Genomic DNA, 72,089 nt, shown 5'->3' with positions numbered 1-72,089 from the left:
TGGAAATCAACTCTGAAATGTCATCATCAAGGAAGACAGTGCCTCCCAGTCTGTAGGAGGGTAGGAGCCTATCTTCAGCTGGCACTTGTCTTCAAGTTGCAAACTGAGATGTCATAAGATGTAAAAAAAATATTTTTCCTTTTGATAAAGGCAATGAGCAAACACAGGTGGCTACTCCAACTGCCAGGTGGATTTATGATCAACTCTGTGTGATAAATGTTGCTGGCAAGTCCTCTTACTTGAGCACAAGTTATTATTTATCTTGAGAACATGTCTAGAATGGGTTGTATCTGTTTGGTGATACGAAAGGATGAGATGTCTTTCTATCTTTGCAATCTCTTTAGCAGTTTTCCTGTAATGCACCCAGCATTCTGGTTTATGCTTATTCAATAATAAAACCATTTTCTTTCTCTTCCACCTTTGAGGAGAGGTTTTCTGGGTTGGCAGGAGATTTTGTTTTTAATTATATTTTCCCAACACTTGCATGTCACTGCCTCTATATCTCTGTCCTCCCTTATTTTTTTTCACTAATTCAAGTCTTCCATGAGTGCGTCTGATAGGCAAAATCTAAATTACATCCAGAACTGTAATTTGGGGTGGGTCTGGGAAGTGGAAGTTTTCATTTCCCATTCCCTACAATATGTGTCTCATCCAAAAGAATGAAATTCTAGATTTCCAGACAAGTACTGATATAAGGCATTACAAAAATTTTGCAGTCTGCATGAGCTTCAATCTCTCTCTTAAATGCTGGAGGAATGCCAGTATCTGAATTTTTCTAACCAAAAGGTGTAACTAATACCTGCCTCAGCTCATACCTCAGTAAGTTGCTAGTGATAATTAACTACCAGTTTTGGGCATCTTCCATGTAACAGACCCTGAGCTAATCACTTTATTTTCACTATCACAATAATCTCGCAAGTTGGGTATAGTTATGTGGATTTTATTCATGAAGAAATTGAGGTTCACACGGACTACATATCCTGTTCCAAACTATACAGTTAGGAAGTAGAAGATTCAAGATTCAAACGTAGGTGTTCTGATCCATTTCCCCACATGTTTCATGCTTTTCCCTTCTTACCTCCAAGGTCCTAGACAAGCCTAGTGGGTTTTTTTCTTACTGTTCCACATGGTCTCCTTACTATTACTAGAGTTAAGGAAATGCTTTCAAAATAAAGAAATGAAGACTTTACTATATGTGGCTTAATTCACGAATCTGTTTTATAGCCCACCAGCTGAACCCCCACCCCTTGTATCCAGCCTGCACCAAACCATAGCCATGGGTGGGAGACATAGGGAAGCCAGGATCAAAGCCTGGCTCTGGCTTTCATCAGCCAGATGGTGTTGAGAAGGTTACTCGATGCTTCCAAGCCTCAACTTCCAAATTTGTAAAACAGATAAAAATAGAGACTACCTCATGGTTTCTGAGGATTAAATGAGGTAACACATCAAAGCAGCTGCCCCATAGAATGCACCAAATACAGGTAAGCACTTGTGATGATTTGATGATGATCAAACTTAACAAAGCCACACATTCTCATTTGAGACAGCTTTAGCTATTGAAAAATTATTTCTTATATAGAGCAGAATTTTGTCTCTAGGACCTTTGGTCGTAAGTATGCCCTCTGAAAGGTAAAAAAGCAATTACTCCATCTTCCATGTGACAATGCTTTGAATATTTGAAGGTGACTACTATGCCTCCAATGTGTCATCCCCTCTCCAGGCTAATACTCTAAAGTCCCTTCTCTTGACTGTGATATGCTTGTTAGATCCTGTGGTAGGCCATTCTTGCATTGCTCTAAGGAAATACCTGAGACTGGGTAATTTATAAAGAAAAGAGGTTTAATTGGCTCGCAGTTCTGCAGGCTGTACAGGAAGCTTGACCCCGGCATCTGCTCAGCTGCTGGCAGAAGGCAAAAGGAGAGCAGGTGTTTCATATGGTGAGAGTGGGAGCAAGAGGGCAAGGGAGGTGCCACACACTTTAAACAACCAGATCCCGCAAGAACTCATTCATTATTGTGAGGACAGCGTCAAGCCATTCATGAGAGATCTGCCCCCATGACCCAAATCCCTCCTGGCAGGCCCCACCTCCAACATTGGGGATTACATTTCAAAATGAGATTTGGGGGGCAAATATCCAAACCATATGAGACCCTTAGCTATCTTGTTTGCTTTTCAGATGCTCTCTATTTTGTCACTCTCTCTCTGAACAATCTGGAGCTCAGAAAGGAACACACTACTCCAGATGTGCTGTGCCAATGCAGAGAACTGAAAGTCTTCGCCTCCCTCATGAAATTTAACTCAGGCTAACATGGGATTTGTTTTAAACAGCCTCATTACACTGTTTACGCACATGGAATTTGTTGGCCACCTCTTCCCTCCCTACACCCACCCCCACCACAACACGTGTGTCTTTTATGTATAAAGTACGATTTAGCCAGTTTTCCTCAATTCTATATTTGGCAATTTTTTTATTTTATTTTATTTTATTTTTTTTTTGAGATGGGGTCTTGCTCTGTCACCCAGGCTGGAGTGCAGTGGCGTGATCTCTGCTCACTGCAACCTCTGCCACCCAGGTTCAAATGATTCTCCTCTCTCAGCCTCCAGAGTAGCTGGGATTACAGGCAACCACCACCATGCCCAGCTAATTTTTTTTGTATTTTCAGTAGAGATGGGGTTTCACCATGTTGGCCAGGCTGGTCTTGACCTCCTGACCTCAGGTGATCTGCCCACCTCGGCCTCCCAAAGTGCTGGGATTACAGGCATGAGCCACCGTGCCCAACTTACTGGGTAATATTTTTAAACAAAAATGTTGATATCCACATTTTGTTCCATTTTATTTCACAGTAGTTTGGACCATTATCTCAGCCCATCAAGAATTTTAAATCTTGATTTCATTATTTAATATATAAGTAAGTATGGATTAGCTAGGATTAGGGTTGATCCAGCACTTAAATACCATGACTTAAACAAAATAGAAATGTATTTCTATCATATGTGGACGAAGATCATAGGAAAGCACTTTAGGACTAGAGTGACAACTGTTATCGTCAGGTACACTGGTCACATTGAGTAGGTTCCATCATCCTAAACACCTTTTCCACCTCATAGTCCAAGATGAAGCCCAGAGCTCCAGCTATCACATTCGTTTTCCAGCCAACAGGAAGCCAGAAAAAGCCAATAAGGCCATCTGCAGTCCATTTAAGGTGACCCTTCTCAAGACTATGAATTAGAGCTTAGCCACATGGCCATACCCAGAAGCAAAGGAAGCTGGAAATTGCAATCTCACTTCTAGGCAGCTATGTGTCTTGCTAAAAAGAATAATTCCATTTTTAATTAAGAGGTCAAAACAGGTACTAGGAGACAACTAGCTGTCTCTGCCACACCCTCTCAGATTTGTGTCCTTGGTAAATATGAGAGCCTTCTTCCTATGACTTAATTCACATATTGAAAAAAATCTTGTAAGAGGACCTAAGCATGGGCACATTCAACAAGCAAACACTCCTCCTACGTCCAGCATGAAAAGTATTCTAACTATATCATTCATTCAGCAATAATCCCACAAATATAGTAAGTCTGGCAATGGTGGGGATAAAACAGGGTTGTTAATGTCAAAGCTTGCACCATATCCTCCACAAGTGAGCAAACGGGGACAAGAGAGATTATGGTCCCTAGAATACGTATGACCTTTTAAAATTTTTCTCTTTAATGCTTTGGCCTATAGGTCTTCCTTGATTTCCTTCTGCTAGATTAAGGTGCGTAAAACCAAACTATTTCCTTTCTAGCTTGTTATCTCTACATTTTCAGTTCTATGTTTCAGATTTGAAACCCTCTATAAGGAAAGACTATTTCAAGAAACCTTTAGGTGCCAAATCAAGTAAAATGTCACAGACTTCAGGTTCAGTACAGCAACACTTCTCAAACATCAATATGCTCACAAATCACCTGGAGGAACTTGCTAAAATGCAGATCGAATTCAGTAGGTCTGGGGCGGAATCTGAGTTTCTGCCTTTTTAACAAGCTCCTTGGTGATGTCAATGCTGCTGATCCTCAGACTATATCTTGAGTAGTTAGGAAATGAGACTTCACATTTCCTGAAACCACATACCCTGTCTGCTGTATTCCCGCATTCCCAGCACCTAGCATAGTAGAAAGCAAAGAGATGTGGAACCACAAATATTTGTTGAATAAATGAATGAACAAATAACATCACAGTTGGCTCCATAGGGCAACATAAGCTACCTATGTATGGAAAGTAAAATTCAACTGAATTTACTTCTACTCATAATTACTGTGTAATAAGCATCTACTCAATGCCATGGACTGTACATGGTAGTTAAATTAATTATTTACTGCTCACAACAATCCTCTATGAATTATATATTCCTTATTGAAGATGAGGCAACTGAGAACTAGAGAGATTAATTTGCCAAAAGTCTCAAAGGCAGAAAACTTTTGAAGTGATAGAATAGAGACCATAACAGGTCTGTGCAAGTCTAAAGTTCCCTGTGCTCAATTGCCTTCTCCTTCTACAAAGTAAAAAATCCCGTAGCACCAAGCTCTTTTCAGAAACTACTCCCCATCCTACTGTTCAAATTTGCAGATAGAGCATCTCTTTACAGCTTGCAAGAGGTGAGATGACTGTACCAAAGCTACAGGCTCTGTGACAGCCCTGCCCCCAGCAGTTTCCATTCGTGAGTGGGCCCAGCACCCAGCCTCAGCTCAGAGTCAAGCCAGAGAGCCAAGCACTGCCTAAAGTTTCACTCTCCTTTGGAGCTAGCCTAATTTACTGCACCATGGTAAGATAATCCAATACAAGCAACACCTGGGAGAAGTGTTGATACCCCAAATATAATTGTCTGACTTATCTCTAAAACTAAGAGCTCATTTAAATATCAGCAATAAGAATTTTTTCTTCTGTGTGGGTTACTGCATGTATAAAATCAGTACTAGTTTTATTTCCTTACCCTATCCCTCAATTGTGCTAAGTGGAAGACATTGAATGTAAAAAAAAATAATAGTAATAAACAGCACAGTCTTGGCAGTTCTAATGAAAAAAAAAAAAACAGGTTGGTGTGTGTTCCAATTATCAAATTATCAGTTTTTTGCAGAAAACAGAAATAACAAGTACATCCTTAAGAGAAGGGTTGGAGGTTAAAAGTGAGCTGTAAGTCTTGTTTTAGTAGAGAAGACATTGTGCCAAGAGTCACAAAACCTTGTTTCTAAAGGGGCCCCACCATTAACCAACCACACTGAGCAAGGTACATAGATTCTTCAGTGTGTCAAATCATATTTTTAAAAAATAACAATAGTACCTAACCTTATAAAGGTTCTGAGAAATCTCCTATTAATTTTTTTTACATTCAATGTCTTCAACTTAGCACAATAAAGAGGTAGGGTGAGGAAATAAAACTTGTATTTATAAAGGTTAAGTACTATTGTGGTCTTATAAGATTAATAGTACCAGCCTTATAAAGTTATTATGAATATCAGATAAACCAAGGTAAATAGTAGGGCCATATTAGTTTGCCAGAGCTGCCAAAAGACCACACACTGGGTGACTGAAACAACTGAAATTTATTTTCTCACAGTTGCAGAGCCTAGAAATTTGAGATCAACGTGTCCGCAGGGTTGGTTTCTTCTGAAGTCCCTCTCTCCTTGGCTTGTAGATGGCCGTCTTCTCCCTCTGTCTTCACATGCCTCTGTATGTTGTCTGTGTCCCAATCTCCTCTTTTTACAAAGATGCTGGTCATACTGGATTACAGCCCACCCGGATGGTTCATTTTCACTTAATCACCTCTTTGAAGGCCCTGTCTCCAGAGATAATCACATTCTGAGGTGTGTGGGTTCGGATTCCAACACATGGGTTTGGCTGGGGAAAGGGAAGCACAGTTGGGACACAATTCAGCCCCTAACAAGGGCTTTGAGAAATTCAGATGTGTATAAAGTATAATTGAATGCAATATTATGTAGTTAAAACAGTGTAGACTTTGGAATCAGAAATATCTTCAGTTCCCAGCTCACCCCTGCTACTTCTTTGCTGGCTGTGAGATCTTGGACATCTGACATCATCCCTGAGTCCCACGTTGCTCATCAGTGATAGTGTAGGTAGTAGTTTTTAAATAGCCACAAATTCTTGGCAGCTCCTCCTACCAAGAGGTGAACTCTATTTCCACACTCTCCGCATCTGGGCTGGCCTCACCATGTGTGTTGGCCAGTAGAATGCTGCAGAAGTGATGCATGATTTCTGACTCTATGTCTCAGGAAGCTGTGCTGTATAACGGTACTGACTTCATGTCAGGTAAAAGCTTGCTTACTTGAATATAATTATTGCTTTACTTGAGTTTGTTGAATATTCACTAAAAACTACCTCAGGAACATAGAACCTTCAACAGAGATCAAAGAAAATATGCCAACCAACAACTTTGGGACTGGGCTGACTGGGCAGATCAGAACAGGCTGACAGCACCTTCAGAAGGCCACAAAAATCGACCAAGAAAGCAACGATTAACTGCTCACCTGAGAATGCACACATTTCACAAGAATATTTTCATCATCATTTCTCCTAATTTTCCTTAAAAAAACCCTGATCAAGAGGCACAAGTTGGAGAGCCGGTGTTTGAACGCTGCTGGCTCACTGCCTCCCCTGAGTTGCTGGCTTCTCGAAAAAACCTAACTTTCCTTTCACCAAAGCTTGTCCCTTGAAATTTTGGTTTTCAGGCAACAAGTGGCCAGGCATTAGTTACAATGCCACTTCTATGCTTGACCTCCTGAAGTGCTGCAGCTGACAGAACCAGCCCAGGCTGATGCACTGGAGAAAGAGAGACCATGTGGAACAGAAAAAAAGGCCTCCTAGATCAAACTAGCCCCTAGGCAACCCAATCATGAACTGAGGTCACATGAGCAACTCCAACCCAGATCAGCAGAACTGCCCAGCTCAGACGAAATTGCTGACCCACTGAATTGAAAGGAAATAAAATGATTGTTGTTCAATGGGTAACTGATAGGGTGTATAATATTAATGCTACAGGTTGCCACAGGGATTGGAAACCATGACTGTAACACTAGTCAAGGTCCTGGCATATACCATGTGCTCAATAAATGTTAGATGTATTATTATTTTTCAACCAACTGTGTATTTTAGGAGTTGTGAAGGGTTGAAAAATAAATGCATTTAATTTAATTATAAAACCAACATATAGATGTTGGACTTAACAAGCTAGGGTTAGAAAAGAAAAGAAACTTATCTGAGGAAGATGAGGCTCCTTTAAATTATCAAGCCCAAAGAGGCATGGAAATGTGAATCATGTCCCGCCCCCTTTTGAGCTAAGTAATCATTTCAAAGCTGTCTCCTTTATGGACTCTAAACAGAGTGTTGCCACCCATAGCTGTATATTAACCTAACAATGCCCCATCCTGGAAACCATAACTGACACCTTATCGTTCACCAATGTATAGCCAATCACCAATCAATGTTATTTCTGTAAAGCAATGAGAATTTCTGGCAAACAGCTTTTGTAATTGCTCCCCTCCTGATTCGTCCTTTTTTTCTTTAAAAACTCAAGCCTCTCCTTTGTTCTCCAGAGCATCTCCTAGTGTTTCCTGGGCTGCAGTCCTCAACCTTGGCCCAAATAAACTCTCTATATTAATTTTGTGTCAGTTTCCTACTTTAGGTTGACAACATTTACATTAAAGTCTTGGATTGCCTATTAATAATTGGTTCTTTATAGAAAAGCAATGAATTAAATGTTAGAGAAATGATTAACCATCACCTCATCCAGTCCTTGACTGAAAATAATTCACTGAAGTCAAGCAATGCTTGATATTGTTTTTAGAGTTTCTAAGAAGAAAATATTCCAAGATTTCCCTTTGTGACCTTTTCCTCCATAAAGCATGAGTTCCTTATGCTTAGACAGAGTCTCCACTAAAGAAACTTATCTGGTTGGTTGTTTAACTGAAACAGCAGAGCTCATGGCCACATTCTTATTTCTACTGTGCGAACACTTGAGAAATAACATTGTCTATGTTAATAATACAAAGACTCTAGTCTTGTGAAGAAAGAGCTTAGAGGCGTTTGTAGTGAGTTCAGACTTGATAAGGTGACTTATCTCAGGACAAGTCACCTCACTCTCACAACAACTCTACGATGGAAGCAGATAAGATTTGTTCTGTTCTGTTTGTTTGTTTGCTTAGTATCTTAAGGTTAACCCTATCTTATATGTGAAAAAATTGACATTCAAGTAAATTGAATAATTTTTCTAAAATAACAGAGTACAGGATAGAGTTGGTACTCTAATCCTCCACAGGATTGTAAATTCAGTGTTCTATCAATTGAGTGATTATAAATTGAGTGTTCTCTTTACTATTCCACGTTAATTACAACGTATTGAAAGCGGAGATATTCACTTAACTCATGCAGTCTCGGTGGGGCACTATGCCTTCATGGGAAAAATTATGTCTAAGGGGTGATCAAAAATGTAGATATTACAATGGTTTATTGGGCCATTGAACTTAAACAGACGTACAGAATACTTGTGGTATTAAAACATCTAATGGGGAAGGAGTGACATGGAAGAAAATGTCTAACATGGCTCTTGTGGGGTACAAAATATGGAGAGATGAAAAGAAGACTGAAAAACACTGACTTCATAGTTTTCTATTTTTTAAAAATCTGTGTGTCAGTGCCATTCTCCCATGAAGAGTCCTTATTCCAGTTCTTAGAAGAATTTCCATTTTTTCTCGGATTAAGGAAAATTCAGTGAGAATCACTCATGTGAGGGACAAATGAAGACAGAGAACTTTTTCCAGACTCTGACCTGGTGAGGAGAGAGAAGTTCTGGAAGAGCAAGCCTGAGTGAGGTGCCAAGGAAGTCAAGACACTTTCTTAGGTCCCAGATATGTCAAGTCCATTTCTTGTACTGCAGCAGATGCTTTGCCACTCGACCCCCGCCCCCCGCCATTTCTTCTGTCTTTTCTCTGCTATTCTTCCAGATAATTCCTTCATTTTATTATAATATAAAGTATTAAACATCACTGACCTAAAAGTCCCAGAAAAGACTACTGGACTCATTTAGAACCAAGCAAAATGTAAATCAACATTTACATTTTTTTCTTCCTTTGTAAAATAATCCTGACAACTTCCCCTTTATTCAAAAGTCCTAGATGGGTCTCAGAAGCCGTGTGCTAGGGTTTGAATGTCCCTCCAAAACTCATGTTCAAATTTCATTGCTATTGTGATAGTGTTAGTAGGTGGGATCTTTAAGAGGTGATTAGATCATGAAGGCTCTGCCCTCCAAAACAAATTAATGCCGTGATTGTGGGAGTTTGTTAGTTATCAACGGAATGGGCTTCTGATGAAAAGATAAGTTCAGCCCCATTTTCTCTCTGTCTTGCATGCTTTTACCCTCTCATGCACTCTGTCATCACCATGTGATACTTTCTGCCATGTTACAACACAGCAAGAAGGCACTCAGCATATGTGGCCCCTCAACCTTTGACTTTCCAACCTCCAGAACCATGAACCAAACAAATCTCTTTTATTTATAAAACACCACCCAGTCTGTGGTATTCTGTTATAGGAGCAGAAAAAGCTAAGACTCCGTGGGGCTCTGGAGGGGATAGAGACATTCTCACACCTGTCAAAAGAGGAACAAGAACCAATAGCGGTTGTAACACACAGACGGCCTTTCTGTTGAGGCACGTACTGGGAAGCAGCCCAGGAAGCAGATCACAGGGGTCCAAGTGGGACTTGTGCAACCCAGAAACATTTCCCCACTGCCCAGGGCTCCAAATATATGGGTGGACAGTATGCTACCTCCAGGCTTGTCAGGAACTTAGTCTGCTAGCAGTCTAATGCAATATCTCATTTTCTATTTCTGATTTAAATACAAACATTCAAATATTTTATACTTAAAAATTAAACAGCAGTTTTCATTGAGGGATTCAAAATTTGCAATTACCTATGAAATTTTGGACAGCCTGGGTCCCTGAAGGATTTCCCAGGCATTATCTTACTTATATTATGCCAGGGAGGAAGTGATGTAGATAAAGGTATCTGGGGTGTGAACTCCCACCCCCAGGAAATCTGTGATCCATCAGCTAAAACTCCAGCCACTGTGTTAAACTATTTTCTCAGTGACATAAAAATTAGGCTCTTTTTCAAGAAATCAACAGGAAGAATAACATGTTTTTGTGCAGCAAGACTTGCTTTCAGTTCCACAATATTTTTTTTCTTTATCCAAAACCAAGAAAAAAAAAGTCTATTTTCAGGACATATTTTACTCCCATCCACAATTCTAGTAAGGAACAGCTATTTGTGGTGTCTGAATTTGATTCAGGGATCTGCAATCCACCTGTTCAAACTGCCTGGGCCCCTGACTTTGTTCCCTAAGGTTATTGTGACAAGTACACATACGATAACACAAAATAGCACCTGGTATGTAATAGATGCTCACTCAAAAACTACAGAATATCTGAACGTCCTCTCACATTACTCAAAGGAGGGGATATGGTTAGTTTATAAGAAAGACTAGAATCTAGTCATGCAGCGTGTATCAGCAAAGGCTCAACTCTGGATTGGTGCCCCTGCTTCATTTTTGCACTTTGAAGATGACGCATACTTTCTTCTTGGCTTAACTGTGGGTTTAAAATGACTTATTTTCTTTTTTATCCAGCATATTTAGGCGATTGAAGGTGAAAACCTGGAAAGCTTTCAGGAAATCTAGCCAACCAAATTACCAGCAACTAAGTTCAAAACCATGGTTTTGGATTGCTTATATTACCAGGGACAAAATGGCAGGTTGGTGGCAGGGATTCAGAACTTGGAGCTAAACAGCAAGTGAGTGGCGTGGGTACTAGACTTCAGCTGAAGCAGCAGGAGCTGACCTGCTTCTGTATTCCCTACACACTGCGTATACTTCTCCAATCCACTGACACCTCCTGTTAATCTAGTTTACATCACAAAGTTGTATCCACATGTGTCATGATGTTCTTCCACTTACCCTAGGGCTTTCTGAAATAAGATTATAAGGTTCCAAGTTAAGCGTGGACTGAGCCTACAACTTCTATCATACATATCACATATGATATATCAATATTATATATAGATATATATCCCAATGATATATTATGATACATATTTTGATTTTATAAATAAATATGTGTGTGTATGTGCGTGTATATATTCCAATGGTATATTTTCCAGACCCTGAACTGATAAAGAGAGAGAAGTTCTGGAGGTCTTATTTCCCCACAACAGTAAAAAAAAAAAAAATGACAGTCTCTTGGGGTACTGCCATAATCTCAGGTTTCAGATTTTCAATAAACAACAAGTATTGGTTTGCAGGGCTGGAAAGTGTTCAACAGCAAGCCTCCAATTATCAGAATCTACCTATCTCTTTCCTGAAAAAATTCTGGCCTTAAACCAGGGTCATACTTTCCTAAGAGCCAAGTGGGTGACCACATATTAATTATGTCATATGAATAAAACCAACGATGAAGAAGCTGCAGAAACCTAATGGATATAGTTTGCTTCTATCTTCCAGCTGAAAATAAGTCCAAAAAGGTAGATGGCATGCGTTATAAAGAGATGCTTAGATCAGCAATGGGAGAAAAATGTTTTTCCAGGATGAGGGAAAAATGTGATAGGAAGGTACTTTATGAATATAGTGTTTCTTGCTATTTTGTTCACTTCTAGTTGCTGTTCAGAAATTGTCCTTCAGGGATTTATAAGTTTTTGAGAGCACCTGGAATAGATCAGCTGATAAAGTGGAAAGCCACAATTTGGAACATAATTGGCAATTGGTAAACGAGAAGTATTTTAGATGCTTGTGTAACTGTCAAGTCTCCTTTTCATTGTAGTAATAAAAATATGTTATAGTTAACTTTAAAAAAGAGGTAATTCATAATAAAGACATAGGTTTTTGCATAGTCTTGCTTTGGCTATGCAGGCTCTTTTTGATTCCATATGGATTTTAGGATTTTATTTTTCTGGTTCTGTGAAGAATGGTGGTGGTATTTTGATGGCAATTGCATTGAATTTGTAGATTGCTTTTGTCAGTATGGTCATTTTCACAATATTGTTTCCACCCATCCATGACCATGGGATGTGTTTTCATTTGTTTGTGTCATCTATGATTTCTTTCAGCAGTGTTTGTAGTTTTCCTTGTAGAGGTCTTTCACCTACTTGGTTAGGTATATTCCTAAGTATTTTATTTTATTATTTTGCAACTATTGTGAAGGGGGTTGAGTTCTTATTTGATTTGCAGCTTGGTCACTGTTGGTGTATAGCAGAGGTACTGATTTGTGTACATTGATTTTGTATCCTGAAACTTTGCTGAATTCATTTACCAGTTTTAGGAGCTTTTTGAATGAAGCTTTAGGGTTTTCTAAGTTTACGATCATATCATCAGCAAACAGTGAAAGTTTGACTTCCTCTTTACCAATTTGAATGCCCTTTATTTCTTTTTCTTGTCTGATTGCTCTGGCTAGGACTTGCAGTACTATGTTGAATAGAAGTGGTGAAAGTGGGCATCTTGTCTTGTTCCAGTTCTCAGGAGAAATGCTTTCAACTTTTCCTCATTCAGTATAATGTTGACTGTAAGTCTGTCATAGTTGGCTTTTTATTACATTGAGGTATGTCCCTTCTATGCCGATTTTGCTGAGGGTTTTAATTATAAAGGGATGCTGGATTTTGTTGAATGTTTTTTCTGCATCTATTGAGATGATCATGTGATTTTTGCTTTTAATTCTGTTTATTTAAGGCATCACATTTATTGCCTTGCATATGTTAAACCATCCCTGCATCCCTGGTATGAAACTCACTTGATCACGGTGAATTATCTTTTTGATATGCTATTGGATTCAGTTCACTAGTATTTTGTTGAGGATTTTTGCCTCTATGTTCATTAGGGATATTGGTCTGCAGTTTTCTTTTTTTGTTATGTCCTTTCCTGGTTTTGCTATTGGAGTGATACTGGCTTCATAGAATGATTTAGGGGAGGATTCCCACTTTTTCTATCTTTTGGAATAGTTTCAGTAAGATTGGTACCAATTCTTCTTTGAATGTCTAATAGAATTCAGCTGTGAATCCATCTGGTCCTGGGCTTTTGTTGTTGTTGTTGTTGTTGGCAATTTTTAAAATTACTGTTTCAATCTTGCTACTTGTTATTGGTCTGTTCGGAGTTTCTGTTTCTTCCTGGTTTAATCTAGGAGGGTTGTATAATTCCAAGAATTTATTCATCTCCTCTAGGTTTTCTGGTTTATGTATGTAAAGGTGTTCATAGTAGCCTTGAATAATATTTTGTATTTCTGTAGTATTGGTTGTAATATCTCTCGTTTCATTTCTAACTGAGCTTATTTGGATCTTCTCTCTTCATTTCTTGGTTAGTTTCACTAATGGTCTATCAATTTTATTTATCTTTTCAAAAAATCAGCTTTTTGTTTCATTTATCTTTTGTATTTTTTTATTTCAATTTCATTTAGTTCTGCTATGATGTTAGTTATTTCTTTTCTTCTGCTGGCTTTGGGTTTAGTTTGTTCTTATTTCTCCAGTTCCATGAGATGTGATCTTATGTTGTCTTTTTGTGCTATTTCAGACTTTTTGATGTAGGCATTTAATGTTATGAACTTTCCTCTTCACACCATTTTTGCTGTATCACAGAGGTTTTGATAGGTTGTATCACTATTATCATTCAAAAATTTTTTAATTTCCATCTTGATTTCATTGTTGACCCAGTGATCATTCAGGAGCAAGTTATTTAATTTCCACATATTTCATGATTTTGAGGTTTCCTTTTGGGGTTGATTTCCAATTTTATTCCACTGTGGTCTGAGAGAGTACTTGATATAATTTTTATTTTCTTAAATTTACTGAGACTTCTTTTGTAGCCTATCACATGGTCTATATTGGACAATGTTCCATGTGCCGATAAATAGAATGTGCATTCTGCATTTGTTGGGTAGAATGTTCTGTAAATATCTGTTAAGTCCATTTGTTGTAGTGTATAGTTTAAGTCCATTGTTTCTTTGTTGACTTCCTGTCTTGATGACCAGTCTAGTGCTGTCAGTGGAGTACTACACACTGTCACTATTATTGTGTTGCTTTCTATCTCATTTCTTAGATCTAGTAGTAATTGTTTTATAAATTTGGGAGCTCCAGTGTTAGGTGCATATATATTTAGAACTGTGATATTTTCCTGTTGGACTAGTCCTTTTATCATTATATAATGTCCCTTTTTGTCTTCTTTAACTGCTGTTGCTTTAAAGTTTGTTTTGTCTGATATAAGAATAGCTACTCCTTCTCACTTTTGGTGTTCAGTTGCATGGAGTATTTTTTTCCACCCCTTTACTTTATGTGAGTCCTTATGTGTTAGGTGAGTCTCCTGAAGACAGCAGAAACTAGGTGGGTGAATTCTTAGCCATTCTGCCATTCCATATCTTTTAAGTGGAGCATTAGGCCATTTACACTCTATGTGAGTATTGAGATGTAAGGTACTATTCTATTCATCATGCTATTTGTTGCCTGAATACCTTGGGTTTTTTTCATTGTGTTATTGTTATATAGTTCATGTGAGATTTATGCTTTAAGGAGGTTCTATTTTGGTGCATTCTGAGGATTTGTTTCAAGAGTTAGAGCTTTCTTAAGCAGTTCTTGTAGTGCTGGCTTGGTAGTGGCGAACTCTCTCAGCATTCATTTGTCTGGAAAAGACTGTATTTGTCCTTCAGTCATGAAGCTTAGTTTCGCTGAATACAAAATTCTTGTCTGATAATTGTTTTGTTTAAGGAGGCTAGAAATAGGACCCCAATCCCTTCTAGCTTGTAGTGTTTCTGCTGAGAAATCTGCTGTTAATCTGATAGGTTTTCCTTTATAGGTTATCTGATGCTTTTGCCTCACAGAACTTAAGATTGTTTTCTTCATCTTGACTTTAGATAACTTGATGACTATGTGCCTAGGCAATGATCTTTTTTGCAATGAGTTTCCCCAGTGTTCTTTAAGCTCTTATATTTGTCTAGATCTCTGGCAAGGCCGGGGAAGTTTTCCTCCATTATTCCCTCAGATATGTTTTCCAAACTTTTAGATTTCCCTTCTTCAGGAACACCAGTTATTCTTAGGTTTGGATGTTTAACATAGTCTCAAATTTCTTGGATGCTTCGTTTATTTTTTTTAATAATCTTTTTTCTTTGTCTTTCATGGATTATGTTAATTCAAAAGCCTTGTCTTTGAGCTCTGAAGTTCTTTCTTGTTCGATTCTATTGCTGAGACTTTCCAGTGCATTTTGCATTTCTCTGCGTGAGTCATGATTACCTAATGTGATTGTTTTTCATTTATGCTATTTCACAGAAGAATTTTCCTTTCATATCTTTTTTTTTTTTTTTTTTAATTAATTTATTTATTTTTATTGATCATTCTTGGGTGTTTCTCACAGAGGGGGATTTGGCAGGGTCATAGGACAATAGTGGAGGGAGGGTCAGCAGATAAACAAGTGAACAAAGGTCTCTGGTTTTCCTATGCAGAGGACCCTGCGGCCCTCCGTAGTGTTTGTGTCCCTGGGTATTTGAGATTAGGGAGTGGTGATGACTCTTAACGGGCATGCTGCCTTCAAGCATCTGTATAACAAAGCACATCTTGCACCACCCTTAATCCATTTAACCCTGAGTGGACACAGCACATGTTTCAGAGAGCACAGAGTTGGGGGTAAGGTCACCGATCAACAGGATCACAAGGCAGAAGAATTTTTCCTAGTACAGAACAAAACGAAAAGTCTCCCGTGTCTACCTCCCTCTACACAGACATGGCAACCATCCGATCTCTCAATCCCTTCCCCGCCTTTCCCCCACTTCTATTCCACAAAACCGCCATTGTCATCATGGCCCATTCCCAATGAGCTGCCGGGTACACCTCCCAGACGGGGCGGTGGCCGGGCAGAGGGGCTCCTCACTTCCCAGTAGGGGCGGCCGGGCAGAGGCGCCCCTCATCTCCCGGACCGGGCGGCTGGCCGGGCGGGGGGCTGACCCCCCACCTCCCTCCCAGACGGGGCAGCTGGCCAGGCAGAGGGGCTCCTCACTTCCCAGTAGGGGCGGCCGGGCAGAGGCGCCCCTCACCTCCCGGACGGGGCGGCTGGCCGGGCGGGGGGCTGACCCCCCCACCTCCCTCCCGGATGGGGCGGCTGGCCTGGCGGGGGGCTGACCCCCCCACCTCCTTCCCGGACCGGGCGGCTGGCCGGGCAGAGGGGCTCCTCACTTCCCAGTAGGGACGGCCGGGCAGAGGCGCCCCTCACCTCCCGGACAGGGCGGCTGGCCGGGCAGGGGGGCTGACCCCCCCACCTCCCTCCTGGACGGGGCGGCTGGCCGGGCAGAGGGGCTCCTCACTTCCCAGTAGGGGCGGCCAGGCAGAGGCGCCCCTCACCTCCCGGACGGGGCGGCTGGCCGGGCGGGGGGCTGACCCCCCACCTCCTTCCCGGACTGGGCGGCTGGCCGGGCAGAGGGGCTCCTCACTTCCCAGTAGGGGCGGCCAGGCAGAGGCGCCCCTCACCTCCCGGACGGGGCGGCTGGCCGGGCGGGGGGCTGACCCCCCCACCTCCCTCCCGGATGGGGCGGCTGGCCTGGCGGGGGGCTGACCCCCCCACCTCCTTCCCGGACTGGGCGGCTGGCCGGGCAGAGGGGCTCCTCACTTCCCAGTAGGGACGGCCGGGCAGAGGCGCCCCTCACCTCCCGGACGGGGCGGCTGGCCGGGCAGGGGGGCTGACCCCCCCACCTCCCTCCCGGACGGGGCGGCTGGCCGGGCAGAGGGGCTCCTCACTTCCCAGTAGGGGCGGCCAGGCAGAGGCGCCCCTCACCTCCCGGACGGGGCGGCTGGCCGGGCAGGGGGCTGACCCCCCCACCTCCCTCCCGGTCGGGGCGGTTGGCCTGGCGGGGGGCTGACGCCCCCACCTCCCTCCCAGACGGGGCGCCTGGCCGGGCAGAGGGGCTCCTCACTTCCCAGTAGGGGCGGCCGGGCAGAGGCGCCCCTCACCTCCCGGACGGGGCGGCTGGCCGGGCGGGGGGCTGATCCCCCCACCTCCCTCCCGGTCGGGGCGGCTGGCCTGGCAGGGGGCTGACCCCCCCACCTCCCTCCCGGACGGGGTGGCTGGCCGGGCGGGGGGCTGAAGCCCCCCACCTCCTTCCCGGACGGGGCGGCTGGCTGGGCAGAGGGGCTCCTCACTTCCCAGTAGGGGCGGCCAGGCAGAGGCGCCCCTCACCTCCCAGACGGGGTGGCTGGCCAGGCAGGGGGCTGACCCCCCCCACCTCCCTCCCAGACGGGGTGGCTGGCCAGGCGGGGGGCTGACCCCCCCACCTCCCTCCCGGACGGGGCGGCTGGCCGGGTGGGGGGCTGACCCCCCCACCTCCCTCCCGGACGGGGCGGCTGGCCGGGCGGGGGGCTGACCCCCCACCTCCCTCCCGGATGGGGCGGCTGGCCTGGTGGGGGCTGACCCCCACCTCCCTCCTGGATGGGGTGGCTGCCGGGCAGAGACGCTCCTCACTTCCCAGACGGGGTGGCTGCCTGGCGGAGGGGCTCCTCACTTCTCATATGGGGTGGTTGCCAGGCGGAGGGTCTCCTCACTTCTCAGACGGGGCGGCTGGGCAGAGACGCTCCTCACCTCCCAGACGGGGTCGCGGCCGGGTAGAGGCGCTCCTCACTTCCCAGACGGGGCGGCGGGGCAGAGGCGCTCCCCACATCTCAGACGATGGGCGGCTGGGCAGAGACGCTCCTCACTTCCCAGATGGGACGGCGGCCGGGAAGAGGTGCTCCCCACCCCCCAGATGGGACGGCGGCCGGGCAGAGACGCTCCCCACCCTCCAGACCGGGCAGGCAGGCAGAGGGGCTCCCCACGTCCCAGACGATGGGCGGCCAGGCAGAGACGCTCCTCACCTCCCAGACGGGGTGGCGGCCCGGCAGAGGCCGCAATCTCGGCACCCCGGGAGGCCAAGGCAGGCGGCATGCTTCGCCGGGTGGTCAGAGCTATTCGCCCATAGTCCGTAGCCCAGAGCCGGGGCTGCTCGGCTCTCCGTCCCGGGGGTCATATCTTGTATTATGCTTTTTTATTTATTTAAGTTGGACTTCACCTTTCTGTGGTGCCTTCTTGATTAGCTTAATCTTTTGGGGGTGTTAAAGAACGTTGTTTTGTCATATTTCCAGGATTTTTTTTTCTGGTTCCTTCTCTTTTGGATAGACTATGTCGAAGGGAAGATCTGGGATTCAAGGGCTGCTGTTCAGATTCTTTCGTCCCATGGAATGCTCCCTTGATAGGATGTTTTCCCCCTTCTCCTGGGAATGGGGCTTCCTGGGAGCCAAACTGTAGTGATTGCTTTTGCCTTTCTGTGTCTAGCCACCCAGTGGAGCTACCAGGCTCTGGGCTGCTACCGGGGAGTGTCTGCAAAGAGTCCTGAGATGTGATTCATCTTAAAGTCTTTCAGCCGCGTATAACAGCACCTGTTCTGGTGGAGGTAGCAGGGGAGTGAAGTGGACTCTGTGAGGGTCCTTGGTTGTGTTTTTTAGTGTGCTGGTTTTGGGTTGGTTAGCCTCCAGCCAGGAGGTGGTGCTTTCAAGAGCGCATCAGCTGTGGTCCTATAGGGAGAATGCAAACTTGCCCTAGGGGAACCTGGTTAAGTACTCAGGTTTCTCAGGTGGTGGGCAGGACATAGAGCCCTCAAGAAATTGAGACCTTTGTCTTTGGCTACCAGAGAGGGTAAAGAAAGACCACCAGGTGGGGACAGGGATAGGCGTGTCTGAAGTCAGCCTCTCTCTGGGCGGGTCTTGCTGCAGCTGCTGTGGGGGATGGGGGTGCGGTTCCCAGGCCAATGGAGTTATAGTCCCAGAGGGATTATGGCTGCCTTTGCTGAGTCATACAGGTCACTAGGGAAGTGAGAGAAAGTCGGCAGCCACAGGCCTCACCGCGTTCCCACGCAGCCTATAGTCCTAAAGGCCGGTCTCACTCCCATTGTGGCCCTGCAACAGCACCAGGTCTATTTCCAAGCAGCCCGTGACCAGGGCTGAGAACTTGCCCCAGACCACGAGCCTCCCTGTTGAGAAAGCAAGCAGACTCACAATTTTTCAGCAGCATCTCAGGGAGCCTGCAGTGGTGATCCAGTACCTTCAAAGGGTCTGTGGATTCTCTCAGCTTTCCTGGTATGTTCCTGCAGTAGTTCTTGGAGCAAAAGTTCACAATGTGAGTCTCCACACGCTGCTCTGTCCATCTGAGCAACAGCTGCAAGCTAGTCCTGCCTCCTGTCTGCCATCTTAATCTGTCCATCCTTAATTTTTTTCACAGCATTAAAATTTTCTTTGAACCTAGGAATGACATAAAAGTACCTAGGAATGGTACTTCATGAATCAAACCCAGAAATATGAGAATTTAATTTGGTGATAAAGGAAGAGGATGGCATTCTAGTAGAAAAGAAGAGCAAGCACAAATTATGTAAGGAAATAAAAGCATGAAACATTTAGAGAATAGCAATTTCTTCACTTTTATTACTTTATTTAAACTAATGAAGGAGAAGGATAATCAGAAATCAGTTGAAGGAGCAGGTGGGAATCAGATCTTGACAGGCCTTGAACCAAAAAATTTCTATGAAAATCTGGGTTCCCATCACCACATTCATTATACCATCTTTTAGGACAGAAAGTGCAAGTAACTTTTCTGGAATATTAGCTAGTATTTATGACATATGTATCTCCTCCACCTAATTCATGGAGTTAGGGATTGGGTTGGTTCAAAGTCACTAGCTTCCAAATTAACCTGAACTGGAAGGTGATCAACGGCCTTTGTAGTCACTTGGTATAAAACTCTGCCTAGTAAGAGTTCTTTGAATGGAATGGTGACAAAGTAGTCAAAATGAATCATCTCTCTTGGGATGTATAAATAGAAAGTACTCACAGGGAAACAAATCACTGAAGCAGTAGCCAGATGCAAAATAGTATAAAAGTATTATTACAATTCTCCATAAGATTTATGGAATACCCAATTATTGAAGTACCAGGACGTAATGCAAATTTGCAACAAATCTATGAAACAGTAGCCCAGGTTACCTTGTTATATCTTGATTTTTCTGATAAACTTCCATTACCAGTGGTAATCTGGATGTACCACTTCCCTGCAGCATTAGAAACAAACACACTCAACCTCTTATGACATACTGAAGGGTCAGTATTTTATCTTGAATGTACTAGCTATGCCTACCACCAGGTAACAACCATACTATCAACTCCCAGAGACTATGACCATTCTATTTTTAATCCAGACATATTTGGTGCTTAGTAAATAGCCTGGGACTCTGTGACACTGAACAATTTCATATTAAGTAAAAGAAAACAAATGAGTTAGAGGAAATCAACCGAAAAAACTGTTTTATAACACACTTGAAGGTAATATTTTTAAATAATTCATCTGTTGACAGGACATTGATAATTGTGACATTCTGTGGATAAACTTGGCAGGGATTGGGTCTTTGATGTTGCAACCATGAATCTTCCCATTGGCCAAAAAGTAGTCATAGAGGCAAAAGGAATACTGTTAAGATACTGCCAATAAGTACGATAAAAGTCAAATGGAAGGGTTGCATATTGCAAGATATGCAGTAGTTGATTTATCAAGCAAGTATCTTATGTCATTAGGGCAATCAAGGTTTCTCAACCTGTTTTTCACAAGATGTTACTTGATGTTTTACAACAGAAGTTTCTGATCAACTATACTCAGAACATGCTACTTTAAACACGGTTGGTTAAGTTTCTTAATTTCAGGATTTTTCAGTCTTTGATATACTAAGCAGTATTATGAATGTCTAAGAAAAGGTGTTAAGCATACAACCTTATCTCCCTAATTTATTTAACCTTGCCTTTTTTTGGTGTAACATCTCAAACACCATTCAGAATCACCAGTTTATATAATTTCCATTCACTGTAGTTATGACCAAAGAGTTAGTTTTTAATTCAGTGTTTCAAAATTTTAAAAGAAAATTTAGCCTTTGTTTGTCAATCATGCCTCAATAAAACTAGGAAAAAATACAATTAAAATGTTTTTAATTATCTTTAAAAAACAAAAGGGAGAGAAAATTTCGCCAAAGGAATTATTCAGTATTATAATTAGGTAAAATTCTTACGCACAAGACATTCTCTGCACCTGGATTTATCAAGGAAAGTTCAGTCAACATGAAGAAAAGAGGCTTATTTGGATCTTACAAGATCTGCACGATCCTATCCTTCCTTTGGGGAACTGGATGAGCACCAGAGGACAGGGACTCCCCAGGCCTTTTGACAGCTGCTCCTCCCAACGAATAAAGGGTATACATGAACAAAATTAATTATTTTATGATATAGCTACTTTAAAAATACAATATTTGCACTGCTTTTACATCTGAGTAAGCTTATTTCCTTTACATCTTGGTGAGAACAATAATAATATTCTTTTTTACTTAGAATACCAATGGATCGACTATATCTTTTCATTAAATATGGTCATCCCCTTTTTAAAAAAAAAAAACTTCAATAAAAAATATGTATGGATCTGACTGACTTTCAATACAAAGAAAAGCAAAAAGGAAGTTATCCCATCATTCTGAATTAAAACGCAATCTGCAAAATCTGTTAAAAATTGTTTCTTATTATTGTGCCAGTAACTAATAGCCTAATTTTTTTAACATTAACTCTCCACTGAGGAGGCTTACTGAGCTAAGCTTTTTCTTATAATATTAAGCATAGTCGAAGGAGTATTATGGTTTATATTTTCCTTAAAATTCTAGAGTAGATACATGAATCTATTCCAGAGTAGAGGCATGAATCTATCCCAATAGTAACAGGTACAGAGAGGATGCAAGATGCTTAGAAGTAGGGAGATGTGTGTCCAAGATCTAGTTTTGCCTGGAGCAAACCACTCCAGGTATTATTTCCTTCACATAAAATGAAAAGATTAGACTTCATTTTAAGGATTCTTCTAGCTCTAGCTCTAAAAATCCATGATTTGAAAATGTTTTTAATGTGTCAGCCGTTTCAGCTGAAATACAAATAAGTAGCACAAGACTGGGTTGTGATGTCTCACGTTTCCCCATTACAAAGTAATAAATGATTCCTAAGGGATTTTTCAACGCACTCTTGTGCAGCCCATCGCTACAAGGAAAGCTGCCCGTTAATCTCATAGAGTGAGGCTAAAGACACTTTTGGGGCAGAGTGGGGAAGATGATCTCACAGGAACAAAATCTGCAGAAGTCAAAGCTACACAGATTTACCAAAAAGATTTTCATTTTGTTTTTCCTTTATTTTATTTTATTTTATTTATTTATTTATTTATTTATTTATTTATTTATTTATTTTGAGACGGAGTCTCGCTCTGTCGCCCAGGCTGGAGTGCAGTGGCGCAATCTCGGCTCACTGCAAGCTCCGCCTCCCGGGTTCACGCCATTCTCCTGCCTCAGCCTCTCCGAGTAGCTGGGACTACAGGTACCCGCCACCACGCCCCGGCTAATTTTTTGTATTTTTAGTAGGGACGGGGTTTCACCGTGGTCTCGATCAGCATGCTGACCTCCTGATCCACCCGCCTTGGCCTCCCAAAGTGCTGGGATTGCAAGCGTGAGCCACCGCGCCCAGCCGTTTTTCCTTGATTTTATGACTTTTTCTACACTCTCTATTCTGAGTTGGAATCGCAAGTCAATGTGAGCTAATAACATGAGCCCAAGCAATTCAAGATTTGGATGTGGAAAGTCAAGATATTCAGGGGCGCATCTTAAAAGAAAGCTTATTTTTACACCTTTCAGGCATTTGTGTGAATACTTATGACACCTAGTGGTGAGAAACTGGGAAATGGGATAATCAAGGAAGAGGAAGTGGCAATGGCCTGAAGGAGAAAAGATTGTAGATAAGGAACTGCTTTTTAGCACAAAACTTATCCATAGAGGTGTCTAGTTCTGTGATCCCTTATTTAAGAGGAAACAATCAGAAGAAAACACAATATACAAGGGTTAAAACGATCCTTAAAAAGCCAAAGACTCTAGATAATCTGGAAATATTCCATCTACAGCAGCCATCCCCAACCTTTCCATGGATGGAGAGGTGGGTTGAGGAGGGGGATTGGTTTTGGGAGGACACTGTTCCACCTCAGATCATCAGGCATTAGGGCATTAGATTCTCAGAAGGAGCACGCAACCTACATCCTTTGCATGCACAGTTCACAATAAGGCTCCTGTTCCTATGAGACTCTAATGCAGCCAATGATCTGATGTGAGATGGCACTCAGGCAGTAATGCTCAGTTGCCTGCTGCTCACTTCCTGCTATGCGGCCAGGTTCCTAACAGGCCACTGCCGGGTACTGGTCCACTGCCTAGGGGTTGGGGACTCCTGATCTTCAAGGAAAGAAAAGGAACTTCCTCCATGTATATTCTTCCCATCCAGAAATAAGGAAAACAATCATTCAAGAACTTCTGTAATCTGATACAGCTCAATCCAAGTCTGCATGGATCCACACTGGTCCTCAAGACAGCTGAGCCAAGAGGACCCATTGTAGCAATATCTTTTTATTTCCCATATACTAACATAATCTTAAAAAACATCTTTGTAAAGACTGAGAATGCTTTCTGCAGTGATATTAGAACAACTAGGAAGACACTGAAACTGTGTTTGGCATGTTGGGATTCATTTTAAAAGTAAATGCCTAATTTTTCATAATCAGACAAATTTCAGAATTTCCAAAGAGAAGAGATGTAGAACTTTTTAAATAAAAATAGTAAATTACATCATCTCTTAGAAAACAGTGAGAATCAGAAAGCTACTAAAATGAAGAGAGAAGATACATATAGATCAAATGGAGTTGAAAATAAACACATTGTGTGTGTGTGTGTGTGTGTGTGTGTGTAAAAATAATGGAGAGGAGTGGTAATGAGGCCATGTGAATGGGAAGAGTCCTGTTAATAATATTCTTGGAACTGATTACAAGTGCTCATTCCTTTAGTTTCCTGAACTGTTTGGCATTTCTCAATGAGGTTCATTCTAGAAATATTTTCATTGCAGGTCTACCAGCTCTACCATGTACTTCCCTCCAGTACTAAATATTCCATTATTGCTTAGACCATCCATATCTGAAGTATGCTCCAGAACTTCTGCAGCTGTTATCAGCATTCCTCCTATACACTGTAGAGATGGTGGTAGATGGAACTATGTAAGTCACCTCTCTTTGAAATGTAAAACAAAGATAAAATTCAAAGGCCCCCCACCTGCCATCTGAATGAACTCCCTCCTTGTCCAGGGCACCTGAAAGACTGGTTCTGGCCATGATGGGAAAAGGGGGGTTGGAAATGCCTTATTATGCGCTCCTTTCTTTTGAAATTCAGAAAAAGCCGACCATCATTTGACATCAACACAGATCTTAAGTCTGTTAAGAAACATTTACAATCTATTTTCTCTGAAGCCTGCTATCTGGAGGCTTATCTGCATGATAAAACTTTGGATTCCACAACCTCTTATCCTAACTGGAACATTCCTTTCTATTGATAATGACTCTTTCAACCAATTGCCAGTCAGAAAAATTTTAAATCTACCTATGACCCTGGAAGCCCTCTACCCTGCTTTCTGGATTGCCCTGCCTTTCTGGACTGAACCAATGTATACCTTAAATGTATTTGGTTGATGTCTCATATCTCCCTAAAATGTATAAAACCAAGCTACACCCTGACCACCTGGGGTACATGTTCTCAGGGTCTCCTGAGGGCTGTGTCACAGGCCCTGGTCACTCATATTTGGCTCAGAATAAATCTCTTCAAGTATTTTACAGAGTTTGAGTCTTTTCATCAACAGAAAGCAAGGCCCTGAACATTCCGGCATATATGCCTTGCCCAAGATGGATGCTCCCATTAATATGTTAACCTAGGTATTAGTTTCTACAATTAAATTTATTTGCAATTGCTCAAAAATTATTTATTAATTTGGATTGCCTATACTACTGCTCCCCCCCCCCCCTTTTTTTTTTTTTGAGACGAAGTCTCTCACTCTGTCACCAAGGCTGGAGTGCGGTGATCTCAGATCACTGCAACTTCCATCTCCCGGGTTCAAGCAATTCTCCTGCTTCAGCCTCCTGAGTAGCTGGGATTACAGGCACCCGCCACCACGCCTGGCTAATTTTTTGTATTTTTAGTAGAGACGGGGTTTCACCATGTTGGTCAGGCTAGTCTCGAACTCCTGACCTCGTGATCCGCCTGCCTCGGCCTCCCAAAGTGCTGGGATTACAGGAGCCATCGTGCCCAGCCTCCCCTTCCTTATTATAAATAAATAGTCAAATGCTGGGAGACTCTGGAATCCATTCCAAACACTGAGAATTGTCTGAGAATTGAACTGGCTCAGTGGATGCATAATATGTTTCCTATAACTGGGGCTGAAAGAGCTTAAATTAGAGTTAGCTGCTATGCAAATAGAAAAAAAGAAGAGGAAAAGAAATCAAGTTCTCAGAATCCAAATGCCTAGAGAAAAAGCTTTTAGGAATCAAGAAAGGCAAAAATATGTTTTATGCATTAAAGCTTCTCTTGAGATCTTTCATACAGCCAGCGGTGTTCTGGAAGTCAAGAGAATGGGAACTAACAGAGGCTCTATCATAAACCATTTGTGTATTGTTGAGCAAGTCACATAAATTTTCTAGGTCTTCCTTTCTTCATCGTATAAAATGAAAATACAGCCATAAAAAAGAACAAAATCATGTCCAACATGGATGCAGCTGGAGGCCATTATCCAAAGCCAATTAACACAGAGACAGAAAACTAAACACAGGATGTTCTCACTTATAAGTGGGAGCTAAACATTGGGTACACAGGAAACAAAGATGAGAACAACAAACACTGGGGATTCCAAAATAAGGGAGGGAAGAGGGGGCAAGGTTGAAAAATTACCTATCTGGTACTATGTTCACCACTTGGGCGATGGGATCATTAGAAGCCCAAACCTCAGCACCAAGCAATATATCTATGTAATAAATCTGTACCCTCTGAATCTAAAATAATTTTTTTAAAAAGCAAAGTATCATACAACTATAAAGGTAAAATAATAAAGTAAAACTGAAATTTCCGATAACTATGAAAGAATTAAATATTAGATAATATCTGAGGTCCCCTTGAGCTTCAGAATTTGATTTTTTAATAGTTTATTGTATCTACTTTTTCTTGTTTTACTTTCTATACTAATTATGCTCCTCAAGTTCTGAGTTCAATACCTTTTCAGATTTGAACAAGAGAATAACAAAATAAAGATGATACCTGTTTTCTCACTGCTATGGGAACACAGAAAGTAGAAAAATATACCAGAGAATTATCCTGGGAAAGAAAATTAGAGAAAAAAAATCATGTACTTCATTTAGGCACTGACTTGTAACATTAGTTTCATGTGATATGTACAATAATTATTTTATTGAATGTTTAAACATTATTGGTTTGAAAGTTAAGACTAATAATTTTCTGTTTCAAAGGCTGAAGAGAGTAGGCGTAAGGAGTCAAGAATTCACAAAGTTAAAAATTGTTTTAAAACAATTCTACATATTTCAGGAAAGAGTCAAATACCTGAAATGAGATTGAACCCTCTGTAAGGTTCCTTTCAGCCCTGAAAATCTAAGATACTATATTTAAATCTCCTGGACTTTTGTACAAAATGACTCTTCCAAGTCCCTCCACTCTGGGCTTGGGGTTTATTTGATTCCATGACTCCTGTCTTGACCATCATGAGAACAAGGAAGATAGTGGATGAATAAAGATGGGAAAGGTGGAGAGATTTAGAACCAAAGATGAGTTTCACTGTTTTTACCATTCTTAAATTTACCTGGTGAGGATCATGAAGTATAGGGAGGCTAGGAAGAGAAAGAAACAAGAAACAGGAGTGTAAGCAAACTAGTATTACCAGGCACATGCAGGAAAAAAAAAAATCAATGTTTTATTTTTTTGTTTGCTTTTAAAAGAAATGCCGGGTTTTGCATTCTAGCCCCTCATTCATTCAAGACTCCCTTATTTGGTATTCAAGTGCGATCTGCAAGTGGGTGGTGTGAGTTTGTATATTTGCAGAAGCACTTTTCGGGAAGTGCTAAAGTAAATCCTGTGGTTGAGAAGTTTGTTGTACAGTACTTGAGGAGCACAGATTGTTTTGGTTTCCGTGTTATTTATTTAACTTATAAATTAAACTGTGAGAGCATACATACCACGCACACAATTCAGAGAACAGACAATGTAAGAATGTAAAAAAAAAAAAAACAAAAAAAGCCCTGGGGCAGAATCTGATAGTGTTCTTTTCCCAATTAATACCTCACCTATCAAACTACATTGAAAATCCATATGCTTATCTAACGTTTCAAAGTGATTTCTTCCTTCAGTAATAAAAATGTTTTTAAAGAGAGTGAAAACATTAATTCTACATGGGGGAAACATAGGATATATAGCAATTAAATAACCATGGTCTAAATTATTTACTACATTAGCCTGCCTTTGTTGAAACTTATTTCAGGGCCTAGTTTGATATACTTGACTAGCAGAGAATTACGGAGTTTTAAAAAATCTGAGGCCAGGTGCAGTAGCTCACACCTGTAATCCCAGCACTTTGGGAGGCGGATTACAAGGTCAGGAGTTCAAGACCAGCCTGACCAACATGGTGAAACCCCGTCTCTACCAAAAACACAAAAATTAGCTGGGTGTGATGGTGTGTGCTTGTAATCCCAGCTACTTGGGAGACTGAGGCAGGAGAATCACTTGAACCCGGGAGGCGGAGGTTGCAGTGAGCTGAGATCATGCCACTGCACTCCAGCCTGGGCAACAGAGTGAGACTCCATCTCAAAAAAAAACAAAAAAAAACTCTGAATTACATGCATCACATGTGTTCTATACTGTAATGTATAAATTCTGTTCAAAATAATTCTTTTGTTTGTTTAGATAACATCTGTTTCCATGTCAGTCTAATGCATTGTAAACTTACTGAGGGCAGGGAGCATGTCTAACCTAATGAGAGTTGCCTCAAATAAATATCAGTCCAGAACAATACTTTTATGCATACCAAACCCATCCCTGCATCTCCCCCACCATCTTCTCAGCCAGTAAGAAACTAAACTGCCTCTGCCTGACTCTGTGCTGGACTACTTGCTCTTGTCAACCTCCTATAACCACCAAACCAGTCATGCATCATGACCCTGAACAAACTGGGCCCTGTGTTGTCTCTGTAATGAATCTCCCCTTCTGGAGATATTATTAGCAAAACAATCTTCCAGGAACTTGCCTTATATCGGTTCCACTTTCTCTGAGGCTGCTTTTCCAGCAAGAAGTATTACTGATGGATAGGCCCTTCTGCTTATCACAGAGCCAGCCCTTTTAAAACACATTCTTATCTTTGAGGATTTTGGCAGCAGGTACTCCACTGTTGAGCACTTACTTTTAGAAAATGCACTGACTCCCAGATGAAATTAGGTAGATGAATTCCCACCCCTATAGTGAGTGACATATTTTTTTTACTTCTTTCTTTCTTTTTTTTTTTTTTGAGATGAAGTCTCGCTCTGCAGCCCAGGCTGGAGTGCAGTGGTGTGATCTCGGCTCACCGCAACCTCTGCCTCCTGGGTTCAAGAGATTCTCCTTCCTCAGCCTCCAGAGTAGCTGGGATTACAGGCATGCACCACAGCACCCGGCTAATTTTTTGTATTTTTAGTAGAGACGGAGTTTCACCATGTTGGCCAACCTGGTCTTGAACTCTGACCTCAGGTAATCTGCCCACCTCAGCCTCCCAAAGTGCTAGGATTACAGGCGTAAGTCACCGCGCCTGGCTGTGAGTGATATTTTTTATCAGTAAATGGTTATTAGTTTCCTACGGGAAGAGACTAAAGGATTAGGTATAAACATGTATTCATATCTACTCAAATAATTCCTGTATATGTACTCATGAGAGGCAGAATAATTTCAGACATCAGATAGCATCCATTGAACTCTTGCGGCTGCCTTATCATCGAGTAACCTACATCTCTCCTCAATGCTGTTAGCAGCACTTAGCAGCTCAATTCTTGATCTCCATTTGTACTTAGACTTTAGAGTCTCTTTAAATTGAATAACAACATAGCCTGAACTTTGGTTATCTATAAGAGCAAAAGACTGAAAACAATCCACAAGACTATTAATTAAGCCTTTCCCAAGTATATTTGCAATTTTCTAAAACAAAACAGCACCATATGTCTGATAAGGACCTACCTTAGAGGAGTTGTTAAACTAATAAAGCAAGGTACAGAGATGCATATATAATTATGCCTGGATTTACAGAGAATATTGCTAGAAAGATAAATAAGAAAAAGGTTACCATAATTGCCTCTAAAAAGAGACAAGTGGCTGGGGACAGGGGTAGTAGGAAGGCTGACAATTTTACTACTGTATTTTTGTATTTTGTAATGTGACACTGAAGTTATTTACAGACTCAGAATGATTTATTAATTTTTTTAAAAAACCAGCATGGGTATTGGAATTAGACAGACTTGGATTAGTATCCTGACTAAGGTTGCCAGACATAAGATGCAGGACATCCTGTATTTTTTATTTTATTTTTATTGCCAGATAAAATGCAGGAGTCCTGTATTTTTATTTGCTCAATACAGCAAACCTAGGTCCTGACCTCACCATTTATTTTGTTTGTAACTCTAAACAAGTGAGTTAGGTCAGATTCCTCTGAAACAGAAGGAAGGAGAGGAAGCCATGCAAGGATGAGATCTCAGGCTCAGCCCCATCCTGTGGGTGAATTCGAGTGTGAGTTCAGCCTTGGTGTTGTCCCATCTTCAGCAAGGGAGCTGGGTTTCATATTCCCACACTGCACCAGGCAGCCCTGGCAGAGAAAGAAGAACACAAACTCTCAGTCACTTTCAGCCTTCTGCATGTGTGGGAAAAAGGGCTCTAGTAGTCCAAGGACAGATTTCCCACAAAGAGCCTTAGCTGCTGGCTGCTGAAAGTACACCAAAGCCAGGGGGATAAACCATAAAAACGTATTCAAAGGGACAAGCAGGTCACTGGGAGTCATGGTGAGCAGGGTCACTCCTATTCCTGCCTCTGGTTCCTGAGCCTGTAGATCGCTCCCATTGGATTCCCATTTGTACTTAGACTCTAGAGTCTCTATAAATTGAATGAAAAGTAGCCTGAACTTTGGTTATCTATAAGAGCAAAAGACTGAAAACAATCCACACAAATTTTATTTTTATTTATTTATTTATTTATTTATTTTGAGATGGAGTCTCACTCTATTGCCCAGGCTAGCATGCAGTGGCATGATCTCCGCTCACTGCAACCTCCGCCTCCCAGGTTCAAGCAATTCTCCTGCCTCAGCCTCCCAAGTAGCTGGAACTACAGGCATCCGCCATCATGCCTGGATAAGTTTTTGTTTTTTGTTGTTGTTTTTTTTTAGTAGAGTTGGGGTTTCACCATGTTGGCCAGGCTGGTCTTGAGCTCCTGACCTCAAGTGATCCACCCACCTTGGCTTTCTCCCCAAGTGCTGGGATTACAGGTGTGAGCCACCGCTCCCAGCCATCATGACTATTAATTAAGCCTTTCACAAGCAAATCTGCAGTTTTTAAAAACAAAGCAGCACCATATGTAATAGCTGCTGCTTCATGCTGCTTACCACATCCTGAAGGACAGTACCCCAATCTTGGGTTTGCCTTCAACAGACTGTTCCATGCTCCATCAGGCTAGAATCTTCTGAAAGTGGTGGTTTGTGGTAGGAACAGCAACTTTCCTCATCATGGACTCTTTGCCACACTTCATTCACCATAGAATGGGTCTCAAGGTGATGTTATATCCCCAGATGAAACACTCTGTGGGCCCCCAGACAGCAGTGTTGGCTGGGGACCTGCAGAAGAAGGGAAAGCTCCTTTGTGGAATATGTCAATCTGGTCAGGATGAATTGAGCCCTGGAGTCCTTTGAGTAAGGACTGGAGGGATCCCTGCTGCATACACTTATGGTGGTGTTGCAGGGAGTTCTGTCTACTTATTGCTACAGAACAAATCACCCCAAAACGAGGCTTAAACAACAATCATTTTATCATGTCCCAAGGTTTCGGAGGGTCAGGAATTTCCAGGGCTCAGCAGGGCTGTTCTGAGTGAGTTCCCCAGAAGCAAAGCCAGAGGCAAGAATTTGCATGCAAGTGATTTGTTAAAGGACATGTTAGGGAAAGATCTGTAAAGGCGTGAGAGAGGGGAAGTAGGAGTGGGAAGAGGAGGAAACTGAGGCAGGATATGATCTCAGACCATGTTCTACAGAGGGCGGGCTTTAGCCTGATCCAGGGAGCAACTCTGGAGGGTCAGTTATCTCTCAGTTATATATCAGATGTCCTCATCTGATGCAGGGGACCTGAGCTTTCACACTCCTACACTTGACAGTCACTGGTTGTTTGCCACCCTGGGCATCAGGTTGGAATTGGAGGGTAACTCCCAAGCATGCCTGACTCCCTACATGTGAAGCTCCAGAGGCCTCTTCAAATTGCTGTTCAGCTTCTGTTTTTTGATTTGTAAAATGGAAATAATATTTGTATCTGCCTCATATTTTGGCTTTTACTATTATTTTTAATTGACACTTAATTATACATATTTATGAGGTACAGTCTACTATTTTGATATGTGTATATAATGTGAATTATGAAATCAGGGTAATTAGCATATGGAAATTCAAAATCTTCCCTTCTAGCTATTTGAAAATATATAATAAATTATTAATTATAGTCACTGTACAGTGCCATAGAACACTGGAACTATCCTCCTATCTAGCTCTAATTTTGCATCCATTAACTAACCTTTCCCTAATCCTGCTTCCCACGACCCTACCCGGCCTCTAATAACCACTATTCTAACTCTATGTTTCTAACAGTTCAACTTTTTTAGCTCTCATGTATGAGTGATAACATGTGGCATTTGTCTCTCTGTCGCCTGCCTTATTTCACTTAATATAATGTCCTCCAAACTCATCCATGTTGAAGGATGTATATCTATTAAGTAATTTATCCATTTTTAATTGGATTTTTTTTGGTGTTGAGTTTGTATCTATCTCATCTTTTAGAATTTAATGGAATTATTCATGTAAAGTTTTTGCCCCAGTATCTGGCACTACTATAAAAACAGTATTACAAATCATTATTTGGAGCAGAAATTATTCAAAATATACTATTGGTTTTATGTGCAATATTTTCTCTACATTCAATACAACAAATGCTTTATGATAGGCAGATAAATCTCCTTAATTATGAAAAGCAAATGTGAGTATCAGGAACAATGGCTAAATATACCAAAACATTGTGTTGAACACCATAAATATGTACAATTTTGTCATTTAAAATGAAGAAAAAATTAAAGAAAATATAAATTATTTTCATGTTTAATACACTTCCAGACATTCAGAACACTACATGATACACAGGCCTTCAAAAATATTTCTTGAATTGATGTATTAATAAATGTTGTTCATAATAATTGCAAAAGAAGAGGGATAATTATAAATCTACAATCTCTTATCCACCAACCCCAAAATACAAAAAGCTCCAAAAACTGATTTGTTTTTCTTTTATAACTTAGTTGGTGGCAAAACCTCATGGGATTTGAACTCATCTGGCAGCAAAAACTGAGGTGAACTGATGGGCGGGCCACGTACAGTCTTTCTTCACCTCACTTAGTGTGAGTAGTCACACGGTTTCACTACAGATACATTAATATGTTTGATTAAATGGTATTGTCCCAGGCATCTCTGGCAAAATTATATAATATATGGGTTAATATGTGGATATAATACATACACACACTATATTAACTTTCTAAAATGCAAAATTAATTCTGAATTCCAAATTATATCTGGCTCAAGGGATTGGGATGTGAGTGTCTGCCCTTCACCGTGGCTCTGTCTGGCACTAAACCGTTTGGTGACTTCCCAATAGACTTAGATGAAATCCCTGTGCTTTCCCTGACTCGAGGGTCTTGCAGGACACAGCCAATGCCCACCGTCTCCAGCACAGTCCTTCCCTCTCTCAGGTGTTCTGCCTGGCTCCACACCAAGTTATGTCCACCTCCGGCCATTTGCACTTGTCAATCATGCTGGAGAGGCTTTTCCTTGTTCCTCCTCCCCTGGAGGCTCCTTTTCTGCCTTCAGGTTTCAACTTAAATTTCTTCCCCCAAGAGAGGCCTTCCCTAACCTATCCACTATTGGTTCCTGCTATTAGTCTTCATGTTTAGTCCCCTCATGGCAATTAAATCTATCTATAATTATTATTTCAATTTTTGTTTATTGTCTATCTCTCCCTCCAGACTCTAAGCTCTATGAAGGTAAGAGCTTTTACTTTATTCAATTGTTTAAGCCTAGGCCTTAGCACTATATAATAACTGGCACATCATAGGGGCTCGACACATATTTGCTAAATCGAATGAATGAATGAATCAATCAATCAAGACATCCATCCCAGACATGCTGGCATTGGGGTAGGATTTAAAGACCTCATCAGCTAACTGATCAACACTAATACAATAAGAGACAACTGACTTCTTATATGTGATATATAAGTTGTGTATCAATTTGTTCTTAGAATAAATAAAGTGTTTGTCTTAAGTCCTAAAAGAATCACTGCAGGTATACAGGCTCTGGTATAATGAAATAAGAGACATGATAAAGAAAATGCAACTCTCCCCTTGGCAAATACTCTAATATACAATTATCCTTTGAACTTACTGCCTTCATTCACATTATGTTGCCTCATTCTGGTGTGGTGCCTTATTCCTTATTTTAATATGTGTCTTTATGCCTTATAGACATGAAATTCAAACAGCACAATTTCCCCATCAGCTGTCCAAACATACCAAATTGACACGGATTTAAATTTTCTGGGATTCTGGAATTACTGCCTATTTTCAGAATAAAACATTTAAGTTCTCATAAAACCTTCTATGAGCATGGTAAATTATCTTCACATAAAATCATAAAGTATTGAGATTATCTCATCTCTGTCATGATGATTTCTGCAAAGTTTCTGGGTGTGGTATGTGTCTGGTAAAATGATGCACTATATAAGTCAGCCTCCAGAACTGGCCATTTTCCAAAAGTCTGCCTGTTCCAGAAAGGGTGGCATTTCCCCCTGTGTTTCCGTCCTGTATAGCTAAGGGAGGAAGCTGAGTTTAGTGGTTAGTGCAATAGACTGAGTCAGCAAGTTTAGTTTCTATATTTGGTGATGTGATTTGCTGAAAACCTTTGTCAGACCAACTCTGTCTAAACGATGAAAGGAGTCTTTGTTCTCTTATATCTAACTTTTGTAAACTTCTGCATGAATACTATCTTCATTGCTACTGTCCTGAAACTCTGAAACATCTCTCTGGGACTTTTCTCCCTTGTATTCTTTTAGAGAATCAATAAGCCAAGCAGCAGCAAAGCAAGAAACAAACTAAACCAAATACCAGGGCCTCAGTGGCCTGCACACACAGGTACACATACAGGTATAGCACAGGTCATACACGACCTGGCAGGGCCATGCACTCCGGTGAGAGTAAGAATAAAGGCCTCTGGAGTTGTGCCCAAATAAGCACCAGGCCCTTGCATAAAGTTCAGCAATGAGAAAGAGCAAAACTGTCCATTACAGTATAAACACATTATTGGACCTTTAACTTTACCATTAGGATTAACTTTAGAACAAACATCTCCCCTTCCCCAACATTCAGATATTTAATGTAAAAAGGGGGAAAAAATGTGTTCCCTGTTAAAGTGCCCATTGGGGGCAAAATAATTTGTGGGTAGAATTTTCCTTAACCAGGTGCCTACTACATTCTGCAACTTTGTGAAGCCAGCTTTGTTTGCATGCAGGCATTACTTGGTTTATGTCACACCATGGGCTGAGTGCTTTAGGGGATCTAACCAAAGGGTAAATATTTTTAAAATATTTTAAATAATTATATTCCATGAATGGAAAAGAATGTTTATCAAACCACTGTTAATAACTCCAAAACTTTTTCCAAAGCTTAAACATTTATCAAGAGGAAATTGATAAAAGAAATCATAGAGTTGAAGTAAAGTTAAATGTTATGAAGTTAAAGAAAAGGATGTGAATCTATATTTAAATCAGGTTTAAAAGACAAATAATGGCAAGAGAATACTGTGTTATATGATTCCATGTATAAAATGTTTTGGATGTTTATGCATATAAATATATGAAGAATTATTTGAATGCATCATAACAAAATATTAGTATTAATTTTCTATAGAAGTGAGACTTCCAAGGATATTTATTTACTTCTTTATGCTTTTCTGAAACATCTTCTAATATAAATTTATTATTAAAAATACAAACAAAGCTATTGGCATTTAAATGTTTTTGCATTTTTGTTATAGAGAGATAAGCAAATAAAAATTAAACATCACCTCAAACCCAAGAGATAGGCACTGTTAACATTCTTCTGTATTTAATTACACATATGTGCCCATTATTACACAAATGGTATAATATGTACATAATATTTTATATCCGGTTTTTCCACTTTACAGTGAATTACGGGTCTTTTTTCCAAGCTATTGTCTTTTTGTTGTTTTAATTCCAGTTAGTATTTTATTGTATGGCTATATTATGATTATTTAACCGGTCTTCTATTTCTAGAAAGTTATATGCTTGCCAATCATCTGCTAATGTAAAAGCACTTGGATTAACATCTTTATAACCCAATTTTCAACATTCAGAGAACTTTCTCCAAGACAGTAGAGGATGGAGTCAGCCTAGCTACCATCAGACAAAGGCCCAATTGTTTCCTATGTTGCCGAAAGCACAGCTCAGCCTCTCAGCCATGTCTCCCAGACCTGCAATTAATACTCCAGGGTAAAACTCGCCTGTCAGTTGGGGTTGCTTCTCTGGATTCCCAGAAATAGGCCACATAATTCCTCATGATTTTGTCAGCTCATTGTCACTTTAAGGCAATTAAAAAAATTTTTTTTGTCCAATATTTTCAGTGTCTTTGGTAAGTTATTCCAAATATCAGTATCTCATTGCAAAAGTGAAAATAGAACATCTTTTTAAAAATAGTCATCTCTCACTTCCTCCTTGACACCTTCTGTAGTTTCTCTGGGTCCTTAGATAAACCTAAATCCCTCACTAGGAGCTACAAGGTCTTACACACTCTGCTTCTCACCTAAATCTCAGACCGCATCTTGCTCCACATTGCTCCTCTTTCAATAATCTTCTGTCACTCTGTGGTTCTGTCGGTCTACACCTCAGGGCTTCTGCAGCGGCTAGTCCCTCTGCCTAGAACACTGTTGCTCCAGATGTTCACTTGCCTACCCTCTCTCATTATTCAGGTCTCAGTTCAAACACTACCTTCTCTAAGAGGCCTTCCCTGACCGTCCCATATAAACTATTAAGTTGGTGCAAACATAATTGCAGTTTTTGCACTTCAAAGTAATGACAAAAAACCGCAATCACTTTTGCACCTACCTAACAGATTCCACCCCATTCGCTCCTTATCACTCTACTTGGTTTTATATTTTTCTAGCTGCACTTATCACCCTGCCATTTGTTTGAATCATGTATGTTCCATCATGCTATGGTTTGACTGTGTCCGCCAAAGTTCATGTGCTGGAAATGTAATCCCTAATGCAACACCGATGGGAGGTGGGACCTAATAAGTGTTGATTAGGTCACAATGGCTCTGCCTTCATGAATGGATTAATGTCGTTATCTCTGGAGTGGGGTGGTTATCGCAGGAGTGGGCTTGTTGTGAAAGTGACTTCAGCCCCCTCTTGCTCTCTTAACTCTCTCTCGTCCTGCCACCTTCCGTCTTGGGATGACATATCAAGAAGGCCCTCACCAGATTCAGGACCCTCAATTTTCGACTTCACAGCCTCGAGAAATATAACAGATAAATTTCTGTTCTTTATAAATTACCCAGTCTCAAGTATTCTGTCACAGCAGCACAGGACAGACTAAGACACATCATCTCACACTAGAATGTCAGTTCCATCAGAAAGAACCTTCACCCTACTCTATCTTGTTCACCATGCCATGTGTTGCCAGCACCTTTAAAAAAAGCTCCTTAAGAATTATCCTCTTTTCAGACATTTTCCAAGCGTACAGTATGGGAGAAGGAGGTATAAGGGGAGGAGGCAATGAATGGGAGGAGGAGAGAGACTGGATCGAAAGCAAATGTTTACATATGATCTGGTGACAGAGCCTGGCACACCAGATATCATAAGACTCCAATTATTTTCCAGTTGCTGTGTGACTAGCTGCAAGTCATACCACTTTGCCTGTCACAGCATTTCAAAATATGTGTCAGCTTTCCAAACCAGTTCACCGGCTTCATCAGCCCTTTCTACCAACTCACTTCACCCATGACCCATCAAATGGCAGTGAATTCTAAGAGGGCAGTGTTAGAAAAGGAGAACAGAGAATTCATGAAACCCAGGGAAACACTATAATTATTCTCATGAACTTAAAAGTGAATTCAAAATGGAACAGACATTAAGAATCATTGGTTTATAAGCAGCAAGAATTGAGTAATAGTCCAAGTTGACTTGGCAGCCTCAAAATCTAGGTGCCAAAAAGATGGTTCTCAACCTTTTCATGGTCATAGCACAATTTCAAATACCAGAATTTTGAGAAAACAGTTAAAGAGATTGAGACTCAAGAAATCATTGACTATGTTAGCAATAGATGCATCATAATCACTACTAGCATAAAACAATGCCTCATTTTGCCTGCAAAGATCTTACAGTGGCAATTCACTACAACCATTCATCCGCAGGCACTTGGACTTCACTTGTCGAGAACAGTTGATGCCCTCATGGTGCTCAAGGACATAATACAAAAGTTGTCATCTTTCTCCTGTATATTTTTCTTTAGTGAGAGGTTGACTTGTGTTAAACTGTCTTTCTTCTAGCAAATCATATTAATCTTCACCATGTTCCACAAACACCTCAGGTCCAGTTCTGCTTGACAGGCATTGCCTGTTAGCAGAGTGCTTGGCTGCAGTAAAATAAATTGTATACATCGATCAAAACTGGGTAGCCTATTTTTTGGTAGGCCAGGGTGCCATGACATGCCAGTTTGGAAGCACGGCTGAATTCCTTACTTCCTATTTCAAACATACTTTTCCCACAGTCATCAAGCACACTATTCTGGGGTAAAAGACCTGATTAAAGTTGAATGGTTTGCATAAAGGTAAGAAATATGGTTTTAATAAATAAAGTCGATTGAAGCAATATCATGATGCGTCTTAAATAATATAAAAATGTGTTAAATAGATGTCAGGAATCCATTAATTTATTAACAAATTCGTTCATTTAACAAATATGTATGGAGCATCTTTTGTATGTCGGGTTCTCCCCTAATTGCATACTAGAGAGTGTGTGCACTGTTAGAAACAAAGTCCCTTCTTCATAAGACTTACTTTCTATTGGGGAGACAGATACTAACCAAAAACATTAAGAAATAAAACAAGTGAATGTATAGTTAGAATTGATGATAAAGGTGAGGACTATGAGAAAAAATAAAGCAGCTTAGGGGAATTGAGAATGTGGGGGAGGAGTGGCAGCTCTGATGCATCATGTGGTCTGGGAATGACTCACTGTTAGGGTGACCTTTAGGGAAGAGACTCTAAGGAGTGGAGAAAGTGTGGGCTGCAGCCTCCTTGGGGAAGAGTGTTTCAGGCAGAGGAAACAGGTGCAAAGGCCCTGAGGCAAAAGCACATTTGCATCAACATTGGCCAAGGTCTGAGGGAATGTTTGAGAGGACAGTGGCAGGAAATGAAATCAGGAGGGGGCACTGGGAAGGTGGAAGACACAGGCAAATCACATAGAAACTCTATGAAGATCTTAGCTTCTACTCCTAAGGAAGTAAGAGGCCAGTGGAGGGTTCTCAACAGAGGAGTGACATGTTGTAACCTGTGTTTTAAAATGATAGCTTTGGGAGAATAAAGTTGCAAAATGGCAGAGAAGGGGAGAGATGATGGTGATGACTGAATGAGGGTGGTATGTGTGAAAGAGGTGACAAGCAATTGAATTCTAGGTATATTCTGATGGTAAAACAAATAATTTGCTAATGGATTAGATATAAGATGGTAAAGAAATAATCAAAGATTAGACATTTAGCCTGAACACTGGAAACATGACATTCCCATGAATTGAGAGGGAGAATACTGCAAGAGGAATCGGTTTGAAAGTTTAAAACATAAGAATTTCAATTTTGGAAACATCCCATGCTGTCCAAATTAACAGTCACTAACTACATGTGGGTACTTAAATTTACATTTTAGTTAATAAAAACTAAATTAAAAATTCAGTTCCTCAGTTGCACTCACCACATTTCAAGTGCTCAATACTCACTTACGGCTAGTGGCTATCTTAGTGGCCAGTGCAGATATTAAAGAGCATTTCCATGTCACATAAAGTTATATTGGGAAGTGCTGGTGGGACATTAAGCCTTTACTATATTATGGGTCCCGTGCTAACTTTCATTTTTGTGTCATATTTTTTATTGGACAGTGTTGATTTAGACTTCCTTTCTATGTGAATTTCAATCATGCTTATTTCAGTCTCTATGCTAGGGTTCTTCATTCATCCACATTTTCCACTTCTCATAATCATGTTTGGTTCAGAGAGAATGTCAATAAATATACATAATTATGAGAAGCGGAAAATGTGGATGAAAGAACCCCAGCATAGAGACTGAAATAAGCATGATTGAAATGAAAGTACACGCAATTTTTACATTTTCCCTAGAAACGTTAAAAAAGTAAATGGGTAAAATTAACTTTATAAATATATATTTACTTTAATATGCAATCAATACCAAAAAAATCATTAATAAGGCATTTTACTTTTTGTACTAAGCCTTTGAAATCCCCTATGTACGTCTCAATTCAGACTAGTCACACTTCAAAGGTTCAATAGCCATATGTGACTCATAGCTATGTATTGGACAGGACAGGACTAGAGTATCAGCGAGTTGAAAACCTCCACTGACTGATAGCTGTGGCTAATTCTTAAAAGAATAGGCTTACCAGTTAACATTTCTGCACGTGGAGGGTGGTTTCAGAAGTCTCACTTAGTATACTTAGGGACTTTAGACAAGATCTGCACAAGCTGCAAAGAGACAGCATTGCAGAATGACTGAACACATTGAGTAGACTTGATGAGATATAGGTTGTCGGTCCAGCTCTACTACCTCCTGTCCTTGAACTAGTTAGTCAAAAACCTGTTTTCTTACTTGCAGAATGGTTGTAGTTGTACCAGACCTTTAACGTCTGCCCTAAAGATCATTTATGCGAAGCTTTAGCTCAGGGCCAACAGCCTGCTTCTCCAAATGTGAACTGTGGATATTTGTGTTGGGGACCGAGAAACAGAGATTCACTAGAATTCTGGTTATTCCATACATAGTATTATTTATATTTGTATATAAATACACACAAAAAGTATTTTAGTCAATGCTCGTTAATTAAACCTTTGCTCTAATTTGAATAATAAAGTTTATGTTGTAGCCACCTTTTATTGAGAATGGTCTCTGCCAGAAATTCAAGATTCCTGAATTCATACAAAGTTCAAATAGTATAGGGCAAGCTTAAATAATTGGTACAGTATTTCCTGTAAGAGTAGCTATCTATATAAATTGCTAGAGTGTCATCTCAATATAGTACCCTCAAGACTGCCCCAACCTTTACTCAATTAATAATTATTAAAACTCATCACTAATTTCCTGTAAGGTTTAAAGAATGCATACAAGATATATTAACACAAACACATTTATTTATTAACCAAAGGGATGATCCTAATTAATCCAACACACTTTGAAATAGCTGCATGTAAAATGTTTATGATAAAGATAATTGAACACAGTAATGAAAAAAAAAAAGAAAGAAACAGTATGGAGATTTGCTCATTGAACTGAGCTTGGTCATTCTCTTAATTAACTCCTGTCCAAAGTGATGATGGAATTTTTATTCTACTTTTTCATAGATCCGAGTACAGGTGACATTGTTCATGACACACTCCTAGAAGAAGGAAAGATATTAAAAGAGTTAGGTTAGCCTTAGATTCCAGAGCAGTGGTGGTATTAAAACATTAGAATCAAAGTCCCACGAAATCACGTAACCTACTTCATAGATGGAGAAAATTTCTTTCAGAATTCACAGGTTTGAGAGAAGCCAGAAGCTGTTGTTTTGCTTATAATATGCATGTTTTACAGAAAACTAATGTGTTGAATATATCTTTATTCTTTTGGTTATGGCAAATATTCCTTATTTTAAAGATATAGAAAAATGTGTGCAGTTTGGTGGCTTGCCAAGATTTCACTGTGATGTGGCAGCAAAGCAAGAACTCCCCCCAACTCCAGCCAAATCCTCTCCTATGTCATGTCACTTCTCTATCTCCACTAGGACTTTCTTAATAATTAGTGTTCTAGTATTTAACTTGTTATTTTGCTTTTTTTCTTCCAAACTGAGTTCTGTTAATGATCAATGATATAGAACAGTTATGTGAACTATGAATGCACACAAGAAGCTGACTGAGACACAGCAGTTTGACACTTACCACCACTAATTTCCCATCTTTCAATTTTCTTGTTATTGTGCTTTCCTTCCCATCCCACTCCTGATGCTGAACCAATGCACCATCTGTAAAGTTGCAGACAGTCTGCAAAAACAAAGTAAACGTTTTAATCTTCCAAGTACATTACAAGAGTTTCCATGACTCATAACCTCCTTAATCAACATTGTTTTCACCTTCTCCTTTCTGAGTCTACTTCATTAACCCATATTGATTTTATTCACAATAGTTTGTGGTTTTCAACCTAGTAGCTAATAAAAGATGCCAATTCTATGATGAAGTTGATACTTTTGCTAATTTGACAAAATTCAATTCATAAAATAACTTTTTCATTAAGTTCTTGCCTATAAACAGTAAAATGTTATTGATACAGCCTATCATTCTAGAAGCTTCTGTGATTTCATAACATGTCACGACTGACCTGAGTTTTTCTGCCATCAGCTGTGGTTTCTTCAAACTTCTCTCCCAGGGTACAAGAAAACTGTGTTGTTTTCAAAGTGCTTTCAGTTTTTATGGTGAGGTTTTTACCATCACAAGTGATGATACAATCTGGCTTGGCCATTGCGCCCATTTTTCGCAAAGCTATTCCCACTCCTGTAGAATGTTAAGTCATGTTAAATAACAGGAAGACCAAAGTTATCATTTACATGATAAAAGCAATAATTCCATTGTAATCACTTTGTGCAGCATATTTTCACTTATTTGCTTATTGATAACTACTGTAAACATATATCCCACGGTATGAGCCAGCACTTTACATATATGAAATTCAGGTAAGCCTTACAACAGCCCTGTAAAAGGCAGATGTTACTGTCTCCATTTTACTGATGAGAAAGCGAGGCACGGAAGTAACTTGCCCAAGATCATTCAACTAGAAAGTGATGGAGCTGGGAACCAAGAGCACTGGCACCCTGGCTCCAAATCTGAGCTCTGGCCACCATGCTATGCTGGCTTTCAGAAAGTTAGGGAAGAAACGTGGACTTCCAAATTTTATTTACTCAAAGCAGTTGATAGAAGGTGGAGATAAAGCATTCAAAATTGCAAATTCAGGAGTTTGCTCAATCTTTTTCTTTTTACTAGATTCTGCCAACCATTACATTCTATGACTCCAGCACAGTCTGGCATATAAATGTTCTCGATAAATATTTGATTAATAGACTACACAAAATAGAAATTGATCCTGAGATATTCAAATAGCACAATCTTTTAAAACTCAGCAGCACAATCATGATGCTAACAAATGGAAAAAAAATCCTACCTTTCAATATAAAAACTATTTCATAGGTATATAAATCAATAGAAATATATAACATATTAAATTATATTTTAATTTATGATCTATCAATTTCCCCTCAACGTTAACATGTAATTTATGATCTATCTCTTTCCCCTTAGAGTTAGTTAACATGTATAAGGAATCTTAGATCCAGGCCAAATCACTGTTTCATAAATGAGGAGACTACAACCTACGCAGCATGATTGTCTTGATGAAGAACACTCAGCCAGGCTTTAAAGTTCCCCTTGGAGCCTTCTCTTTTGCCAGCTCAGGGCTGGTGCCTTATGCTGTTAATTGAGTCATTATGTACTCTCACTTTGGACAAATAAATGGGCTCTGCTCTTTTCACATTGTGACTGCTCCCTAATGAACTGAGTCTTGACAACCTTCAAGACTCCAGAATCCTGGAAACAAGCCCTCCAAACCTACACACAATTTGCTTTCTACAGGCAGAGAAAAGTGTTCTTTGGGCCTTAAACTTGTACACACACACACAGTTATTTATTGGACAGGTGCAGTAAATCGCTTTTTCCAGAGTCATCTTGATGTAGGTTTACAAGGAAAAAGAAAAATACTGCCTTCTTTACTGATAGTATCAAAAATACACTCATGATTCACCATAAACCAGCCTTAACACCACATGGTCTTGGATAAAGGGTACTGAAGGAGTGATTCCGAAGTGCCACGGCGACCAGGTATCAATAGAGGGTCACGGTAGTTATTTCACCAGCGAGCAACCGGGTTAACATTTGTGGATACCGGCTTCTGAAGCACCCTCATAAATCCCAGCCATCTCTTAGGGCTGGAAGCTCCCTTCCAGAGAGGATCCATGCTATGCTAACTCCATCTCACTTCCTAGTGGCCTGTGACAAAGGTCCATTTTTGTTTGCAATTTATCCAGTGTCTCAATCAGCATGCAATCTGTCACTGGCATAGAAAAGGACAGTAATTTATAATGAAGCACTGTTTTGAGTGAGAAATGAATCTTACTACTGAGATTCACTCTCCCTCGGAACGCTTCAAGAAGTCATCTGCCTTCTGCAGGGCCACACCCATCTTGCATGCAGTTAGCCGCAGGAGGGCCAGGCAGTTTCTGTTACGGTTTTCCAGCAAAGCCCACTGCCTCCTTCCTCCTCACCCTCAAGTGGCAGAGGCCAGGATGGCAACACACGGCCACCCCCAGGCCTCATTGCGCTCCTCCCACAGGCCACCCGCCCACTGCGGCGCCCCGGCCCGGCAGTGCCAGCAGCAGGTCGGCACCGCCAGCGCCACGCTTCTCGGGGGCCCTGGTGTTCCATGGGGTACCAATCCAAAGGGTTCGGCTCAACTGGTAAGGGCGAGCAGAGGACCTGGGGGAGACGGGGCTGACAGAGGAATGCAAGCTGAAGCTGTAGCGCCACTCAGACCCCTCCACAGGATTTCTGCGGGAAACTGCGCGCCAGCACCGCGTCCCCATGAAGAAAACGGAGGGTGACCTGCGCGCCACAGGGAACAAAAGATGCGACAGGGAGGGAAAGGGGAGTGGGTACTGCCACGATGGGGTAAATGGGAGAGACAGAATGGTGGCAGGAAGGGGAAGGATGAGTAAAGGGGGAAAAAAGGGAAATACAGGGTCGCCTGGAGGGGATCGAAAGAAGTGCAGCGTGAGGTGACGGGTGCGCGCGCTAAAGGACAGGAAGCAATGCGGAAGGGCTGCCGTTTGGGCGAAGGGAAAGAAGCAGAGGCAGGTGGACCACGGGGTGGACCACCTCCGGAATCTTGCGGCCCGCGGGCGGGCAAGAGGCGCGCACGCTCCCTGCTCCTCGCTGCCTGTCCGCGTGGTGCTGCGCGCGCTGCACCCAACGGCCGCGTGGTGGGGAAGATGGGAGGGGATGGGGGTAGGCCGCCGAGCATCTCCTGCCCCGGAATCTGGCACGCTGACGGGGACCTAGGGACAGACGACCGCACAACACGCCACGTTGCAGGCGCTGCCAGGCCAGGTGCCTCACCTAGCTCCTTCATGTATTCATCAAAGCCTTTGCTGTCCACCAGGCGCCATCTTCCTTCCAGCTGCTGAACTGTGGCCATGGTGGGTGCGGGCGGGCTGGCGTGCAGAGAGGGGTCGGCGTGGCAGCGTGCTGTGAGGCACCCGGCGCCGGCGGCTGCTTTATAACGGCAGCCCGCGCGGGGCGGCGCTATGCGGCCAATGGGAGGCGGGCCTCGCCCAGTCCCCGCCCCGCCCGCCGGGCGCCCCCCGGGCCTTCTCGGGGTCGGGAGGTGCTAACCAGCTCCTCTTGCCAGGGTACGCGACGGCCTCTCGGGCGCCTCCTGCAAGCAGGGACTCGCCCGGCGCGCCCCACGCCTCATGGACGCCGGCGCCTGCACGTTTCGGCGCCTCTGCGGGCCCAGGAAGCCAGAGGGGTCACCTGGAGGCCTGGCCCCGCCTCTCCTGCACCCCTCCGTTTGACAACATATCCACCGCCGTTTTTCCTTTCAAAATACCCGGACCAATCGATTAGCCGTCGCCGGACTCGGACTGCAGGAAGTGATTGATCGGCTGTTTGGTTTATTGATTCATTAACTACGGTGCCTCCCTGACCTTCTGCTCCTCGCCAGCGCACAAGCTCACAATCCACACCCTCCTGAGAGAACCTGCTCTCGCCATCCGCAGGTCTCCCTGGCCCAATAGTGGGGATATACCTGAGTTGAGCTAGAGGATTTTATCCCTGTTGGGATGGGGGACGTCTCGGGAAGTGTGGTTTCTAAACTAAAAGACTGCAGGAAGTGTCAACTTTAGTGACTGTCATTGCCATTCACGAATGTTTGATTAGTTTATATTCCCTTCGTAGTGCACCCTTCACCGTTTCTTCTCAGACACCAGCGGGTTTCTTCTCAGACACCAGCGGGTTCCCTCTTTCTCTTGAACTATAATAATACCCTACACATGTGCGTAGAACATGATACGTTTCAAAGTGTACTCTTCACAATTTATTACTTGGTGCTCCCGGGTGCCTGTTGGAAGTCAGATGGACTGAGGTGAGGAAGTTGCCACACAGGCTGGCCGTTTCGATAGCGGTAATGTGCATTTACTGAGTAGCTACTAAGTGCTAGATGTGCTTCCTGGGCACTTTATAGACATTGGTCTCCACTATATTTTTGCTAGGGGTGTTATCCCAATTTTTCAAAGAGAAAATAGGGCAAAGATAGTTCTCACAGTGGTAGAACCAGAATCCCCATCCATAAGGTCTCACTGAAGACCTTATGAAATCAGACCACACCTGACTGCCTTGGGCTCAGGGTAGCTGTGATGGAGCTCTGAGTAGACCACAGTCACCGAGACACTACTAGTTCTTGTATCATCCTTGACAAAATTGAAATCTGAGGTTGGTTTGCTATCTCCCAACATGCTGCAGGACATGTACTCCCCTGAACTGCATCCCTTTCATTTCAAGTCCCTGCCCTCACTTTAGGGTCACACCAGTCTTCCTTGTGGTACCATTTAACACTCAATTGTTTTCCCAATAAGGGTCTGCATGTCCCACACCCGAGGCCCTACTGCTCAGAAAATATTCGTGTTCTGAGGGAAGCTGAGTGCATCATTTACTCAGTGATGAGAAGCCCTGGCTACCAGGCACTTCAGGCAGCTCCTAGGGCTGCCTGTGTGTTTGAACTTGAGCTCTTCATGTGCCATTTCAACATGTCTTATCCATTTCTGTATAGACTATATATAGTAATAATAGGACGCAGCACTCTGATACTAATTTTTAAATTATCATAATCTAACATGTTACAGAAATATCAAAAAGATAATGGCACTGGAGTACTAGATACTTAGGTACTTAAGAAATAGCCTTTAATCCCAAGGCCTTACTTAAAACTTAAGTTTAAACACAATCTCTGATGTGATGAGTGGAAATAATTCTTTTGTGTTAAAACATACAGACAAAACAAAGCTATATGGCCAAAATAATAACCGTTATTGTATCTTGTGGAACAAAAAAGGGCATGGTGATTGCTCTGTTCCTCAGGGAAACACATTGAATGTCTTGTTTTCAGACACCACATCTGATGCATATACAGATGTATGATTGGAGTAGATTATTTCTAATGCCCCTTAAGCTCTACTACTCAGATTCTTTCCTTCTCCAGAGTAATGGTAATGGATTTTAAGCTGTGAAAAAACAGTTAAGTACTGCCTTCACCCGCTAAGTAAAGGCCTATTCTAGGCTACTTACCTTGCACCCATTATGAGGTGTAAAACCAAAAATGTTGTGAAATCAAATTTCATTGAAGTCTCATGTAACTTTATGGAGATGGTTGAGTATTTCTTCTTGGAAAGAAGGAGGAGAATCATCACTTGATTGTGATTAATTACAGCATAGGAAACAAGAAACAAAGTTTTATCCTAACCTGTCCTTACGAACATTAGTAACTGTGCTGTTCATTATTTTTAGTAACAGCACATAGGTAATACAGGTGTTATATCATGTTTTCCTTCACACTGGAAGATAATAACACATTCTTCTTATGGATGAAAATGACTGAAGAATCAAGAATTACTAGCAACTCTTCTTCCAGTAGCTTAGAAAACTGCCTTTTTCAAGACAGATGCAATTTTACTTAATATCTCTGAAGCTTAGTTTTATCATCTATGAATTTAAGGAGATGAGAATTAATACTAAATGATTTTTTAGGTCCCCTTCAGTTTATGAAGTACTCCTGCAGTAGAAGTTCATGGCCTTGAAAAAGCGTACTCAAAATTACTCTATTTCCACCTAGTGGTGAAACCGTAATATTTCTCTGAGGCTTTACTTGATAAACGTGAGTAGTTTTTCAGCTTCTCATTCTGTAATCACACACAGCTTTGGAGCATATTGTGTCATTTTTATTTAAAGACAACTTCCCAGTTAAAGTTTATGTACATAGATGTGCCTTCCACAAAGTTGATTATTGTATATCAGTTCTTCCTAAGGACAGTAAGTGTTGGTGGCTTAGCAACAGGCAGTTGGTAGAGAAATGGAGAGTACCACATTAAATTATTGCAGAGAATATTCAAAGTAATCCATTTTCAGGGAACTGAGTCTTCTCTAAGTACATGGCCAGATGATCAAAAAAGGAAAAAAATTAATCACTAAGGTTGGAGAATATGTTTATTTAAACCTAGTGTCTCACTTAAATTTTATAACTAGATTTTTGACCCTCATTCGTCTGGCTTTCCTTGCTATAGACATGCTTTGCATACCCAGCTTCTAGCCACATCTTCCCTAAGAAAATTTCACCTGGAATCAGTTCCAAAAGAAAATCTTAAGAGATAGAGTATGGATCTGCATGTTGTCAGCTATCTAAAGCAGCAAAAATTCCTAGATGAGAATAAAATCAGGGAACCTTGCAGTTTAAGGCACACCTTAAATATTAAATTTTAAATCCTTCAATGCATCCAGCCAAAACAAGAAATTGCAAATAGCTACCATCCATCAATGCAAGGTTTTTTTGGTTTGTTTTTCATAATAAGATTGGTTTTAATTAAAGCACTTATAAAGATGGAGTTATATTTTGAACTTTGTCCTTTTACTTAAAGCAGTTAGAGTCTTACACATCATAACTGCCACGGCTAACCATTAAAATTTTCCAGCTCCTTAAATGATCCATCATAAACTTGTGCTTGCTGAGTTAACTGGACTAGAGGATAGCTGGAGGGAAAATGAGGCATTGCAAAAGTTACAGTAATAAAAGGTGAATGGCTTCAAAATAAGGCAGAGGACATAATGGCTCATTTTATAATAAAAGATTTCAGTATAAAATTCATACATTTCCCTTACTTATATAGATCTTCCTACTTTCCAGACGTGTGTATTATTGTATATTACATTTGTCAATAGCTCATGGCAACAGATACACATAGTTTGGGATAACCCTTTTATACCTCATATGAGCAGTGTTCAAAGGTTTAAAAGCACAACTCCAAAGGGCACAGCTTGAAATGGAGCAGGAGGATGCTAGCAAAGCCACCCCAATAAACACAAAATCTTAGTAAAAGCACTATGTTTACCAGGCAATGCAACTTCAAAACAAATTCCTTAGCAACCCCAACCTCTTCAAGCCCGCTTCTAATCACATTATTACTCCTAAGCCTCCTTATATACAAAATCTTAGGCTGGCCAAGCCCAAATACACAGACACATTCATAATGAGCATCTCTGTCCTTAAAAAATTACAAACATAAAAAACCTCCAAATGATATGTTCCCACTGGAAGAGGCCAAATTCTTTTCTTGTAGATTACCCTTTTCTATTTTTCATTCCTACCTCCCATGCAGTATTCCTAGATTCTCACACCATTTGATCATTTCTCTATTTTGATATTTATCTATAAGAATTAATGATTTTTTTCAAGTCAAATCTACAAAACCATGGATTTGCTTGCCTCTAAGCTATTTATCTCAGTGAGTCAGGCCCATTGCTTCCATTTTTCTGGATTAGCTTTGAAGAAGAATCATCAGCACTTAATAACCTACCTAAATCCGACTGAAGATGCTTTCTTATCCTATCTCTGGTCTTCCTACTTTGGCAGTGGGAAGAGCTACCCTGTAACTCCTCAGAGTCATGCACAGAGCTGTAAAACCAGCGTGCAGCTGATTTTGTGCACTTCTCTGAAGGACCCAAGCAGCAGGATGGGTACCTTTTGTTCACCCACCCATAGACACCACAGGACACTTTTTGTTCACCTGCTCACTTCTGCATTGACCAAACTTAAAGATACAGATTCAACAGTATGTAGGGGAAGTTTCCAGTAAAGTATATTCTGTTTTCTACATTGGTTAAATATTGTAATTTCATGCGGGAACTGGGAGGCTAAGTAGTTGTTACCATTAAGAAGGGCAACTGTGATCTTACTTCCAGCCTATTTTGGAAGGTGGGATAAAAAATATTTGTGCCACAAATCTCAAATCTTGTCTCCTATCTTACAACCTTGAAATACATAGTTAATTCTGCAGGGTCTCAGACATCCTACTGAGTTGCCAAATATTGAACACCAAGCTGGGCTTGTCAACACTCAGGGCTACAAAGAGGAGATCTCAAAACTACCATGGCCTCAGGATTCTGAATGTGGGTCTGAAATCCCTACTTCTTACTTTGGATTAAAAGCTCACCTGAGCTACAAACATCTGTTGTCCTAGAATGGATATTTTTATTTAGATATCAACCAATTCAACTTCACTCCTTTATTGACTCAGTCAAGAAATCAATAAAATTGACTTCAAAAATTGAAATCACTTCTTAATTCTCCTCTGGTTTTCTTCCTACCCTGCCCTTTCTTCTTCACACTCAATATAGTTTTACCCATCTGAATGAGGAATAAGTCTGACTTGTCTTTGAAACATTTGCTTTATTTCATAACTGCCACACGCTGGGCCTAAAGTGTATGTACCTGGATCTGAAGACAACAAAATACCTAGAGGATCTGCTCTGTGGGTGGGACACGGCAGCTAGAGCTGTGGAGGTCAGGCTTGAATTCCAGGGGATGGTACTGTCATGATTCTGATGGGTTCTTCTGATCTGGATTTGGATCCTGGCAAGAGAATGGTAGACAGAGTTTAGCCATCAGGAAGAAGGAACAAGACCTAAGCTGATGGTCAAATCCTAAAATAACACAAAAATAATCATGTGCCCTGCATCCTTACCTCCTTCTCCCTGCCCAGCACATCAGATAGCATTAATTCTAGTTTCACCATCAGAGCAGAGATGGAGCTCCTAATGGCCTTTCTGCCCTGGTAGGTTATCTGAACACACGATTTTTTGCAGAGTGCAAGATAGGATGACCATATCCTGGTTTGACTGGGGCAAGTCAGAGCTATGCTTGTTGTCCTGGTATGATTTTGAGCAATGCCCTCCTTCTTTCCAACTATTTCAAATAGGATGAAGTGTTGTTATATTTAATTCTCACCTATCAGGTAGCTCCAAAGTCTAAATTTCAAGGAAGGCATTAACATGGTACTACAGCATCATCTATTGTAAGACCTGAAGGTGCCTTGCAGGAGGGAAAAAATGTGGTAGTGCCATGTTCAGTATTTCCCTACTCAGGTATCATACAAATATGTCATGCAGGGACAGCTTTGCTTGCTCACAAAAGAATGGCCGGCAGAGATGTCCATACCAGACACATTCCTTTGTCTCAAATCACCCCATATTTTTAGAACACCTAGTAATTATGTGGATAGAATCTAGTTCTTATCTTCAAGAAGTTTGGTATCTAAGTCTATACAAGCTAAAAACTACATCCATTGTGGGTTTTTTAAATTTCACAAACATTTATTAAAAATTGATTCTGTTTTAGTTCATCACATATTGAAAATTTTAAAAAATTGAAGGTCTTTGAAATATCAGGTAAACAGAAGCCCTCAGGTTCCCCATAATTCATTATGCCTTTTTTCTTAAGAAACCACATTATTTTATTTAAGAAATAAATGAAAGGTTTTTAGATCATCACTGGTTAATTTAAAGTCTACATTTGTTGTTTTCCATTTACACAATCATGTTTTTATTTTATTCTTTTAATTTTTTTATTGACAAATAATAATTGTATATATTTATGGGGTAAAATGTGATGTTATGATGTAGGTATAAAAATAAAATACTTAGGAGTAAATTTAACCAAGGAGATAAAAAATCTGTATGCTGAAAACTGTAAAACATTGATAAAAGAAATTTAAAATGACACAAATAAATGGAAAGATATCCTGTATTCTTGCACTGGAGGAACTAATATTGTGAAAATGTCCATACCACCCAAAGTGATCTGTAGATTCAATGCAATTCCTACCAAAATTCCAAGGTCATTCTTCACAGAAATGGAGAAAACAATTCTAAAATTCATATAGAACCACAAAGGACCCCAGTTAGCCAAGAAAAACAAATAGCAAAGGCTGGAGGCATCACACTACCTGATTTTAAAAATGTACTACAAAGCTATAGTAATTAAAAAAGCATGGTGCTGGCACAAAAAGAAACACATCAGCCAATGGGATAGAATAGCCCAGGGAAAACCACATCTGCAGTCAATTTAATTTTTTTTTTTTTTTACAAAGGTGCCAAGAACACACAATGAGGAAAGAACAGTCTCTTTAATAAATGATATTGAGAAAACTGGAGATCAACATGCAGAAGAATGAAATTAGGCCCTTATCTCTTACCATATACAAAAATCATCTCAAAATGGATTAAATACTTAAATGTAAAACATGAAACTACTAGGAGAAAACATAAAACTACTAGGAGAAAACATAGAGGGAAAGCTCCATGGCATTGGTCAAGGCCATTGTTTTATCTTTATAATATTAAGTGAGTCTTTAACAGAAACCAGGTGAGTGTACCAAATAAATATATCTAGTTTAAAATTAATGTGCCAAATGTCAAAAAGTTAACTGAGGTAAACTTTGCTCAGCTAGAAAGATCTTGTCTGAGAAATACTGGGTTAGACATCATGAAGCAACTCATGTCACTACTCAGCTCTGCCTGTGCTTTAGAGTTAGTTCATCGCTATAAACCGGGTAGTAAACGGACACCAGGCTATGCCTGAGGTGGTGATGCATACTGAGATATACAACTTGCATAATAAAAATTTCCAGAATACAAGTCAAAACTGGAATTGTCTACCACCCAGCTAGTTCAGTAAGGGTCAGAAAATCCTGCTGAGTTCCTTTTCTGAGAATTGAGAGAAGAGTCTCAGAAGCAAAGCTGAATGATTTCTTGCCACACATACTCTGATGCCCTTGTCTTTCGGTAGAAACTGTACGTGGTTCCTGGGGAGAAGACTATGGTTCTATATGACAAGTTTTATTTGTTGCATGTTGTAAAATATTATCACTTCTGCGGCTATATTATCAGGACATCATATAAGTGTCAAGACAGAATAGGACCAGCTTCTATAAACAGGAAAGAATGCCATTTACTGATGTCCCTTTGAATGTATTTAGCATATGAAAGTTACTCTATGTTATGTACTATATGGGAAAAAAAGCTTTTTTCTCAAATTAAATACCTTTCCATTTTATTGCATTTTTGCATTTTGTTGACATAATCATCTCTGAGATATAGTCACAGAAACAAAAGTTTGACCCCAATATGAAACAGAAAATCAAAACTGCCTAATATTCCATTTGAAAGCATGTGGTGATACAAATCATAACTAGAAACAAAATAAAAATCACATAAGAGTTCAACAAAACATTTATTTGTCATTTTCCAATCAACGTGAATAGTGATGGTAAATCCTGCACACACAAAAAAGTATTGGCTTTCCTTTTGCTTCTTGCTTTACTAAGCAGGTGTCAGCTGCTTCTGGTTTTCCAAGGCAAGGCTCTAGTTCTTTCACACCCAAAGCCTTAGGGCCTCAGTACTCTGAGGGAACCTAACTAGTCCAAGTCACTAATCCACATGAACAAGTAGAACTTGATCTTTGCTGCCCACACCCAAGACATACAGTTTTTAATTGTGTATTTGGCAGTAATTCTTGGTCAGACGTGATCTCAGAACAATGAGTTGTCACTTGAGCAGACATATTGGTAAATTCTTCAAAGTTGTATAGTTTCATTTCTGAAAATAGATTAGTGGCTTGGATTTAGGACTAAAGGAGAATCAAAATCCTAGAGTTTAAAGGAATTTTAGATGTCTTCTAATTCAGCTAAAACTCAATCAAGATTCCTTTGACAAAAGATTTTCTGAGTAAGCAAAAATAGAATAGCAAATTATAGGCTTATCAAGAATACCAAATATATTCCATAATCATTTAAGTATTCTTTAAAATACTTTATGGGAAGAAAAATGAAAATGAAAAAATAAGGGGATTAACCTAAAAATTAAATTATTTCTTTCAATTCGTATTTGGCCTATGAAAATAATAGTTATTAATTCATAGTTCAAACAATACTAGAGTATGGATTATAAATAGACATGAGAAATGTAACACTGCAAGTAATTGTGCCATTGCTTGGCCTCCCCCCTTGTTCCTCAAGAAAACCATATGTCATAATAATGTGTCATATACTTACACAAACATGCATAATTTGCTCACTATTTAAACTGTAGCAAAGCCTTTTTGGTCTCTTAGAAAATCTTCAAAAGTATATATCTTTTTTTAAAGTTTTTTTAAAAAAACTATTATCTTTGTGTCCTCAATTCCCCTTTGTCTTTACTTGAATTGAAAACAATCTTAAAAGATTTTTTAAGAATCAAATTGGACATAGCAACTTTTGTCTCTATTATAATTCTAGGCCATAACGTTAAAATAGTCAGGCAAATAAATATTAGTATCATTTGTAAAACAATAATTTTATTAAATATCTGCTCTAAATACATAAAAAGTAAAAGCAGTGACCTAGGATATAGGAAATCCTTGTTCTAGACTTTGCTACAAAATACCTGTTTAAATTTAAATTTTTGTTTTCTCATCTGTAACCTTAGAAGAACAGAAGAAATTAAAATTTCCTGTGAGGAGTTTTTTGAATACAGACTCCATTATCAAACAAATTAGGGAAATTGGGCATACCATGATTCCCATTGGATATTTCCAGCTTGTATGAGCATACTAAAGATGCCAGGAAATCTTGAACTTAAAAAATACATTTAACTTTTTAAGAGCAACATCTCTACAAATGGATTGATTGCAAAACCTGCCTTGTTTGCTGCCATCCTTTTAGCAGCACTTAGAATGCTCTGAAGAATACTCTAGGAAAATGCTGATGATAATCTTCAGCCTCCAAAGTATTTGATTCTATCACCAAGACAATGTTCTGCGGGAATGAAGAAATATAGTACATAACTAGTAATGGCCTCGAAGAACATACATATTAGTTGTTCATGGAGGACATCTATGCATGAAAACTTACCTCCTAATAAAGGTCTTCTAGACATGTTCTACTGAGGTTCGGAAAGTGAATGCAGACCAAAGGTACAGTATTTAGAGAAAGCTTTGTATATGTGACCTGGGAGGCCAAAGTAGATGCCCCTTTATCAATTAAACCAACTTAAAAGTTGAAACAAGTTCCCTACAGGTTGAGGGTTCAGGGCTCAGCTAGCATGGTATTGTCCTAAATTCCTACAGCTTTAAGAAAAACCACACCTTTGCTAAACTCTGTAACAACAAGAGGAATCAGGCAAATTATCAGAACCTTCTTAACTCTGATATACATCCCAGACCACTACAACTTTAGTTGAACAGAGGACACACCTTACATTCTTTCCTGATAAACAACTGCAGGCCTCAAGCCAGTTTCAGCCAGTTTAATAGAGATGCACAAACTGTCTTTGTGTCCTATAGTTCACCTTTTGATGAAAAGAGCAAAGTCCACCCCATTTTAATGCTAAAATCCCACCCCAAAGTGAACATGGGATACATGTTCCATACATTTTTACCCATTGCTCATGCACCTAACTCCTCTCAGAGATATGGATAGCTTTTCCCCAAACCTGCAGAAGCATAAGAGACTTGGAGTTTAAAGGGAGGGACTATTAAAAAGAGAAAAGAGAGGAGGTGCATTAAGATGTTTTTCTTCATGTTTCATCCAGGTACATGTTACCCATTGGAATCAAGATATAACCTGACCACAGGGCCAGAGGACACTTACCCAGGGCCTGATTTTTGTAGGGCAGAGCCTGTATTCTGAGGCACCTATATATGTCTGACTCTATTGCATGATACAGGCCCTGTGAGGCATAAAATTCAACCTGCTTTTTCCCTTTTCAAAGAGAGAGCACCTTTGGTCCACAGCGGAGACTGACTCTGGTTTGCAAACTGATATTGTCAATAATGCTCTCCTTTCTACTATGTAGCTATCCTGGTGGTCTTTCGAATGACAGGTAGAATATTGGACTGAGTTGGTTTACTTCTGAGAATTGCACCCTGAGCTTTGAGTAATAGGGAACAAAACTGATGCAGGGAGGAAGAGACCAGGTTACTTAGACACCTGAACTTTTCTGTTGATGGCAAGAAGAGAAAGGTGACCAGTGGAGGGGAATAGGAATCAAATGCATCTTTTTCCAAGCAGTTATGAGTACAGAGAGATTTTCTTTTCCTTCTAAAGGTAAATCAGGATATAGGCTCTGCCCCAGTAGAGATCAGGCCATTGGTAAGCATCCCCTGGCTTTGTGGCCAGGTTATACCTTTTTTTTTTTTTGAGACAGAGTCTCGCTCTGTCGCCCAGGCTGGAGTGCAGTGGCATCATCTCGGCTCACTGCAACCTCCGCCTTCCAGATTCAAGTGATTCTTCTGTCTCAGCCTCCTGAGTAGCTGGGACTACAGGCATGCACCACCATGCCTGGCTAATTTTTGTATTTTTAGTGGAGACGGGGTTTCACCATATTGGCCAGGCCAGTCTTGAACTCCTAACCTAGTGATCCACCCGCCTCAGCCTCCCAAAGTGCTGGGATTACAGGTGTGAGCCACCATGCCTGGTCACCAGGTTATGTCTTAATTCCAGTGGACAACATGTTATACTAGAATGAAACATGAAAAACAACAACCTAATGTACCTCCTGTCTTTTCCCTTTTCAATAATCCTTTCCTTTAAATTCCAAGTCTCTTATGCTGTCCTTGGGGCCATAGGAACCTGAAGACTAATTCATTCTAATGTATGAAGTGATTTAATTCATATTTGACTATCTGGGAGGTATTTGCATTTTAAAAGGAGAAGAAGGAGCAATGTTTAAACTGAAGGCTGAATCCCTAACGATGGCATTTCAGACAGTAGCACTCACCTGTGTATATGACATTGTTGGGCAGGTGACGGAAGCCATTTGTGGAGGTAGAGAGAAAGTAGTCAGAAGACACACAGCAAAAACTGATTTTCAAAGAAAGTGAGAAGGGGGAAAAGTATAGCAAAGTCACTAGCTACTTCAGTAGGTGGTCTTGGTATTGTATTAAACTGCTATTCCAAAGCCAAGTGTTCTATTTCTCAAGAAGTAAGCAATTAGGCACCGATTTTTCACCTAGATGCATTAAACCTACCTAATTTATATACTTACATGTGGGAAGTGTAGTAAATGGTTTCTTTCAGATATGTGTATAATAACTTCACAGAGCATTTCTTTAACAACCAAAAAGAAAACAACATTGATGAAAACAACTAAAAAACCTTATTATGCATTTTACTTATTTGTCATCTAACATAAGGATAAACTATAATGGTTAAAATTTCAAATATGTGCCATTGACTGTTTTCAGACTCAGATTCCTGAGCAAATTTTGTAATACAACTTTTATTATTGTTGCTCAGCCCCCTTCTGCCAGCAGGATCTTGCTGAAGGAGGAGTTATAAGCAGAGAAATAAGAGTTCTCTGAGTCAAGGAAACTACAAGTGAGAAATCCTCAGTGATGAGGAGAGGAAGTTCTCCAAAGAGTCCACGATAACATCCCATAGAAAAACATAGCTTTAAAAACTCACTAAGTACAAAAAATACTCATTTATATTTAAATGTATTCTGATACAAATAAATTTCAGATAAAACTATTCCGGTCAAATAAGACTTTTTCTACCCTTTATTTTTCCTCTTCTCTCACACTAGAATAGCCAAAGGTAGCCTAATGCAGACAAGAAGATAGTAGAGAAGACTCCTCTATTCCCCAGTGGAGATTTTCCCACCTGTACAGAAGTTCATGGAAGGGAGGAAACTGCTTTCTGCTTGCACAGTGAGAAGGCTCACTCTTCAAATTCACCAGTGACACATGCATTGACTTATGCCTGTGAAATGGATAAGAGCACTCCCATTCTCTCATTCTTCCTCCTTCTCCCTTAACTCCATTCTTGCTTTACTTCTTTTTTTCCACCCCACAGGGGATTTCTATCATTTCTTTTTTAAAAATTGCCAGGGTTGATGGCAAATGTATTGTATAAATCAACTAAGTCAACTGATGCCACCAAAAGCAAATGGCAAGAAGACAGCATCAGTAGACTTGAACACGCAAACCTCATTTTTAGGTTACTGAGATTTTTTTTTTTACTATGACCAAATACTTAATGAGGACAGTACATGCCTCAGTAGGCTGAAGAAAAGGTAATTAAGAGTATTGATACTCTATTAGGAATTACTGACCATTCATGTAATTAGAAAAAAAAAAAGACAACTAAGAGTTTGAGAATGGATTTGTAGTCAAAGAAACTTTGGATACTGGAAATACCTTGGAGATTAAGCCTCTATTAGATCCTCTTTTTATTATTCAGAGATTATATCACATTTTCCTCTTCACCTACTTAAGTTTCCTGAAGCAAGGAGTGGAGGTTCTCTTTGAAAGCTATAAGTTTAACTTACTTGTTCAGTTTCTCCTTTATATATATATACACACCTATATATATACACACACACACATATATATATATATAGAGAGAGAGAGAGAGAGAGCAAATAAATTCAAGAATCTTAGTCTCTGTTTCTCCACACCATCTCCACATACTCACTGAACTTTCCAAAGATTACAAATCTATATCATTTTGCACACTTATTTCTGGATTGTCCTTGGTATCCAGAATTATCTAAGGGAAGTTGTCATCTCTCGCAGATCTTCTCTTAACTAAGTAAAAAGTAGGTAACATTTACAAGAACTTCTAAGAGTATTAGAATTCATAACAAACTTTATAAAAGGTTTTGACCTACTTAAAAGAAATGGGTCAGGTGTTCAGGAACCTGTTGTCAGTTCCACTAATGCTACCTTCTAGAGTGGCATTGTAAAAGTTCTGGTGTCTTCAGAACTTCAAACAAACACTATGATAGGCAGATGCCTTAGGAAGACCCTAGTGTTAACTTTTGCTGTGATCACAGCACAACGTCTAGGTGCCTCCACCCTCCTCCATGGCTTACTTTGATATTGCTGTTTTCACACCGATGAATCAACAGCAATACTAAGGTGATTTAAGAGTGGTTACTCACACATGAGATCATCCACTGGTGCCCTGCCACATGTTATTAAACTGCCACTGCTCACAGAATGGTCCAGAAAACACTCCTAGCTAGTGTGCTAACACTTGCAGCTAGGAGGTAGCTCACAATGACCAAGTCCAGAGAGATCGCTGAGTCATCCTGGGTGCAATATTTAATATCTCTATGTTGCACTAGGACAGACGTGATGCCTCTTTCTAGCCCCCAGCCTTGTTAATAACTTACATTAAAACTCAGGACTAAAATGTAGAGTAGGAACCATTCCTACTTACCAAGCCTGGCTGGTGGATAGTAAATTGATAAACCACTTTGGAAATCTGTTTGGTATTATCTATTAAAGTTGAATATTTACACCAAGAGTCATGTCCAAAAATGTTCATGGTAGGGTTTTTTGTAATAACCCCAAAATGGAAATATACTCAAGCAACATCGTCATTGCTTAACAACAGGGATAGAGTCTGAGAAGTTTGTCGTTGGTGATTTCATCATTGTGCAAACATCATTGAGAGTACTTACACAAATCTAGATGGTATAGCCTACATACCGAGGCTGCATGGCGTAGTGTATTTCTTCTAGACTACAAACCTATACAACACATTGCTGTTCTAAATACTGAACACAATTGAAACACAATGGTAAGTATTTGTATAGCTAACCATATCTAAACATGGAAAAGGTACAATAAAAATATGGAGTTATGAGCTTACGGGACCACTGTCAAATATGTGGCCCATGATTGACCAAAACTGTTATGTGGTACATGGTTGTAACTCAAGTGTTCATCAACAGTAAAATGGGGCTTTTAGTGTGACATATTCATTCAATGGAATAATGAAAGCAATGATAATGAAAGAAATATGACTATTTGCAACCACTCAACGATAAACATGTTGAGTGAAGGAATCTACACACAGAAAAATTAAAACCTGAAGATCCTATTTGTTAAAAAATCAAAAATAGATAAAACTAATCTGTGGTAGTGGGAGCCAAGTTAATGGTTTCTTTTGGGAAGGAGAGAAGGAGGAATGATTGGGAAGGGGATGAGGGGGCTTTGGAGTGCTGGCAAAGTTTTCTATCTGGAAGATGGCAATATGAGTAGATTCACATTGTGATATTTCACCAAGCTGTATATAACAGATTTGTGCATTCTTCTCTGCCCAGTGTTATGCTTTCATTAGAAATGTTATTTTTTTAAAAGCAAATAGGATGATGAGTGAAGAACTGAAATATCTTAAGTGTCTCAGGAAAAAGTAGCAAATCATTTGATAAAATTCTTCCTATGTTATTAATCCTGGCTTATAAGAGTCCTCTTAAATTATTTTATTAGGTAAAGGAAATATAACTTAGCAGTTTTTGTTGATTTTTACCTTTCAAGTGAGTACAGCTAGAGTTAGCTGAGCTCAGCAATTAAGGAAGTGAATGTTGAGAGGGCCACGTAATTCCTTTTGACCTCCCACTTTGCAAGGTTACACTGACAACTGGGAGGTGATATGTAACTGGGAAAGCAACCTGAATGCTCCTTTGGGAGGCTGCATGGTAGGGTGGAAAAAATGTGAAATTTGGAGCCGGAAGGAATTGAGCTGGAATTTTAGCTCTGCCACACACCTAGTTGTATAATCTTGAGCAAGTCACTTTCTGTTTCTTCACCTTAAAGGGAAATCATAACGACCATTTTGATGGGACAATAATACATATATAAGTATGCATGCATGTATATATATCAGCACCATATATAATTCAGTGAATGGTAACTACTATTATGAATAGAATTACCTAACTTGTTAACAATGTAAATAAACTGAACAAACATAAAATGCCAATTTTTAAAAATCTGTACTTAATTTTATTATATTTTCTTATTCAATATGTTAATAAACATTTGCAACATACTCATTTCAAACTTGCAAACATACCATGATGTTATCCTAATTTATACTCATGTAAAAATGTGGCACCATATTTTTATGAAATTCCCAGGGGTGACAGATTCATTTTTTAAACTTTTAAGTTCAAGGATGCATGTGCAGGTTTGTTATATAGGTAAACATGTATCATGGGGGTTTGTTGTGCAGATTATTTCATCGCCTAGGTATTAAGCCTAGTACCCATTAGTTATTTTTCCTGATCCTCTCCCTCCTCCCAACCTCTACCCTCCGATAGTCCCCTGTGTGTGTTGTTCCTCTGCATGTGCCCATGTATTCTCACCATTTAGCTCCCACTTTTAAGTGAGAACATGCAGTATTTGGTTCTCTGCTCCTCTGTTAGTTTGCTAAGGATAATGACCTCCAGCTCCATCATGTTCTTGCAAAGGACATGATCTAGCTCTTTTTTATGGCTGCATAGTATTCCATGGTGTGTATGTACCACATTTTCTTTATCCAGTCTATAACTGATGGGCATTTAGGTTGATTCCATGTCTTTGCTATTGTGAATAGTGCTACAAATAAACATATACATGCATGTGTCTTTATAATAGAATGATTTATATTTCTTGGAGTATATACCCAGTAATAGGCTTGCTGAGTCAAATGGTATTTCTGTCTTTAACTCTTTGAGGAATCACCACACTGTCTTCCACAATGGTTAAACTAGTTTACACTCCCACCAACAATGTGTAAGTGTTCCTTTTTCTGTACAACCTCTCCAGCATCTGTTATTTTTTTACTTTTTAATAATAGCCATTCTAACTGGTGTGAGATGGTATCTCATTGTGGTTTTGATTTGCATTTCTCTAATAATCAGTGATGTTGTCCTTTTTTCCATATGACTTTGGCTGCATGAATGTCTTCTTTTTAGAAGTGTCTGTTCATGTCCTTTGCCCACTTGTTAATGGGGTTGTTTCTTCCTTGTAAATTTGTTTAAGTTCCTTATAGATGCAGGATATTAGACCTTTGTCAGATGCATAGTTTGCAAAAATTTTCTCCCATTCTTTAGATTGTCTGTTTACTCTGTTTATAGTTTTCTTTGCTACGCAGAAGCTCTTTAGTTTGTCAATTCTTGCCTTTGTCACAATTGCTTTTGGCATCTTCATCATGAAATCTTTGCCTATGCCAATGTCCTGAATGATATTGCCTAGGCTGTCTTCAGGGATTTTATAGTTTTGGGTTTTACGTTTAAGTCTTTAATCCATCTCGAGTTAATTTTTGTATATTGTGTAAGGAAGGGATCCAGTTTCAATCTTCAGAAAATGCCGGTTTTCTTTAGTCCCCAAGAACTTTATTACATGTTCAAATGTTCTAAGATCACAGCCTTATAGCCCCAGCAAATAACTGGTCTACCTCAAAATGTATGAAGGTGGCAATTTCTGTGGCCCCAGATACTTTTTACAGCACCTGAGCTAACCAGTATGCCATTACACCCTCAAGGCTCTCCTGGAACCACAGTATAACTAATGTCCCCTCTAAGAGGACTTCAGACTCCTTTAACGTCTTTCATTTTTATCATAGAATGCCTCTAGGGAAGGATAAAGTGGAGAAAAGAAGCCAGGGCATGAGCTGTAGAAGGTACAAAAAAAAGAAAGAAAGCATGATTGTTAACATAAACAGGGACAAGGGAAGAAAATATATAATTCCTGCAGAGTCACATAATCCATTTTAAGGAACATTGAGAACAGGAATTTAGTGCATGATGTATTAGAGATAGAGCTTGGGTATCAACTGTATGACCATCAGTATACAGCTTAAGTATTAATATCCTAAAGCCTTAGTTTCTTATCTATAAAATAGATATAATTAGAGCTATTACATTGTCTTTGAAAAAAAGAATTTAATTTCTTAATTTAAAAAATATATTTTAATAATCTCTCTGATTTTTGTCTTTTTACATCTTCAAAAAAATACATGCATCTGAAACCACTTATCGGGGTTGGAGGATTAAGGAGTTAATATAGACCACTTTCCCTCTCATGGGCCCAACATACACTCAGTTGTGTCTGTTATCTTATTAGCTTTGAATTCCATTCAGATATTTACAGATGGAAGAGACTTCAAGAGCATACTCTGGTCCAGTAGCCAGAAGGGCAAATAATTATTGTCCCCATGTTCCTTGTCTCTGAAACTTTCTCCAAAAATTCTTCTGAACTCCAAGTATTGGTACTGATGTAATTTAATTAAGCATGTGTGAAATTCCAGTGTTCCAGAACCTGAAATTGACGTAATAAAAGTGAAATGCAGAATATGCACCTCTGATACCATTTTTTAATGTTACACTCCATCACTCCTGCTTAATATCAGATCACAGGAGGTATTTTTCATCTGTTAAATTGCATTTTACACGCCCTTCATCATTGGCCTCGAAGCAATTAAATTTGAGAAAAAAATTACTGAAGCAAGGAGTAAGAACCAAAATAATCAAGTTCACTAAAGTTGTTTTCACTCAATGATGTCTCTAGCTGATAAATCACCATTCAGAGTTTCATTCTACTCTAGCCATTTCACTCTCAAAAATTCTCCAATTAAAAACTAAAGGTTCTAGAGAGATATTTTTATTTTATTTTTAGAGTATTTGTGAAAATCCAGAAAAAAGAAAGCTGCTTATTTCTTATTTCTTTTTTTTTTTTTTTTTTTTGAGAGAGAGAGAGAGTCTTGCTCTTGTCACCCAGGCTGGAGTGCAATGGCGTGATCTCAGCTAAATGCAACCTCTGCCCCCCGGGTTCAAGCAATTCTCCTGCCTCAGCCTCCCAAGTAGCTGGGATTACAGACACGCGCCACCACACCAGGCTAATTTTTGTATTTTTAGTAGAGACAGGGTTTCACCATTTTGGCCAGGCTGGTCTCGAACTCCTGACCTCGTGATTTGCCCACCTCAGCCTCCCAAAGTGCTGGGATTACAGGCGTGAGCCACTGCGCTCGGCCTCAGAAAGCTGCTTATTTCTAATACTCTGTTATAGAAATTATTATTCTTTTGGTAGAACATATGTTATTAACAAATACTAAAAATAAAATCAATAATTTGTCAATTTTCATTATCTTTCATTCACTATCTTTCATCCATGGTGTTTTGCTAACTGCATAGTATTCTTGGCAGTTTTATGCCTTAAGTATTCACAATAGACTTAGAGTTGATAGTTGACACAGGGAACCTAAGAATCTGAGTTCTGGTCAGTAGAAAATTTCCCTATGATATTTGTGAATATTAGGTCAAATCATATGAAATTGACATTTTTGTAGATTAAAAATGGTCAAATCTGGGAAATTTCATATAATGCAACCAAATATCTAAAGAGTTCTAAATACAGGTATCTTGGCATGCATGGAAATACCATTGGGTTCTTTCTCCATTAACTTGATGTGAATCCATATTTTGGAATTATCTTCTGGTCAAGGTCTCATCTGTTTGCCATTCTCTATTTTTTTTCCCTATCCGCTTACTCTTTTATCCTTTAAGTAGATAGCTTCTATTCCATGGACCCAAAAGAAATTCTTTTCCAAAATTACTGATGTTCATTCAAGAAATTGGACACTTTGATCACTCTCTCCTTTAAAATTTTTCCTTTTTGGTTTCCATGTTACTATGTTACTTGTTTCTTGATTTATCTCTCTAAATTTTTCTTGTCTTCTATTTGCCACCTAAATGAGGGCATTCTATTTGCCTGCATCTTCTATCATTTTTCTTGCCCAATAGACTTACACTGTCACCCCAATCTACCTCACAGTTAGTAAATGAGCTCCCTTTCTGCTCTCTGGCCACCAGAACATTCATACACAACTGTGCTCTTACTTGTTACTGTAACCATCTTCTCTCCTTTCTGTTTACTTAATAAAAGGGCATCCCTCTTCCTCAACTCTTAACCCCTCCTTGTGGTACCACATGCCTTCCACCTATCCCAGGGACCATGCTCCACTAGAGCATCACTTCTCCTACACCCTCACCCCTTCCTATAGTTTCTGTCCACTCAGTATATAAACTTGCTTCTCCCATGACATAAAGAAAAAATGTCTCGTGATTCTATGTCATCTTCTAGTTATGGTCCTATCTTTTTTCATTCATAACCAAGTTTAAATATTTTAATTCTTTTTTATCTTCACCTCTTAAAACTTTTATAACCTTTTGTCATAAGTTGGGCACACCCAGAAACAGGCTCTGATAAGAATTTGATGGGAGCAGTTTACTTGGGGGATAATCTTTGCTAGGAGAAAGGGAAGTGAGTCAAGGTAGGAAAAAAGTCAATATACAATGTGTTTATCTTAGATTACTATTGTGGGAGACTGGGATTTGAATCTCATTTGGCATCTTTGGGAAACTGTCGAACAAATCTGAAGAGTGATTTCTCCTTGGGAGAGGAATACTGGGGTACTCACATCGTAAATCACTGTGGGCTGCTCCTGCAGCCATTAACTCTGGCACATCTGGCCAGCTCCAAGACAAGGCTGGGCTCTTGCTGATGACAAAGACCTCATAGAAAGTAGCAGGTGCTTTCTGTAGGATGCCATTGGCAAGGTTGGAAATAGTGAATGCCAAAGAAATATGGGAGGGGCACCAACTGTGTCTGCTACACCCATTGTAATTAGCTTCCTGCTTTCAGCACTTCACCTTTCTGGTGGAGAGCCAGTGATCTCATAATTGCCACATTTAATGAAATCTCTTTTGTCCTCACCCTCCTTGACCTTTCTCTATGCAACATTTGGCTTCCAGTCCTTATCTCCCTTGATATTCCCTCTTCCTTGGCTTCTCTTTCGTGTTGCTTCTACCTCTGTAACAGTTTTGCTTCCTTTTCAGCCACCTCATTTCCAAGTGCTGATGCTTTGCAGGACTCTGTTTTGGCTTTCTCATTCTATACACGATTCCTGAGACATCCCTCCCAATTTTATGACTCCTCCAACCACCAGCATGATGATGACTTCTGAATCTATATTTCTAGCCTGGACTCCTCTCCTGTAGTCACAGCCTTATATCAGATCGCATTCCATGTTTCCATTTCCTATGGTGCCAGAACATCTCAACCAGAATGTCACAGATGTACTCAAACCCACATTCACAAAATAGGAGTATTATCTGTCTTTAACACATGTTCTACCTCCTATATTCCTTCTAACAAAATGGATTATCAGCTAACCAGTAACGCAATAGAAAATCTGGAAGTCATTTCAGCCTTTGTAATTTTCCTCATTCTTCACATTTAACTGGTGACCAAGCCTTGTCGATTGTATCTGCTTAACACTCTCCAGTTTGTTCACACCTGCTTTCTTGTCACACAATCTCAGTTTCATCACTTGGCCTCTAATCTCATCTTATCACTCAGTAACCTTCACCCTACTCTTAGAATTGTGTTTCAAAAAACATGAATCTGACCAAATGCTTACTGGAAAAGTTCAAATTATTTCCCATAACATGAAGAGTCTCCGTGAGCTGGCCCTTGTCTGCATTTTCAGCCTTAGACACCATTTCCTCTGCCTACCTACTCTACACCCCAACCACTGTAATTTCCAAATTGTTCCATAAAGTTCCAAATCTCTATAGATTTAACTAAAACTTATGTATAACATGCAGAGTGTCATGTAGTCTAAGAAATTTACAAATATTTTATTATTTAATCCTCATAACAACCCTATGTATTATTATCCTTATTTTGTCGATGAGGAAACTGAGGCCCGGAGAGGTTAAGTGATTCAACCAACATTACACATCTAGTAACTGGCAGAGCCAGGATTCAAATCCAGGCACTCTGGCTCCAGAGTCATTACTCTTGACCACCCTACCACAACGAACTGGATTTGTTAATGTCATTTCTCTCTGTCTGGAAAATCCTCATCCTCCCCCCACTTCCAGTGAGTCTTTCTCTAACAAACCTTTCTTGATCCTTCATTTGTTTGGTAGTCTTGACCTCTCTCTCTCCTTTGAACCCCTCTATAGTACAAATACACTTGAGGCTTATTTGCATACATGTCTCCCTTTAGTATACACTCCTTGATGATCACTCCCTTATTTGTTCCTATAGTTTTCTCTGACCCTAAACGTTGGACCTAAGCTTAAGCCTTTGATCTCCTTTTCTCTCTACACTGACTCTCTCGATGAGATCACCAAGAGATCATCAGTTTCAGGCTGCAAACATCGTCTGTACAGGACAACTCTCACATTTGGATTTCCCACTCAGAATTCTCTCCTGAACTCCGGACTCATATAAAACAGGCTTCTCTAACTTCACTGGATTGTCTAATGAGTATTGCACAGTTAACATGTTTAAAACTACTCTCAATCCTTACTTCTCACAAACTCCTTCTCAGCCTTCTTCATCTTCAGCCAGGTATAACACCATTCTTGGAATTACTCAGGGTAAATAATGTTGGAATCATCTTTTATTCTTTTTTCTCATGCTCCACAATCAATCTACAAGCTGTGTTGGCCCTACTTTCAACATATACCCAGAATACAACCAATGCTCTCCACCTCACTGCTATCAACCTGGTCCCAACCACCATCATTTCTTGTCTGGATTAGCTGGATTAGTCTCTCAACTGCTTCTGCTCTTTCCCTTTTAATTATCATTTCCAACAGAAGCCTGGCTGATACTACTAGAACTTAAGTTAGGTCATATCACTCCTCCGCGAAAATCATCTCAGCAGCCTAAAATGTCTACAGGAGCTGGTCTCTGCTACCTCCTTGACATTACATCCTTCTACTATACCCTTGCTGCAGAAACACCTACTTCTAACCATTCCTCCCATGCTCCAGGCATGTTCCTACCCTTGGGCCTTTGCATTTAGTGTTCATACTGCTGCTTGCTGCTCTGCCTGGAACATTCATTTTCCTGATATCTTTGCTTCTTTATCTGCTCTGGTCTTTGTTCAAATGCCACTTTCTTGGTGAGGCCTTCCCTAACTACTTCATTTAAAATTGAAAGTACTTAACCCTAACATTTTCTATCCCACCTTCTGGCTTTCCTTTTCTACATATCACCATCTAATAGCATATATTTTTCTTATTAATTTTATTTTCTGTCTACCCCCACTAGGATCTAAGTTTCATCTAAGTTCCCTGCTCCATTCCCAGCACCAAGAAATGCCTACTGTATAACAATACAAGTACTCAACAAATGTTGGCACTTATTATACTCAGCCTGTAACCCAGTGCCTAGAACCCTCAAGTCTTTGATAAATGATTATTGAAGAGATCAGTAAAATTGTAATTGAATATATCATCTTTTACATCATCTAAACTATCCTAATATCTCTGAAGTCTAAAATGAAACTCATCTTTTCCAAACTGAATTAGCTTTCCTTCTAAACTCAATTAGCTTTCTGATTCTTTCATTAATGTTCAAGATACCATCTCTCTTTTATCAGCCATTTTTGTTTCGCTGACCTCTATATCCAAACAATTATCAACCCTAAGATTCTACCTATGTGATGTTTCTCTAGTTTGTCTTTTTCTTTCATTCACACTGATAATGCCTTCATTAGACTTCAACTACCTGTTTTAATCTGTCAATTCAACCAGTCATTCGGTTCTCCATCCATCTCTTCCTACATCTGCAAACATTACTGAGTATTCACTGCCCTGGGTACTTTGCCTAGTACTGTGCAGAATGTGCCAGGAAATTGTTTCTTTGATCAGAAGAAATGTCAATTGGTAGGCCAAATTAATACAGTATATTCTGTTTCAATCCTTTAACTGTATTATTATTATTATTATTATTTACATAAAGTAAGTAAATTCTTTGTCTTTTTATTTAGGAAAATAATCATGCTAAAAGCAAGTTGTACTTTATATAGATTTTCAAACAAAAGATTGATTGTGCTTTTTGAATAAAAAAGATAGGGCATCTTCCAACCTCACTGACTTAAACCTTGTGGAATACAGCATTTCTAAACTAAAAACACACGTCAAAAAGAAAAATTAAATAATCCCAGTGGGATGCTCAAAAATCGTCTTCAGAAGGTCTTAGGATTGGCTAATTCTGCTATTATCTTATTGGCTGCAGCAAAAAAAGAATACAGAGCTGCTGTCTAAAATTTCTTCAAACTCCCATCTGAGTTCAGCAGGCAACACTCAGATTTGAAAGAAACTCTGCAGCAACCTGGACATACGGTTAGCTGAGTCAACATTTGATTAGCAGGCATTTTAAACTGATTTCCTCTTAACATACACAGGAGAGAAAACATTTTCTTCCTGCAGGGCATGTTCTACTACATCATATTTCTGAATCCCTTCTTCCTATTCGGTCACTCTCTGAAAAAAAGCTGGTTTGTTTTTCCTGTGTAGAATCACTCTGGGTACAAGAACCTTTATTTGCTCCAATTATTATTTTTTTAAATTTAGAACCTGTGTTGGGTCTAAAATACCCATTTCCCACTCCTACAAGCAGATGATGATCAGGCTGCTGCCAAGAGCAGCAGAAAAAGGGAAAACCAAACCAAAACATGAAGGCAAGTACCCAGGGCTTTGCAGTCACCACATGGGTCTTCTCAAGTCTAAAGGTCCATGAGCGGCTTGTCCAAGGAGGCAGCTGCCTCTTGGTAGGTGAAGATGAAATCTGCAACCTTTCTAAGCACAATACACACACACACCAAACCCCCCCCCCCCCCCCCCGCGTGAAAACACAACCCTCATGTTTAAAGCTCTTAACTTCAGGGTAGCAGTCTCAAACTGCCAAACACTAGGATGAGGATGTGACTCTGCACGTGTTTTGGATGAGGGGAAGCTTCGTCCCAGTCACTTTTCTCCTCTTGTGCTGTCCTGTCAAAAACAGGTCTGGATTACAAGCTCTACCCCAAGAAAAAGAACCGGTTCAGAAAGCACTTCTCCAAGTTTCTCCAACAGAACACTGTGGCTGCAGGGCCTGGTAGTGTGAAGGGCAGGAACCGACATGTAAAAAATGTACTTAAAATCAGAATCAAAAAACGGTTTTAAGTTTTAATAGTCTAATTAGCTCCCTGTTTTATACTGTAACTCCACAGAAGACATAGGGCCACCTAGGATTCACAGGAAGGAGTAGCTCTGATTCTTATGTGGCTGGCTCTAATGTCCCCACAGCAGGCCCCTTCCTCCCCAAGTTTTTCCTTTCCGTTTCAGAAAAGCACTATTTTATCTTCACATCCAAGAGCTGGTTGGTTTGGTTTGTTTCTTTGGAACCATCAATAAAAGAAGCGATTTTTTCCCGTTCTTCTTACTCACGTCAACCTATCAGAGTGGCTATTTCCTTTGACAGTTCAGTAGCACACAGGCTGACTTGGCCACATGGACTCATGAATGCATGCATTCGGAGCGCATATTGCTACCAAATGGAATGTGGGAATATGCTATGCACCTCAGGTTGAGAAATGACCAGGAAATCAAGATCTAAAGGGTGATATATAATATATATATATATCAATGCTTTTATTCATAAAAACCTTGTTTAGTCATAAAAAAATTGCTGTGTTTAAATATGAATATTATAGTCTGCTTCTCATGGTTAGGAAACAATAGTCTTTCTGAAAAGCCGGTGCTTTTTCTACTACAACTCCATATCCTGGGCCTCATCTTTGGAAAAGTCAGATATAGAGCTCTCCGATGAGCTGTCCCTGGTACCCTCTTCCTGCTCTTTCAGCGCCTGCTCCGTGGTGTATTTCTGGATGTACTCTTTAATTTTCTGCTTGTATTCTTCTGGTCTTTGGAGGTACATGGCTGCATCTTCACCATTGAGAGGATCTATGGGGTTAGGATAGGCCAACAACTGGGGCAGGAAGGACTCAAATATATTGGTAAGATCATAGAGAGCTGTCCAAGTTTGATTAATTACATCTAGACACACAGTTCCTGACACGTCGTCAGCGTTGGGATGGAAAATTTTATGCATGAATCCCTCTGACCGGCTCCTAGCAGCCTCCACTACAAGCAGACTACTCCTGCTCAGTCAGCCTCCCTACCCCAGCCCGACTGTATTATTAACATTAGTTTGTGTGACTGGAAAAGCAAAGCCAAGTCTCGAATCCATGCCAGTCAAAACCCATTTAAATCTTCCCGGTGCTAACGGCAGCCGACTAATATAGTCTACTTGCCATCTGTGTGCTGGTTCTTCACCTCTGGGAATATGTTCCATTGCATTTTGTAAACATTGTCTCTCCTGCTGACAAATTGGACAATTATGTTTAACGGTTTGTATTCCTTCTGGTGCTACCAGTAAGGGACATCATTCAGCTCAGCATTACATGGCTTGCTTCCTCCTATCATATCACGTACCCAAATAGCCACTTCTAGGAAATGCACTGAAGCATCTACCTGTTGGTCTCAGTTTCTCTCAGATCCTGGTAAGGGATTGTTCTTTCTTATTAGATTTATTCTCATGATTGCTAACACCCCCTCTCCCAAAAACCTTACATTTAATGAGAAAAGAATCTGTGTTTTCATAATCTCTGGTAGCTTCAACCTTATTTGAACATGTAAGGAAGTCTGTGAATGTTGACAGTAATCAAATCTAATTGCTTACAGGTGACAGTCATTTTGAACCTATAGCTGTTTTGGCATTGGAAGGGACTGTATCGAACACGGACAGTAGAAACTATAAATCCAAACAATAACATTTTACTCAAGGATGAGTCAAGAAGCCATTCCGTCATTAATTCAGCCAATGTGAAAACGCCCCTATCCGGGAGGATTACTATTATAACACTAGCTCCCTCTGTTGCTCATTTCAGAAATGACATGGCATTTGGAGCTATTTTGTGCAGCCATGAAAATAGACGTCCCCAAAAGTAACATACTAAACTATACTAAATCAGTGGAGACACATTTGAAATTTTATGTCTTTAAAACCACCACACTGAAGATACAAGGGAAAAATAAATAACATGGCATTTAGTGGCAGTTTCATACAGTGTCTCCTTCCCTTTTGATTCTTATGATCAACCAACATATATTGTGTTTAGGAGAATCAGTGATAATGGAATGTAACATAAACATTAATTTCAGGCTCTCTGAAGACAGTGGTTGTCAAGTTTCAGTTAGCATAAGGATAATGTGGATGAGTGGCTCTCAAGCTTTGTCATGCATCAGAATTACCTGGAGGTCTCAATAAGGAATGGATTGCTGGATCCCATCCACAGAGTTTCTGAACCAGTAGGTCTGTGTTGGAGCTGAGAAGGTACATTCCTCGTACTCTAGAACCTCTGTTCTAAAGCGTTACGACTCAAATCTGTTCTGCAAGACAGCAGCATGAGCTTCACCTGGGAATCTATAAGGACACAGAATCTTAGGCCTATTTCAGATTTACTGAATCAAAGTCATCTGTTTAAAATCATTCCCAGGTGATTTGTATCCACAATACAGCTTGAGAGGCATTTGCTTAGAGAAGGGATGGCAAACTTTTTGGTAAAAGGCCAGACAATAAATAGTTTAAGTTTTACAGGCTGTACCATCTCTGTCACAAATACTCAACTCTGCCATTGTA

General features: G+C 40.1%; 3 protein-coding genes across 3 annotated transcripts; 1 reads left to right on the top strand and 2 right to left on the bottom strand.

The window, feature by feature from the left end:
* Nucleotides 1–40,724: 40,724 nt before the first annotated feature.
* Nucleotides 40,725–45,198, bottom strand: FABP5 (fatty acid binding protein 5). Its single transcript, XM_024345197.3, has 4 exons — nt 44,807–45,198; nt 41,964–42,136; nt 41,528–41,629; nt 40,725–40,989 (listed from the first exon to the last, which is right to left on the bottom strand). Exons 1-4 carry the CDS (start codon nt 44,883–44,885, stop codon nt 40,936–40,938), a joined length of 408 nt encoding a protein of 135 aa, XP_024200965.1. The 5' UTR covers nt 44,886–45,198; the 3' UTR covers nt 40,725–40,935.
* LOC104007658 (uncharacterized) lies at nt 43,924–47,105 on the top strand. The gene is made up of 2 exons (XM_009455550.4): nt 43,924–44,148; nt 45,099–47,105. Exons 1-2 carry the CDS (start codon nt 43,978–43,980, stop codon nt 45,348–45,350), a joined length of 423 nt encoding a protein of 140 aa, XP_009453825.2. The 5' UTR covers nt 43,924–43,977; the 3' UTR covers nt 45,351–47,105.
* Nucleotides 47,106–70,055: 22,950 nt separating this feature from the next.
* Nucleotides 70,056–70,499, bottom strand: LOC107976353 (ubiquitin-conjugating enzyme E2 H-like). Its single transcript, XM_054656843.2, has one exon. The coding sequence runs from the start codon at nt 70,497–70,499 to the stop codon at nt 70,158–70,160; it is 342 nt and encodes a 113-aa protein (XP_054512818.1). The 3' UTR covers nt 70,056–70,157.
* Between the last annotated feature and the right edge of the window lie 1,590 nt (nt 70,500–72,089).

This window comes from Pan troglodytes, chromosome 7 (assembly GCF_028858775.2).
Source record: "Pan troglodytes isolate AG18354 chromosome 7, NHGRI_mPanTro3-v2.0_pri, whole genome shotgun sequence".
Classification (NCBI taxonomy): domain Eukaryota; kingdom Metazoa; phylum Chordata; class Mammalia; order Primates; family Hominidae; genus Pan; species Pan troglodytes.
This window is presented reverse-complemented; position numbering and strand designations above follow the sequence as displayed.

What these genes read in the sequence shown, in the direction of transcription:
- LOC104007658 (XM_009455550.4), top strand. Translation starts at nt 43,978, where the DNA reads ATGGCAACACACGGCCACCCCCAGGCCTCATTGCGCTCCTCCCACAGG. An exon ending in CAAAGGGTTCGGCTCAACTG is followed by an intron (nt 44,149 to 45,098) that starts GTAAGGGCGAGC and finishes TCCTCTTGCCAG; the next exon opens with GGTACGCGACGGCCTCTCGG.
- FABP5 (XM_024345197.3), bottom strand. Translation starts at nt 44,885, where the DNA reads ATGGCCACAGTTCAGCAGCTGGAAGGAAGATGGCGCCTGGTGGACAGC. An exon ending in TGAATACATGAAGGAGCTAG is followed by an intron (nt 42,137 to 44,806) that starts GTGAGGCACCTG and finishes AACATTCTACAG; the next exon opens with GAGTGGGAATAGCTTTGCGA. An exon ending in AAGATGGGAAATTAGTGGTG is followed by an intron (nt 40,990 to 41,527) that starts GTAAGTGTCAAA and finishes TCCTTCTTCTAG; the next exon opens with GAGTGTGTCATGAACAATGT.
- LOC107976353 (XM_054656843.2), bottom strand. Translation starts at nt 70,499, where the DNA reads ATGCATAAAATTTTCCATCCCAACGCTGACGACGTGTCAGGAACTGTG.